The following is a 70,706-nucleotide window of genomic DNA, read 5'->3' as shown; positions in this document are numbered from 1 at the left end:
AGTGGCCTAAATGAGGGACTTTTTAATTGGCCAGATTAGCCTTTGTAAGATGTAAGTTAGAAGCAAAAGGATCTAAAATAAACCAAAATCAGTGAAAGTATTTTTTAATTGATATTTTGAATCCTTGAGAAGGCAGCAAATGAATACTTTTGCTCCGGTTCAGGAAAACATTGCTAAGCAATCAAAATGGATCTTGGCATTGCAGAAATATTGGGTAGCATTATTGAATTATTTGATGAGTAGAACTATGGGTATTAAAGAAGACAGAAAAGAATTCAGAGGAAGAAAATAGGAAAAAGGAAAAACCTGCTTCTTTATATCCTGATTTGACTTTTAGTTCTCTTTTAGCCAAATTAAATTTTCATTCCAGTGATTCACTGGAAACTGAATCTCTGCCTCCATTAATGCCTTTGGTACTTAGACAGCCTAAATTGGCGGGTGGACCCATAGAAGTAACACTAAACCCCTGATGTAAATCCAAATTAAGGGCAACTGTAAAAGATTTTCCTGACCCTTGTGAAAATCCACAGAAACTTTTGAATAAATTTACTATTTTGACTAGCATCTATAAGCCAGATCGTTCAGATTTATACTTTGTTACATATTCTACTAGGATCAGCAGAAGCAGCTAGATGGATGGCTGAAGCCAAGTGGAAGGACTCAGAAGCAAGTTTAGTTACAAAAACTGGAGTTACAGGAAAAGAATTAAGAGATGAAATTCAAGATTTAGTTAAAGAATTAATAAATGCATTTCTAATAGTATTTCCAAAAAGGTTGATTGGGCAAGAATTCAGGCTTGTAGACGAGAAAAGGAAGAAAATGTACATACTTTCATGGATTGTTTCTCCAAACGGTTTGAAGAATGTTCAGGTTTAAGGGGACTTACAAAAGAACATTGGCCTGTATTTAAATCTATATTTTGGGGAGAGTTATTGCCTCAACAAGCAGTTTTAGTGAAAAGACATAATGTGTATTGGGAAATTGTGAATTCTTCAGAACTGGCCACAGTGGCTTAGAAATTAGGTCAAACTTAGGAAGAAAAGAATAGGAAAAACGAGTTGAAGGCTGGAGAGCAAAAAAGGAATTAATGGCTTTGCAGTTTCAGTAACTGCAAAGTAGGGACAGTAATGATAGAGTTCTGGCCAAGAGACAGCCACAACCAAACATGCCCCAAAATGAGTTGGTTTGCAACTATTGTAAAAGGCCTGGACATTTTAAGAGGTATTGTTTAAAACAACAGTAAACAAAGGGCTACTCCTTCAGCATCTCTGTTACCACCACAGTGACGGTGCTCTGAGGATTTAGGGGTTTTCACCATGGTTCTTATTAACAGTCAGGGAGAGACAATGCTCTAAGTAAATGGGGAGCCTTGGACCTTCCTGACTGACACAGGGGTTACCATGTCAGCAATAAATCCTATGTGTTTACAAAACCCCTCCCTCAGAGTAACAGAACTTCTAAAACTGGGAGTTTCAAATGAAGAACAGATCTTGCCTCATTTAGAGCCAGTACAGATATCTTTAGGACCCTTTGAAGATTTACATCTGTTCCTTCTCAGCAATGATACCCCTGTTAATCTACTCCAAACCCCCCCCCCAAAAAAAAGCCAGTGCCGTTGAAATCTGCTAGGGCGAGATTTATTATACAAATGGTGATGCTATATACCGTTTGCTGATAGCGGAGAAATCCTGTAAATCTTTCCTCTGTTAGATGACTCAATTACTGAGAGAAAATTAAAAGATACCGTATCCTTTATTCAAGGATTAATGGAAGTAGAAGAAACTATAGGACAGGTTCAGGGAGGAGAGAAGGAATTAGAGAAAGTACCCACTGAACTCTGGGCAAAGACAACCACAGATGTAGGAAAAATCTTCTCAGCCAAACTTATTAAGATGCAAATAGATACTTCTAAACCTTTGCCTTGAATAGTTCAATATCCATTAAAGCCTGAAGCTATAGAAGGGTTGTTGCTGTTGTTGTTATTAGGTGTCATTGAGTCAGTTCCAGCTCATAGCGACCCTATGCACAACAGAATGAAACACTTCCCAGTTCTGAGCTATCCCTACAATCAATAAAAGGGTTAGAACCTATTATTCAAGATTTCCTTTAGCAAGGTCTAATTATATTATGCATTAGTTCTTGTAATGCTATTTTTCTGGCTTAAAAAAAAATAGAAGGTGGAGATTTGAACAAGAATTAAGAGCCATAAATAAAATTACAATATCTAGATTCCCTGTAGTTCCTAATCTTCATTTACTTTTATCCCAGTTACGAAGTGGTGCTGTATACTTTGTACTTATAGATCTTTGTAGGGCTTTCTTTAGTATACCCGTTTCTTGGGACTGTCTATATTTATTTGCTTTCACCTGAAAAAGCTGGCAATACACGTGGAGAGTTTTCCAACTTGTTTTTCACAAGTATTACAATCAGATTTGGTTCTATTTCAATTTAAATGTGAATCAATGTTATTGCAGTATGTAGATGACCTCGTGATTTGTTCCAGTTCTAAACAAAATAATGTCAAAGATAGTATTCTGTTATCATTACAATATTTAGCCACTAGAGGGCATAAAGCATCTAAAGAAAAACTACAATTTATCCAACCCCGTGTTAAATACTTAAGTGGAGCCCTGGTGGTACAGTGGTTAAGAGCTTGGCTGCTAATCAAGAGGGCGGCAGCTCAAATCCACCATCCTCTCCTTGGAAATCTATGGGGCAGTTCTACTGTGTCCTGTAGGGTTGCTATGAGTCAGAATCAACTTTAAACACTATCTTTAACATTATTTTGTTAAATACTTAGGACATCTTATTTCAGCTGGGGATATTTCTTTAGACCCGAAAAGAAAGGAAGCTATATTGACTTTTCCTTTGCCTACCACGAAAAAAACCATTAAGGGTTTTTTTCAGGTCTTTGTGAATATTGTCAAAATTAGATTCCAAATTTTTCATTGTTAGCCCAGCTCTTACATCACTCTCTGAAAAAAGAAGTGGTTGATCCTTTTTCTCTTTCTGAAGAAGGTGCAGAAGTGGTACATGCACTTCAAACCTTTTCAACCACTTCTGCTGTGGGTTTTCCAAATTAGGCTTTGAAATTTTCTCTGTATGTAAATGAACACAATGGGAATGCTTGTGGTGTTTTAACTCAGAAACATGGAGATCATCAGAGGCCTGTAGGATATTATAGTCTTCAATTAGATCTGGTTGCTCATGTTTATACTCTATGCTTAAGGGCGGTAGCAGCAACCGCTCAATTAGTCGAAAACACTGCAGATACAGTTTTGGGTAACGACTTAGATTTATTTGTTTCACATGCAGTAGCTGATATTCTCAGATCTACTGTAAGTCAGCATCTATCTGCCAGTAGGTTAACCTCTTATGAAGCCTTATTATTGATAGCCCCAAATATTCAAATACATGTCATTAAAGCTTTAAATCTAGCCACTCTTTTCCTTGAGAGAGAAGGAGTACTGCATGACTGCTTGGATTTGACAGATCAGCTTCTGACCATAAGAGAAGATCTCCAGGAAACTCTTTTGGCTAACCTTTTTTTGGTTTTATTCGTAGACAGTTCTTATTTAAAACCAAACCCAACTTCAAGCAAATATCATGGAGGATATGTGATGACTACTTCCTCAGAAGTATTGAAGAGTGGACCTTTGTCTCAGGTAACCTTGGCACAAGTTGAGTTAGTGGCTCTTACCTAAGCTTGTAGATTAGCCAAAAAAAGAAAGAAAAAATCAACCTGTGACCATATTCATGGATTCAATGTATTGTTTCTTGTTAATTCATGATTTGGGGGTGCTGCGGAAACAGCGGGGATTTTGACGTCAGGAGGATCTCCCATTAAGAATAGAAAATATGTAGCTGAACTTTTAGACCTTTACTGCCACCTTCAGAAAAAAAAAGAAAAAAATAGCCAAAATGACAACCTTGAACTGAGGGAGTAATTGGGAATGAATTTTAGCTGGTGCTGCAGCTAAAAGAGAGGCTGGTACAGAGACCCCAAAACTCGGCCCAGCTTTATCTGAAATTCCCTTATGGATAGTTAAAACAGAATTTGTTGGAACTACATCCTTTCCAATGTTTATACAAAAAAAAAAAAAAAATGGAATGCAGAAGCCTCTAAAATCCCTATTTTCTAATACGGAATCCAAATGTAAAGATATTAAAAAGGTACCAAAAATTAGCCCCTGAAACTGAAATAACAGAATGGAAAGTAGGTGAATGCCATCTCAACAAAGAAACTGAATTGTGAATAGTTCCTGGAAATAGGATTGTTATTCCTAAGGGAATACATATACCTTTGTTATCAGCCTACTTATTAAAATTTAAAGAACAATGGGATGAAGATTTAGTTGTATTTTAGGTAAACATTTTTGGGGAAACTTTTCAGATACAGCTTACTCTTTGTATGACAGGCATGATACAGACTTCTGTTAATGTATGAAAGAACAGGATCAGACAATTATCATCCTGGATACAGCCATTTTAGAAATAGAGAAAAATGTAATGCATGTTGGGGCTGGAAATCAGGTTTACCTCTTTCACTAATAAAAGATCAGGAGAAAACAACAGATGCTAGGTGGCACAGTTTACCTTTACACCAAAAAGCTGTACCTCATTCAGAACAACAAATATGGGAAAAGGAAGAATGTACTTTAAATTCCGACATAGATCTTTTGATCAATCTCTGGTCTTGCCAAAAGAATTACATCTTCCCGTAGTTTCAAGTTTCCACCAAAAAGATAATTTAGGAAGAGATAAGACTCCACAAAGAATGAAAATAAATTATTGGAGCAATTTCTGGAAGGCTATGAATGAAGTAGCAAAAGGTTACACTATTTGGCAAGAATTAACCCAGGGAAAACTTATTTGACCCCTCAGGGTCGTTATCCCCTACCTACAGGACCCATTACTGAATGGCAAATGAATTTTATACAACTTCCCAAGTTCAAAATTGTATGTTTTAGTCATGATAAGCAGATATTTTCATTGGGTAGAAGTATTTCCCTGTTGAAATGCTACTTGCTAAAAAATTGTTAAAAGATATTCTTTCTATGTTGGGCACTCCTCATACCCTGTGTAGTGATAGAAGTTCTCACTTTACTGGCCAAATTTTGGTACCGATTTGTAGCATTTTCCCTACCTTGTATCGATTACTTAGTCCATATCATTTGCAATCTTTGGGATTGGTTGAAAGAACAGAGTAATGAAAGTTCAGTTAGCTAAGCTTACTGCTTCTGTAACAGTAATGTGGCCTCAAGTGCTTCCAATTGTATTGTTGAATCTTCATCTACTTCTTTTACTCCTCACAAGTTAACACCATTTGAAATAGTCTCTAGATGTATTATGCCTCCTCCTTATAATGCTATAACTCTGATTGAAATTAGGTCTCTAATAGTTTGCTAAAGTATTTTCAAAGCTTAATACACTATACTAAAGCCAATGAGAAAGTGATTAAACATGCTTATGCTCAGACTTCTTCTTGTAGTTATGTAGGGTTTCATGCCCCAGAACTTGGTGACTAAGTATATTGGAAACAGCACCAGATAAAGGACTCTTTAGAACCAAGGATATCCTTGAAATAACTGGGTGTCACATAAGTAATCATTTAACTGGATCTGAGTGGTATTAAAGCATGGTGTTGAAAGCGTTTTGGTTACAGGAGTCCATAACTTAACTCTCATTGCACGGGACAAGACCTTGTTAGAATTTAGAGTAGGAGGTGGAATGAAGTGATAATTTACTAACAAATGAATTTGCTGCAAAATTACAGGGTGTAAAATCCTGGGTACATCTTTCTCAATTAAAGAAGACCAAGGTTTTTGATTAGGTGATCAAACCAGTAGGAGGGCTGAAGTTGAAATTCAACCACCAACCGTCCTCTTCCCTTGGATGAGTGACTCAAAAGTACAATTTAGATATTTTGTTATTTGTTATATCCTTTATCACTTTGCCAATCTGTATTAATTAACTTTGATTTAAAATGATGTTAATTATTTAGTTACTCTTTTATTTGTTAGAGAAATAAATACTTGGAATGAAAATGTGTTTGTCCAATTATTACAATCTATAGCAAGTGCTGGTAATTTGACACAGTGTTTTTTGTCATCAAAATCCTCATTTTGTTAAAGAAAACTCTGATTCCCACCTCCCATGATTACTTGTGTGACACTCAGTTACTTCAAAGATACCCTAGTCTGCCTTGTAACAAAGATGGATGTTTTGTAGAGTTATATCAACACCCTCCTAGAGATTTTAGGTAATTGGTATGAAGAGTGCTATAATAACAAGCTAGTGGAAATTACAACCCATAATCAGTCACCTTGTTCTCATGATTATAGTAATGAATGTCAGAAAAATCTTACCTATATAGAATTAGGACTAGGAAGATAATTTATCTGTGGTAATTCTGTAATGGAAATTTGGTTATTATGTGTAAATTTTTTCTATACCTTCTGTTTTCTCTAGACAATGTTTGTGTGCTTCTTATGGATATATGTTTTTATGTGGTGAATCCAACTATATTAGTTTCGAGAATCCTTTTCCAACTGACAGTGAATTTATGTGAGCAATCTCTTGTTTAGATTCCTGGTGAATGTGTGGGCAATGCACTTTGAGAACTTTAGGTATTCTTAGTAAGGATGCTAGTGAATATTGAAAGGTAATGTTAAATTGTTACACATTGTGAAACAAAAGTCAGAAGAAAATCCATTTGTCCAAGACTAAGGGTGGGGTTGGTCATTTCTAAGAGGTTTAATTCCTACTTATGATATAGTTGAATTGGAGAAATCTTTAAGAAATTTGTACATCACTATGGGACAAATAGCAGATGAAGTTGCTAATGGGATAGAAACTCATCAGTGATTTCTGACCTCATTAGTCAAGGTGGTATTAGATGACAGAATAGTCTTAGATTTTTTATTAGCCTAAGAAAGTGGAGTCTGTGCTGTAGCAAATACCTCTCGTGGCATTTGAATAAATAACACAGAAGTAGAATAAGATATACGTAGAATTAGACAGCAAGCTACTTGGTTACACATTACAATACCCCTATAAACACCAGATTTATTTGGTTGGTTACCATCAAGTGTAAGAACATGGGCTAGATCACTATCTCAAGAAATAATATTTTTAGTCTGCATCCTGATAATATTAAGCATAATAAAATTTGTCTTCTCTTGCCTTATACACTTAAAAGGCAAAAGGAAGGCTCAAGCTAAAACGTTGATGTACATTGATTCTATAAACTTTTGCAATACAATTGATAGAAATGTTACTCTTAACATCCTGATGAAGAACCAGATGGTATCCAGTGGGGAACCAGCACCATGAGTTTAAAGGGCCTGCCATGGCCGCCATCTAGGAGCCCAAATAAGTCCAGGTTTTAATCATGGATGTGTTATCTCCAATCTCTAATCAAAAGGTAAGGAGATAAAATTGGAATCATTATTCCCTGTTCTTGAGCATAAAGAATGTGACCCAGCTGGAGCTGAATTCATAAGGACACATCAACTGGGCCCTGAGGTATAAAAACATCTTTTAGGAAACCTTTCACATAAACAAATACTTAGATAGAGCATGAAAGACCTACTTATTTTCTACATCTTATCTTTTTTTCTATTAGCATTTAGTAAATAGTAAATTTTGTTCTACCAATGAAGACCCTCCTGACCATCATTACTGAAACTTGTTCCAGAAATTATTAAGAATCACAGTGATTCAGCAGTTTTTCGCCAATCTGTGAAAAGGTGAAACTCTTAAAGATTTTACCCATTTGTAACATCTGGCACCATGGCAGGGCCTGACGGAGCAGTAGTTAAGAATTAGGCTGCTAACGAAAAAGTCAGAAGTTCGAATCCACCAGCTGCTCTTTGGAAACCCTAAGGGGCAGTTCTACTCTGTCCTGTAGTGTCGATATGAGTCAGAATTGCGTCAAAGGTAATGAGTTTTTGGTTTGCTATATATACTGATGATTCTGTAACATTCCTCAGACTTGGGCAGACATAGCTCTGGCAACATGCTTGTCCATTTCCCACTTTTGCCCCTTGGAATGTATGCCTAATAAAATCTTTCTTCTTGCTTTAATATAGCTTAGTGGTGCTTTTTCCTAGGACAAAGGCCAAATAAAGAAGTTCCTGTCACCACAACCACCACCTCTGTTTTTTCATGCCTGAAAATGTTATCTCATCTATCATGATCTAGCACTGCTCTCTTCTCCTCTGTAAGATCCTTGTCTGCCTGGCTTTCCACAAGCAGTCCCAGTATGTCCTTGGCTAAATCAGCCCTTCCAGGGCTCTGCTTCCTCATCTGTGCAATGGGAGTGGGGATGAAATTCCAGAATCCTGAAATGCCTGAGCTTGGAAGGACCAGGATCTCTAGTTTACAGAAAGGAGCCACAGGCCAGAGAAGGTTTGAAACCTGCCTGAGGTCACACCACAGGTATGCCAACATCAAACCCCTAGGTGCTCTGGGAGACCCTCCTCTCACTACAGCCTGCCCTCAGCACATGTTCAACACCCACCCCCCAGGCAAGTCAGAACATGACATTATTGTTTTAATTTGATCTTTACAATTTTTTAATTTCAAATGAAATTTTAGAATGTGAGTCTGGCTTTGCAACTCTCTGAGCCTAGAGCAGTGGCTGGGAAATTGTAGGGGTGGGAGATGAGGAAGAATTGTTTCTGGGAGGAGCCCAGAAGTTGTCCAGAGGCCTCTACTCCCCTATATATGAAATTGAGACACTCGTTGTGCCCCTTGGTGGATCTGGGGCCACCCTTGGTGGGCTGTAGATGCCCATGGATGCCAAGAGCAGCTATCATGGCTAGGAGTAATAGACAGCCTTGTATCTCCCAGGCATGGCCAGAAACTCCTTGGAGTGCTTTCAGGCAGGAAGAAGCTTCCACAGCCCAGAAAAAGCTGGCCTGGGTAGGTGGTCAGCAGAGACAGGAAAGCCAAGGGCAAAGCTTCAGGCTGGGAGGGGTCTCAGGGGGGCATTGTCCCATTTTACTGGTGGGCAGTGGGCCCCAAAGGGGTGGGGAGAGAAGAGGCAAGAGGAGGCACACTTATATCTATCCTTAGGCATTCATTCATTCTTCATTCATTATTCTTTTGCTTATATCTATCATCTGTTCTGCCCGCTCTTCCTTGTTTAAGTAAACTTTTCCCCAGCTCCTACTGTGTGCTAGGTCCCATGCTGAGTGCTGGAACATTTCCATAATCGGAACAGATGCTGGCTCTGCCTGTGGGCATCCCCAACCAGGTGGGAGGGGCAGACGCATTCCAGGAACTAGGTGGATGAATCCACAGTCACAGCTGCCAGCCACCAGGAGGGTCTCGGAATAAGCTAAGGGGGGCCATGGGCCATCCTCACTTATTTGCTCCCTATACCTCCCTTTGGAAACCTAAGTCAGCTCAGGTCACCCCACTGCTCCTTGCTCCCTCAGAGGCAAAACCAGAGTTTTCCACGGCCTCAAGCTCCCCATGACTTCCCTGACCTCAGCTCCCACCCTTCTCACCTCACAGTCTCTTCTCAGCCACACAGGCTTTTCCTGGAACTCACCAGACAAGTTCCTGCCCCAGAGTTTTTGCACATTCTGTTCCCTCTACCTGAAGTGCTCTTCCCTCAGATACCCACAGGTCTCCTATCTCACCTACTTCAAGTCCGTGTTCAAAAAGTGGCTTCTCAATGAAACCTTTTGTGACCCAACTTGAAACTGCATCCCCCACCCCAAATCCTGCTCCTCTTTCCTGTTTTATTCTCCTTCATAACACCTGTCCTAATCTCCCACTCAGATTTATTCTGTCTCCTGCACTGACTTCAGCTTGCAATGGAAGGGGTTCACTGCTTCATCCCCAGCACCTGTAACAGTGTCTGATACACAGTGGGTGCCCAACAAATATTTGTTGACTGGTTGGCTGGTTGTAGGCATCCTACCTGCTACAAGTTCACCAGTCTGGGCTGAGCTGGGGAAGAGCATGCGGGGCTGAGAGTGGGTGGCCACCCCTCAATCTCCTCCACCTTTCTCTTCTAGCACGGGAGCCCCAAGGCCTCAACTGAGCCCATTGCAGAGGGCCAAAGCCCAGCTAAGTTTGACATTGGGTCCTGAATCTGTCAGCAGTGTGAGGCAAAAAGGAGGGTTTTGCTTTGAAGGTTGGGGTCAGACACTAGAAAAATATTTGGAAATAAGAGATGAGTGAGAAAGCTGGTGCTATAAATGATGAAGAAAGGAAATGGATGGATGGACGGAAAGATGAAAGAGTGGATGGATGGATGGGTGGATGGATGCATGAATGGATGAACAAATGGATAGATCGGTAGATGGATTGTTGGGTGGATAAAGAATAGATGGATGGATAAACAAAAGAACGTATGGACAGATGGGTGAGTGGACAAATGAGTAGATAGATGAACAGATGGATGGATGAGTAAATGAATAGATGAATGGATGGGTAGGTAGATGGATAGATGGGTGGATGAATGGATGGACAGATACATGGTTGAATTGGTGGATGGATGGATAGGGTGATGATGACAATAACAACAAACTATCATTTATTGAGTTTTTTTTCTCATGTAACCTATCTGCACTTTACATAATCAATTATAACCCCATTATAACCCCATTTTTCAGATGAAAAAACTGAATCTCAGAAATGTGAAATAACATACCAAGGCCATGTAGCTGAGGAGGGGTTGAGGCCAGATTTGTACCCAAGTCAGCTTAACCTTCGGGGCTGGCTTGCTCTTTAGGGTAGGGTGGGGACCTCAGTGGATGCCCCCTGAGGCAGGGACCCATTGGCTCCAATCTGATGTTTATAGCTACAATTGGCCCCAGAGGAGTGAGACTATGGGAGCAGCTCACTCACAATCCTCCACGGTGGGTTGGCACCCGGGGGTCTTGGCCACAGGGAAGGAGGTGTGGGCAGAGGGCAGCTGGCATGATTCACTGAAGACAAAGGAGTCTGTTCCAACCCAGCCCATCCCTTGAGCCTGTGCCCAGACAGGGGCATTGGAGGAGGGGTCAGCCATGCAGTGCCTACCTATCTCAGCCTGGGCACCTCCTCAGTAAAACTGTGTCCTGACCACACTTCACAGGGACGTTGGATATGTGCAGTGAGATGGTGAACGAAAGTGCTTGGCACATAGTAGGTGCTCTGCCTGATGATGGTGATGATTCGAACCAGCCCTGCTGTGCCCTTGCTAGGGGCCCTGGGCAAGTTCCTTCTCTCTGAGTCTCAGTCCCATCTGATGTCAGATGGATCTTGGCTAAAGCAGAGAATACCAGAAAGAAGTTTACCTGTGTTTTATTTACTACTCAAAGGCATTCCACTGTGTGGATCATAACAAATTATGGATAACATTGTGCAGAATGGGAATTCCAGAACAATTAACTGTGCTCATAAGGAACCTGTACATAGATCAACAGGTAGTCGTTTGAACAGAACGAGGGGATTCTGTGTGGTTTAAAGCCAGAAGAGGTGTGTATCAGGGTTGTATTGTTTCTCCATACTTATTCAATCTGTATGCTGAGCAAATAGTCTGAGAAGCTGGACTATGTGAAGAAGAACATGGCATCAGGATTGGAGGAAGACTCATTAACAACCTGTGATATGCAGATGACACAACCTTGCTTGCTGAAAGTGAAGAGGACTTGAAGCACTTACTGATGAAGATCAAAGACCACAGCCTTCAGTATAGGATATACCTCAACATAAGGAAAACAAAAATCCTCACAACTAGACCAATAAGCCACATCATGATAAATGAAGAGAAGATTGAAGTTGTCAAGGGTTTCATTGTACTTGAATTCACAATCAATGCCCAAGGAAGCAACAGTGAAGAAATCAAATGACATATTGCACAGGGCAAATCTGCTTCAAAAGACCTCTTGAAAGTGTTAAAAAGCAAAGATATCACTTTGAGGACTAGGGTGAGCCTGACCCAAGCCATGGTGTTTTCAATAGCCTCATATGTGTGTGAAAGCTGGACAAAGAATAAGGAAGAGGAAGAAGAACTGATGCATTTGAATTATGGCATTGACAAAGAATATCGAATATGCCATGGACTGCCAGAAGAATGAACAAGTCTGTCTTGGCAGAAGTACAACCAGACTCCTCCTTGGAAGCGAGGATGGTAAGACTTTGTCTCATTTACTTTGGACATGTTATCAGGAGGGACTAGTCCCTGGAGAAGGAAATCATGCTTGGTAAAACTGAGTCATCGAAAAAGAGGAAGACCCTCAACAAGATGGATTGGCACAGTGGCTGCAACAATGTGCTCAAGCATAACAACGACTGTGAGGATGGTGAAGGACACGTGTCTTAGAGCTTTGTTAAGAAAATTCAGTCCTTTAAACAAAGATTTATTTTCCCAGGCACTGTTCTAGGTGCTAGGGATGCAGCCATGTATGAAACAGGCAAAAATTCCCACTGTCACAGAGCTGACATTCTAGTGGGGAGAGATATAATAACTAAGTACATTACACTATATCAGTTGGTGATAGGTGATATATTGTTGTTGTTATTGTTAGGTGCCATTGAGTCAGTTCCGACCCATAACAGCCCTATGTACAACAAACAGAATGAAACACTGCCCGGTCCTGCGCCATCCTCACAACCGTTGTTATGCTTGAGCCCATTGTTGCAGCCACTGTGTCAATCCATCTCATTGAGGGTCTTCCTCTTTTTCCCTGACCCTCTGCTTTACCAAGCATGATGTCCTTTTCCAGGGACATGTCCAAAGTATGTGAGATGAAGTCTTGACATCTTTGCTTCTAAGGAACATCCTGGCTGTACTTCTTCCAAAACTTCGCCAACACCATTATTCAAAGGCATCAATTCTTCTCTGATTTTCCTTGTTCATTATCCAGCTTTCACATGCATATGAGACGATTGAAAACACCATGGCTTGGATCAGGTGCATCTTAGTCCTCAAGGTGACATCTTTGCTCTGAAAACTTTAAAGAGGTCTTTTGAAGTAGACTTGCCCAATGCAATGCATCTTTTAATTTCCTGACTGCTGCTTCCATGGGTGTTGATTGTGGATCCAAGTGAAATGAAATCCTTGACAACTTCCATCTTTTCTCCATTTTCATGATGTTGCTTATTGGTCCAGTTGTGAGAATTTTTGTTTTCTTTATGTTGAGGTATAACCCATACTGAAGGCTGTGGTCTTTGATCTTCATTAGTAAGTGCTTCAAGTCCTCTTCACTTTCAGCAAATAAGGTTGTGGCATCTGCATAACACAGGTTGTTAATGAGCCTTCCTTTGGTCCTGATGCTGAGTTCTTCAAATAGTCCAGCTTCTCAGATTATTTGCTCAGCATACAGATTGAATAAGTATGGAGAAACGGTACAGCCCTGAGGCACACCTTTCCCGACTTTAAACCATGCAGTATCCCCTTGTTCTGTTCTAACGACTGCCTCCTGGTCTATGTACAGGTTCCTCAGGAGCCCAATTAAGTGTTCTGGATGGAATTCGCATTCTTTACAATGTTGTCCATAATTTGTTATGATCCACACAGTTGAATGCCTTTGCATAGTCAACAAAGGTAAACACTTTTCTGGTATTCTCTGCTTTCAGCCAGGATCCATCTGACATCAGCAACAATATCCCTTATTCCAAGTCTTCTGAATCCAGCTTGAATTTCTGGCAGTTCCCTGTCAATACACTGCTACAACCACTTTTGAATGATCTCCAAAAAAATTTTATTTGTGTGGGATATTAATGGTATTGACCGATAATTTCCACATTCTGTTGGATTACCTTTCTTTGGAATGGGTACAAATATGGATCTCTTCCAGTCGGTTGCTCAGGAAGCTGTCTTTCAAATTTCTTGGCATACACGAGAGAACACTTCCAGCGCTCCATCCGTTTGTTGAAACATCTCAGTTGGTATTCTGTCAACTCCTACAGCCTTGTTTTTCACCAATGCCTTCAGTGCAGCTTGGGCTGCTTCCTTCAGTACTGTCGGCTCCTGATCATATGCTAGCTACCTCCTGAAATGGTTGAATGTTGACCTATTCTTTTTGGTACAGTGACTCTGTGTATTCCTTGCATCTTTTTAGATGCTTCCTGATTCATTTAATATGATAGGTGATATGGAGAAAAAGAAATCTGTGAAAGAGAATATGGAGTGGAGAGAGCAGTAGGATTCTAAATAAGTTGTTCAGAGAAGGCATCCCTGAGAAGAGACATGTAAGCAAAGACCTGAGGCTGGTGGAAAAGGGAGCCGTCCGGTGTCTGAGGGAAGAGCGCTACAGGCAGAGGGAAGGGAAAGTGCAAAGGCCCTGAGGTGGAAGCGTCTGAGAAAGAGTGAGAAAGTGGGAGAGGGAGGAGGTAGGAGACAAGATCAGAGGATAATGGGGGACCTTGAAACCAACAGTGAGTAGGAGCCCTGGGTGGGGTTAGACAGAGGGTATTTGAGGAAGGGCTATGTGACTAGTCCCATGGAGCAGTCCCTTGCCTAGGCCCTGTGGTGCTCATTCCTTCCTCCACTCCACATCTCATCCCCGTCCTACCGTGGAGGTTGCTGGGGGCTGTCCCTGACCAGACTCCAGGCAAGGGTGGCACCAGGAGTCCAGGACCACATGGGACCCAGGCAGGGAGCTGAGACCCCAAACAGCAAAAGGAGACTTCGTCGTGGGCACGAAGGGCAAGTTTCAGAACGTGATCAGGAAGCTCCGCACCTAGTTCCCATGGCTTGCAGATGTCCCTTTCAGAAACTATCTTTTCCATTGGGAAGAGTTTGTGATTTTTCCTGCAGCAAGAGCCCCTAAGGATGCTCACAACCCAGCCAGGCTAAACGGAAACAGTTTCCTAAGCTGAATGATGAAAATCCTCTCCCAACCTCCTGCCACCTTCCCCTGACAAAGTCGAGATGGGGTGAGGGCTGTGTGTCTGCCACTCAGAGCCTCTGAGGCTTAAGAGGCTGGACGGGGCCATGACCCTCGCCCAGCAGAAGCTATGTGCTGACACAAAGCTACGAATTCCCCATCTTGCTTCTCTCACCGCACCCATTCTATACCTAAGCCCTGTCTCGGCCAAAGGCCCAGGGGAAATCTGGGGACAATGGGGCACCCAGCTCTCGGCAGTGACCTCGTGCCTGTGCCTGGGACAGGCCTGATCCCCTGCTCCGCCCCAACACACACACCCACACGCACACGCACCAGAGCCCAGCCCCAACATCCGAAGCCTGCCACTCAGGAACACAAAGGGCCTGGGTACTTGAACACTTCTTGCAACGTGGTGCTCACAATCTCCCAGAGCAGACCTGTCTAAATTTTGAGTCACTCTGTGTTCCTTCGTTTGCACCGGTGGCAGAAAGAGGCTGAACTTGGCCCTCAAAGACACCTAGGTCCCACTAACCACACACCCCCTGGGCTTCCCCCACCAGCCCTTTGTCTTTGCTGTTCACTCTGCCCTGAATGTCCCCTGCTCCAGATCCTTGCCACAATGGTGGGCCTTTGGGCACCAGGAGCTGAAGGGACCCCTGAGATGACTTGCACCAGGAAGGAGCTCAGGACCCCAGTTACGGGCATCCTTTTCAGAGCTGGCCACTCTGTGGCTACGTGACCTTGGATTTAATGTCTCCATGCCTCAGTTTCCCTCATCTGTAAAATGGTATGAAGCAAGAAGACCTTTTCCTCCTCTAACTGGGGCATGGAGATCTGGGTAGAGCAGTGCCTTGGAGAATTCAGTGTGTTGGTCCCAGAGATGAGCTGACACCTTCAGGATGAGGTCTCTGGCCTCCCTGCTTCCATGGGGTGCTAGCAGGGGCCATTTCCTCCAGGTTGCACCCCCACATTTGTAAGCCCCTTACTTGTGGACAACCCTTGTACCACCACCCACCCTGGGGAGCCTGGTCAGGAGGGGCTTCTCCCACACCTTCTTCTCTTCACCCCTCTGAGCACCAGTTTCAGGGGCTAGAGATGGCAGGCTGGGGTGGCCATGATGCTGGGGAGGGATTGAGACGTGCACCGAGGTGAGAGGGATCTCTGGGTGGACTGCGTGATCGGGGTTCCTGGGGTGATTGTGTGAGAGCTCTGCAGGGCACAAGTGGGGCAGAGACAGTGGCAGCCTCTACCCCCAGGCCACCACAACACCTCTGTCCAACCCCACCCAGCCCAGGGCTCAGATGACACCTGACTCCTCCAGGGGAGCCTGGAGATGCTCAAGCTGTGCAAATGGGCATAGAAGGCCCCAAGAGGATGAGTGGGCTTGGGGTCCCACAGTGCACAGTGAGCAAGAAGGGTGAGAATCTCGGGTTTCTGTCAGTGGGTCCAACACCACCCATGGTGACATACCCCTAGCATAGGGCCTCCGACCCTTTCCTGTGCCGTGGATCCCTCCTCAGAATCCAGGCCATACATGTATCAAGTAAAACACACAGGATTCCCAAGGAAACCAGTTACTGAAATAGGTAAAAAGTGTGTGCGTGTTATAGTAAATACGTGCGTCTTCACTAATGCTTTGGTGATAAGGTGAGTGATGGATCTAATTCCAGCCATAATTTTGAACCCATGATGAATGTAAATGATGTTTTGAGAGGTCTGCAACTCCTGTAATGGGGTATGAGACTCTGTGCTGTCTCTGGTGACAAAGGTACTGGTGCTGCTGATGCCACCAGGGTTTACTGCTTCAATTCACAGTGGAAGGAAATGCTGGATTTCAGTTGAAGGTTGGTAAAAATAGTGATTTTTTTTCTCCATTCAAATATGTGGACCCTGAACTCCATCCACAGACCCCAGGTTAATTGCTCTAGAGCTCCCTGCCAGGAATGGCCACAACAGCAGTTACAACAATAGCAAGTCTTTATGGTGTGCCTGCTCTGTGCCAGATGCCAGGCTGAGCACTTTCCCCTCTTCTGATCCTCACTACAGCCCCAAGGGCCAGGCTCTGCTGTGGTTCTCATTTTGCAGAGGAAGAAGCCGAGGCACAGAGAGGTTAAGCAATTTGCCCAAGGGCACGCAGCTCTTGTGTGGTGGTGCTGGGATTTGAACCTGAGTCCGCCTGACACCGGAGCCCAGCGGAACGCCTGGCCCACAAAGTCAATGTCTGGCCCTCGGAGGAGGGTCTTTGCTGCATTTGCGTGTTCATGGAGGGAAAATCCCTGGGGCCAGCTGTGGGCTTGGTGGGGAGGGACTGTGGTTTGGAAATTGATTCTATATTTATCACCCCCATTCCTGGGCAGGTTAATGGATTTTAAATGGCATCGGTGCTAATTGCACCCATGCTGTGGATGGGCCAGCCTGGGGGAGGGTTCCTCCGGCTCGGGAACTAAATTCCTTAATGTGGACTCAGAACCTATGGTAAGGATTTCATTTGGATCTGAAGCAAAGGAGGCACCCCAGCTAGAGGGAACAGCAGAGGCAAAGGACTGGTGGGGAGTCCTATAGGCCCACTGGGCCAACAGCAAGTGCTCCTCATGTGGGGAGACGCTGCCCACCACCGTAGGGCAGGGTGGTGGCTGAGAGAAGCCTGCAACCCTACTCCCTGGGGCTGGCCAACCTGACTTCCTGAGCGCAGGCCTTTGCAGGAGAGTTTATTCATCATCACAGACAGGATGGGGCTGTACCTGCTCAGGGCAGCTCCCGGGGAGTCTCAGGAGCCAGGCATAGAAAGCTACACAGGCAGGTGGATTTCAGAGCCAGGATGGGGCAAAGAGCAGTGGGAGGGGCTTTCTGGACCCACCTTCCAGGTGATGAAGGGGAGCCAGGGGAAGTCTCCCTTCTTTGGGCTATTTTAAAATGAAGGAATAAATTTTGGGGAGTGTCATGGATTGAACTGTGTCCCCCCAAAATATCTGTCAACTTGGGTAGGTCATTATTCCCAGTACTGTATGATTGTCCAACATTTTGTCATCTGATGTGATTTCCCTATGTGTTGTAAATCTTATCACTATGATGTAATGAGATAGATTTGTGGCAGTTGTATTGACGAGATCTACAAGGTTAGATAGTGTCTTAAGCCAGTCTCTTTTGAGATATAAAAGAGAGAAGTGAGCAGAGACACGGGAACCTCATACCACCAAGAAAGAAGTGCCAGGAGCAGAGCATGTCATGTGGACCCAGAGTTCCTGCACGGAGAAGTTCCTAGTCCAGGGGAAGATTGATGACAACGACCTTCCTCAAGAGCCAACAGGGAGAGAAAGCCTTCCCCTGGAGCAGACGCCCTAAATTTGGACTTTTAGCCTACTAGGCTGTGAGAGAATAAACTTCTGTTTGTTGAAGCCATCCACTTGTGGTATTTCTGTTATAGCAGCACTAGATGACTAAGACAGGGAAGACGTGTAATCTTCGAACATGTATTAAGATACAAAGGACTTACAGAGAACAGCGTGCCTCCCTCCTTTTCCCCCAGCCTTCCAACTCCCTTCCTGTTGGTCCATTCCTTGCGTTCGATTCCGAAATATTCTACCAAACGTAGATGTGCAAGTAGGTACATATCTTCACTTTGGGTTTTTTTTTTATCCCAATAATGGCAGCCAATACCCTTTTTTCTGTAGGCAGACAGGAGGGTGTGGGAGCCAAGGGTGGGACAGGAGGGGCAATGAGAGCAGGGAAGCACCCTATGCCCTCAAGCAGTTCCCAATCTGTGGGGGAGGCAGAACTGAAGGTGGACCATGACTTCACAGAGCCCTGGAGGCTGTTGGTGCCCAAAGAAGACATGTGACTACCCTAGGTGGGTGGGGCACCCAGGGAGGCTGCCTGGAGGAGGAGGCATGCAACTCTCCGAACACCCCCTCACTAAGTACCTCCTGTGTACTGGTTGCTGCCCTGGGGCCTCCACCTTCTAGGAGGATCATCACACCCACACTTCAGCTGAGGAAACTAAGGCTTTGAGGGAGAAGGCCTTGGCTGACAACAGGCAGGACTGCTCAACTGCATCGCCTTGGTCTCATGTCTACTGTGGGCAAGCGAGGGCTGAGGCCCGGGAATCCAGTCCCCCTTTTCCGGCTACCTGAGAACCTCCCAGATGTGGGCTCCTATAAATAGGAGCTGGGGGTGGGACTCAGGTGATCAGGTTGGTCCAGCTCTGGACCCCTGTCCTTGTGGGCTCACTAGCCTGTTCCTGCAGCTCCGATGGCTTCTCAGACCAAGAGGACTGGGGCAGTTGGCTGGGCTTGGCCCTGGCTGCTCTGCGGCCTACTCTGGTCGCCAACCTTCCCCACAGGATAAGAGGCCTAGAGGTGGCTGGGGCCTTGGAAGTCAGAGCTGGTTTTCTGGACAGGGAGAGTGAATAGGGTCACTCAGAGAGTTGCCTCAGCCCGGGGTCACCAGGTGCTGCCAAGCTGCCTTCTCTGTCTGTCTACCCCACAGGACTGCAGGTTCCTACAAGAAGCCTGATCTGGACATGACAGAAGATCCCAGCTCGGGGTTCAGTGGCCACTGTACAGCCCTCAGGGCTGCCAACTGACTTTGGCCCTTTCCTGTAGAGCCTCAGTTTCCTCAGCTGCAGAATGGACATGCTGCTCCCCTAAGAAGAGTTCCTGTGGTATCCCCAGTGCTTGGGCTCCTAGAAGGTGCCAGATGATTCCACGAGTGAGTGAATCGACTGTGCAGGTCTCCGAGAAGCCGTGTCCACCCCTGGCTGGGTAGTCAGGCTTTACTATGCTGTACACATAGCCTGGCTTAAAAAGAAGCACTGAAGTGATAGGTGTTTTCTGTATAAAATTCTATCAAGACAGAGCAGCAGCTTCTCCAGTGTACCATGGGGCTCCTGAATCCCTAGTAGGTACAGTGGGGATGGCTCCTCATATCCACACAGAGGCTCTGTGGCTGTGAGTGGAGGTACAGGGACTGAGCCAGGTTGCCCTGCGCCCCTGGGAAATAGGACCTGGGCTTTCTGTCTGCATGGAAGTGAGTGAGCAAAGAAGCCCGTCCCCTGGGGACAAAAACCACATACAAAAAACCAAACTTCCAGAACTTTTGCTCTGCTAGGCAAATCTATCTGCAATTAAACAAAACAAAACAAAACATAAATAAGGTCACGCAGCATACCCTGCTCTGCCCCTTGGTTCCTTTTTTTTTTTTTTAATTTAAACAGTGGGCTTGGTCAAAGACCGCTTCATTGTTGGCCCCACAGAGTGACCTCTTTCTATTTCAGAGAAGAAGAGTCTGCGGCCAGGGCTTGAGCCCCACGCTCACACACTCAACGAGGCAGGCTGGTGAGGGGCCTGGTTACCTGGTGGGTCCTGAGAGCAGACGCTCCCTGTCCAAGGAGTGCTGGCCCAGCTGTAGGGACAGAGACGGGGGAGCAGCGCAGAGAAGAGGTAGGTGGTGCCCACCAGGGTGGAAAGGGGCCAGGTAATTGGCTGGATTATCCCAGCGGGGAGGCCTCCTTGGGGGAAGTTATTTTTAACTCAGAGGAAGGCTGAAGCAGGACTTCCCTCCCTCCTTTACTGCCCTCTATTTTTGTCCTCCTGGGGCCTGCCTTCCTGGAAGCTCTGTCCCCGCAGAGGAAGGAAGACAGTGAAGAGGGAGGAGGGAGACCAGGGCTTCAGCACGTGCCGTTTCATCCCAGCCCCACACAGTCTGCCCACAGCAGCTCCCACACACCCTGTGTTACAGAGGAACAAAGAGAGATCAGAAAGTGTCAGAGACATTTTGGAGGCTTTGCTGCCCTTTTCACATTCATTCCCTCTAGAAAAGTCCAGCGGGTAGTCCATCTTCAGGAATGGCTTAATCCAGGGAGCTCAAAAGACCTTGTCCAGAATCTCCTTTCTGTCTGTATCTCAGCTCTGCTTTCGCCTGAGTAGTGCTCACCCACATGGGGGTAAAGGTGTCCCCAGGAGCTCACTCCTATCAGCCTAACAGCCCCTAGGAAATAGAGCCCCTTCCTTTCCTGCAGACCCAGCAAAACTCCCAGGGCTGGTTTTCATTGGTTAGCTTTGATCACATGTCCATCCCTCAACCAATCACTGTGATGCTCATGGCCAGCCTGGACCATGCTTACTCCTGGGCTTTGGGGGTGGGCCCAGCCCCACAGGAGACACATGGCAGAGTGTCTCAGAAAAGGGGCCTGAACAATGGGAGGACATGAACCATGATGCCCCCTGAAATGGCACAACTGGGATGGAAACCTTGAAGCCTTAGGCCCTCCTGACACCAAGGAAATTCTAGGAGTGAGGTTGAAAGTCCCGGCTGTCAGCAGCCATTGTCTCCCTTGTCCCCATTAGCTCATCCTCCTCACAGCTGCAGCTCCAGCTGAGCCCAAGGAGAGGAGGGGGAGGAGGCTGGGCTAAGTGTCAGTGCCTGTGCACAAGGTAGATAAGTCCATCGCCAGCTCCAGGCTGAGCTGATCAATGCCTGCTTCCTGATGAAAAGAAGGGACTCTATGTCCTGTTTCCAGGGCCGCAGCCGTTCCTGAAATTCTGCTGGCCTCCAATCAATGCTCCAGGGTCAGCCCGGGGACCAGAGGGGGCGGGGGCGGGGGATGTGTGTGTGCAGGACACTAGCTTTCCTTCATCTCCAGGGCCACCAGCCTTGGCTTACATACCTCTGGGAATGCACAGCCCACTTCCTCCCCAGGCAAAGCCTCCCACCACCAAGAGCTCTGACCTGCCTGGTTATTTATTCATCAATCAGATGGGGTACTAACAACATCTACTCCCTAAGGCTGCTGAGGGATGAAATGAGTTAATGTGGTTAACCATTGAACCCCGTGCCTGGACATGCCAAGTCCACAGTCAGCCTCAGCCATTGTTACTATCATTATTATTATTATTATTATCAGAGAGTGCCTTGGGGCAAATGGCATTGAGGAAGGGGCAGGGCTGAGGTTCAGGACACCTCAGTCTGGCTCCACTCTTGTGGCTCACGGCCTATGTGATCTTGGGCCTCTCTCTGCACCTTGGTGAAGCCAAGGTATAGATGGGGCCTGGGCAGAACACAGTCTGTGCATCCTACCAGAGATGAATATTCTGGAACCAGCCAGGGACAGGTCTCCTCTGACCACCTGATGGGGGTAAGGGTAAGAGGCAGGCTGAACCCCAGAGCCTGGCCACCTGCCTGGAGGAGAAGCTCAGACTTGTGCTGAGCAACTAACTATCTACAAACCCTACGGGGAGCTTGCGTAGCCCTGGATTGGGTGGTGGCAGGACTAAGGGTAAAAAGGGTAAAAAAAAGGGTAGTGTGGCTGCAAATTGAGCAGAGCAGGAGAACTCCTTCACTCACTGGGTCTCCCCACCACGCGTTTGCTCGTTCGGCAAACATTTGCTGAGCACCTGCCTCATGCCAGGCCTTGTGTTGTGTGCTGAGGTTACAGCTGTGGACACAACAGACCTCATTCCTGTCCCCACAGAGCCAAGGAGAGGGCAGTAAACAAGGGTTACATTCCCAGAGGACAACTCCAGAAAGCAGAAAGAAAAGACAATGGGGGTGGGGGGCGGGGTGGGGTGTCAGGTGACAGCGAGTGCCTGGCAGGGAGGGGGCTTTACCTGGGGGGTCAGGCAGGCCTCCCCAAGATGGTGACCTTTGAGCTGCCATCTGAATGAAGACTAGTTCTCAGAAAAGAATTTTTCCAGCAGGGGGCAAAAACGGTCCTAAGGCCCTGGGAGGAGATAGCTCAATGTGTCTAAGGGCCTGGATCCTGGGGGGTCTGGAGTGGAGAGGCCCAGGGGGGTGGACAAGATAGGTCACTGGGGGCCTTGAGGACAGCGGACACTCCCTTGGAAGGTTTAAACCAGAGCATGATGTGATTCCATTTCACATTTTTAAAAATTTATTGTGGTAAAATATATACAACATAACATTTGCCGTTTTAACCATATGAAGTATACAATTTAGTGACATTAATTACATCCACATGTTGTGTAATCACAACCACTTTCTAGGTCCAAAAGTTTTTATCACCCCAAACAGCAGCCCAGTCCCCCTTCAGCAGTTGCTCCGCATTCCCGCTCCCCCAGCTTCTGGTAAAACCCTAATAAACTTCTGTCTCAATGAATTTGCCTTTTCTAGATATTTCATATAAGTGGGATCATACAACATTCATCCTTTTGTGTCTAACGTATTTCACTCTGCACATCTTCAAGGTGTGTCCATGTTGTGGACAACAGAACTTTATTTTTCTTCAGGGCCGAATAACATTCCACTGCATGGATGTGGTGCGTTTTGTGTCTTGTTTCAACCGCTGATGGGCATTTGGGTGGTTTCTGCTTTTTGGCAGAACACTAGTGTACCTACTTGACATCTGATGCTGTCTGCTACTGCTACTGCTTGGCGGATGACCTGTGGCCTGGAGGTGGGCCGAAGGCCACAATTTCCTCATGAGCAAAACTAGGGAATGGCTGCAAATGGGCTGAGGGGCTCTTCTGCCCTCCAGCCTGTGGCTCTGAGAAGGCTTGATCAGTGAATGTTTTCTGGAACAAACACTGTGTGCCCAGCCCAGGGCGGGGAGGGTCTGGGAGGGGGCCTCAGCCTTGTCCTGTCCCTGGAGGAACCTCTAGCCTGGAAAACCAAAAATCAAACCCGTTCTGTCGAGTCGATGCTGACTCATAGCGACCCTATAGAACAGAGTAGAACTGCCCCATAGGGTTTCCAAGGAGCGTCTGGTGGATTCAAACTGCCCGTCTTTTAGTTAGCAGCTATGCCACCAGGGGTTCCTCTAGCCTGGAGGGAGAAAGAATACTGGCAGAATGGGAAAGAAGGTCAAGGGGCCCATGTAGAGGGTACCGGGGAGGGCATGCTCGTTCCTAAAGCACCTACTGTGTGCAGGGCATTTAGCTTGTGTTCATCTTATTGGTTTCTTCCAAGGCGTGTGTGTGTTGGGGGGGGGTGTTATTATCATTGCTGCTGTTATAACCCCCCGCATCTTACAGTGAAGGAAGTGGGCCCTCAGCAAGGGACTTGCCCAAGGTGGAACTGCCAGGGAAAGGTAGGACTGGGAGTGCAGACCCACACCTGGTCCACTCAGCACAGGAGGGAGGCCGACGCTGTAGGTCGTGCCTCGGGAGGGGCCATGAGCCCTTCCGCCCACAGTTAGGGAGCCCTGGGGGGCAGGTGTGGGAGGTGGTTAGGGAGAGGACTGAGCAAGTCCTGCCCCTCTATGCCTCCTTCTTTGCCCTTTCCTGGGCCAGCCTAGCAAAGGGCTGTGGGCCCTACCCCATGCCCGTAGCAGCTATGCATGGGATGGGGTTAGGAATCATCGTTTCATCTCATCCAGCAAGTGGGTTTGCCTTTCAGCTGGGACATTCTTTGCTGGGTGACCTTGGGCAAGACACTTGGTCTCTCTGTGAAATTGGTCCGATACTAGCCCTGTGGAGCCTGGGGCCCAGGTAACAGACCCAGTGTGCCCTGCACTGACCATGGTGAGGAGCAGCTAGGTGGGGGCTTTCGGGAAGTGCCCTAGAGGTCAGCCACTTGTCCTAGAGCTGTCAGAATCCTAGACATGGAGATACTCTGAGATGTTCCTGTCCATTCCCTTGTCCCCTAGACAAGATCCTTTGCTGGAACCTTCGCCCAGCTGAAGGGATGCCACCAGTCCTTTGGGGCCTCGCAGTGGGGCCCCACAAGGAGGAATGTTTCAGGCCCTGTCCCCTTGGGGATAGCTGAGTCCTTTCCTAGGTGAGGAAGAAGGCCTTCAGTGTGGCGCCCTTTGATCCTGCCTTTTGGGCAAATGAGGGAGGGGAGGATGGGGAACTGAGTCACTTCCCTCCTTGGTCACTCGGAGGGAAAAGGTGAAAAAGTTTCCTGAGAGTTTTTGGTTGCCTGGGAGGCTGGTCCCCTAGGAGAAGGAGGATACCAGGAAGCCATACCAGTTGGGGGCAGGGATGGGGCATTACGGCTGGATCTCCTGTGGTGCCCTTCTTACCACTGCACCCTGGGGAGTCACCAGTTGGCAGGCTTTGAGTCCTGGCTCCCCAGTTCAATGGCTCTGTGCCGAGGCAAGTGACTACCCCTCTCTGTGCCTCAGTTTCTTCATCTGTGAAACAGGGCCAATGAGAGTATCTTCCCTAGAGGATCCAAGTGACAAATAACTTCAGCCAGGTCCTTAGCAAGGAGCCTAGAAATAAGTGTGGTCCATTTTTATTTTACCCAGCTGAGTGCTGTGCTAAGTGCTTTAGGTATACTTATCTCGTTTAATCCTCACCACAGCTTCAAGATGCAGGAATGACCACCATCCTTCATTTGGCAAGGGGGAAACTGAGGTATGGAGTAGCTAAGTGACCTGCCTCCACAGCTGCCTGGTAAAGGAGGTGGCTCTCAAACCCAGGAGAGCCTGAGCCCCTTGATGCTCTCGGTGGCTGAGGTTGAGCGGCACCTGCCAGCTGCCTGGGGCCAGCAGACCAGCTCAGAGCCGTCATCAGTCTGGGTGGTGGCCAGAGAGCCCTCCTCCTTGATTAGAATCCTGCAGCCTACTTCCCTGATGCACAGACACATAATTATATTTAACATTAAAGTGGAAGCTTGAGGCTGAGGTGGCCAGGAAGCCTTTTGAGGCACATGCTCCTGGCACAGACCCACCTCCTCGGCCCAATTCTGTGACCCTGAGGCCGAGTGAGGGGTCAGGCAGTGATGAAATGGGGTCTCCCCAGGCTGAGGCCCACTGGGAGGGTCTGTCTGCCAGGATGAAAGGTCTGGGCCCTGTGGGAGGCCGGGAAATCTGAGGCCCTGACAATAAGCTCCAGGAAGCTGGGAAGGCAGGGCTCTTGAGGACAGGCTGGGAAGAAAGGCTGAGCCTCCAGAGACAGGGGTAGGGGAGAAAAGAGGGTCATATGCAGGTCAAATTGGCAGAGAGGGCAGGGGTGGACCAGAGAGGGAGGAAGCAGGAGACAGAAGAAGCCAAACAGCACAAGATGGGGAGGAGAGGCAATTAAAGGGGGAGGGGGTGGGGGCGATGTGTGCCAGGAGGGCAAGTGTGCATGGGGCGGGGGGTGGGAGGACTTCCGTGGGGTGCATGTTTGTGCTCGTGTGTCCACGTGCAGACGCCACCCTGGATGTATGTGTGTGTGTGCGTGTGTGCACCTGTGCCCATCAAGCATGTAGGGGCATGTGCTTTCCATGTGTGGATGCAGATGCCTGAGCGTTGTGTATCCGCTCCGTGAACGCTTATGTGCAAGCTCCCCTGCCAGTGTGCGCTCGCCATGCACCTGTGTGCGCGCGTGTGTCCCCGAGAGGACGTGCCTCTGTGTGTGTGTGTGTGTGTGTGTGTGTGTGTGTTCGCGCGTGCGTGCGCGTGTGCGCGCGCGCGCGCGCCCCAGTGCGCAAGTGGCTGGCAGTGTGTGCGGGAGGAGGTGGAGGGCCGGGCCGCGGTGGGCGGGGGCAGCGGCTCGGAGCGGCGCGGCGCGGCGCGGAGCGGGCGTGCTCTGTGCCGAGAGTTAGAGGAGTTGCCGAGCCGGGCTGGGTGACAGCGGGTCGCGGAGCTGGGTGCCCGCTGAGCTTTTGCCTATCGCCGCCTCCTCGCCCTCCATTTCTCACTCTCCGCCTTCCTCCGCTTCGCCGCCGCCGCCCTGGGAACTGTCGCCGCGGGGCGGGGCGCGGGGCTCCAGCGTGAGGGAGCGCGCCGGGCCCGGCCCGGGATCGGATCACAGCGGGCGGGGGAGGGGGCCGGGCCGCGCTCCCGGCCGGCCCAAGGGACGCGCGCCAGCCGCGCCGGCCCGAGCCAGCGCCCCGCGGTCGGAGGCGCCTTCCAGGCGCGCCCCCGCCCCGCGGTTGGACCCGGGAGACCTTCTCCTGGGCCGGCGCGCCCTTCGGCATGGAGCGGCCCCGGGATCCCGCCTGAGCTAGCGGCGGCGGCTATGAAGCCCGCGCAGCGGCTGCCGGGGCCAGGAGCGGCCGGCCGGAGCTCGGAAGATGCGGAGCGCGCCGCGCCCCGGGCGCTGACCGAGGTAAGTGCACGGCCACTGGGCGCCTGGGGACCCCTACAGGACCGGCGTCCGCACGACGGGGTGCAGCCACAGGGTAGGGTGCAGCCACAGGGTAGTTGTTTCGGGAGGGTTTCTCTTCCTCGCGTTTTCATTCCCCCCCCCCCCCCCTTGGTGAGCCATTGGAGGAAATGCTGACTTCGAGCTTTTCTTCCCTGCGGTGTCTCTGGATCCCGCCCCCAGGGAACTTTGATCTTTGCTAACCTTCGTCGTGGGGACACTCGGGAAAGTTTAGGAGCCTTCTCCCCCCCCCATCCCCCCTACCCCCCGGCCTGGCTTGCCAGAAGGGGCTCAGGAGCGAGCGTGGAGAGGCACTGGGCGCGTGGCAGCAGCCCTACGCGTGACCTTCCCGGAGACCCAGGACTGGATTTGGGCTTGCGGCGGCGGTCGCGGGGTGTGGGAGCGGCTCCGAAAACGCCCCGGGCCCGACCCTGCGGGTCCTGGGAGTCGGTTCTTTTTCGCCATCTCCTTCGCTCTAATGGAGTAAAAATATTCTGGAAATGCCGTTCTCCGCCAGCGAGCAAGCTGCAACTCCGCGGCTCCTTTTTGCTTGTAGAAGACAATTCCAGGGGCTTCGTTTTGCTTTTAGAAGTCGGCCTGGATAGCGGAGGTGACGGTCCCTGGGCTGAGAAGACCTCCGGTTCTTCGGGCTGGGGTACCTCCTGCGCGGGCGCTCCCTGTGCATCCTGGGGGCAGCAAGCGGGCAACAGGGGCTCGCCGGAAGGGGCTGCCGGGGTTGGGGATCTTAGGTGTTTTCGGGTGGGAGGTGGAGGCCCCGAGTGAGCGTCTGTGTTGGCAGTTCTGATGGAGAGACCACATGTCATGTGTATATTTTAAAACCTGCGGAAGGGATCACAGAAACGTCCATTTCTTTGGGGGGGGGGGTCTTCGTTTGGGGGCGGTTCTCCTGCCTCCCCATTACCCAGGGGGCGTATCCAGAGCGGAGCGCGGCGCAGCTTGTGGCCATTTCTAGTTTCTTCGTTGCTCCCGTGTGTCTAGGCTGGAGCCCTGCAGTAAAGCGCTGGGGACCTCCTGGTTCCCATTCCTGTATCCCTGAACCCCAGTTCACAGGCTCTGTCTCTCCCCGGGCGCGCCGCGGCGCCCACACGCCGCTGAAATCGGCAGCCGCCTCCTCGAAGGTGCGAACCCAGAAGGCGTTAGCCTCCGACCTGTCTCCTACACCTCCACCCTGCCTCGCGAAGTGCGGAGGCATGCAGGCAGGGCCGGTGCCCACCCGCCCAACCCCGCCTCGCCTAGCTCTGGGTTGGACGATCGGGACTGTCCCGTGGCCTAAGAGGGTTAGGGAAGGGAGTCTCAGCCTGAGGCTTTTTGAGGAGTAACCCCACCCCTGTTCTAACAGAACCCCCAGGGCTGTGCTGGGACCCCCAAAGAGACTCCTCAACAAAGTCCACCTCTTGGTTTTCTGGGGGTCCCACCCCTCCAATTGCTTGGGGGCCGAGGCTGGCAGCTCTATGAGGACTCTGATGAGGCAGGGCCAAGACTCCTGAGATATGGAGGGTTCGAAGGGGGAGGGTCTGGCTAGGGCATCTTGGGGGACAGAAGTGTGGCCCCAGTGTGCTGAACAATAGGGAATGTCCCTCATTTCCACTGATGTACCCCTGTGCACATATGGTAGGCACTCTGTAAATGCTGGTATTGGCTCAGACCTGACAGGTGTGAGCTCTAAGTCATTGACTACCTTCTTGTCCCAGCTGTCCAGGTGAGGGATAGCAGAGCCTCCTCCGTAGCCCTGAAGGTGATGACTCTTCCCTTGCGGTGATGGGAAGGACCTGGGGCCCAACCTGGACCCCTCACCATACCCTGCTGCCAGGTCAGACCCCCATAGAGCTCCAAGAGGGGATTTGTCCAGGTGTGTGCCTGTGGAAGGGCACTCAGCAAGTGGGGCTGTGCTGGGAGGAGAGGTTGCCAGAGAGGGCCAGGGTCTTGTCCAGGGTCACACAGCCTTCAGGAAGCATTCCCTAGGTCAGAGGCTGCCCTTGCCAGGGTTCCAGTCCCAGGGCCACAGTGCCATCGTCCCCAGGTATGCCCAAAGCAGAACAAGGTGGCAGTTGCTGGCCTGTGCCATTTAGATAACAGTAGCAGCAGTGATAAAAGTAATAGCAACAATGGAGACAACAGCACAGGCAGTCAGGCTGTGCTGGGGCCAGTTCAGCCTGTGGGCCACTCCTCAGGTGGGTCTGGCTTCCCTTTGGGTGCCATGGCCACAATGGGCAGCATTGAGCATGACACACAGAGGCCTTGATACACGTCTGGTTGGAAGCGACTGTGCTGTCCCTCCTCGCCACACCTGTGGCCCTTGCCAGGCCCCCTGGCAGGAGGTGGCTTGCGGGTCCTGTACCCTCAGTGCCCACCCAGTGCTCACCCCCAGCCCTTCCAGTCTGGCTGCTCCCTGGCTGGGTGCTGGCTGGGCCAGCCTCTGACAGGTGCAGCTGGTGCCTGGACTGGGCCCCAGCCAGGCACTGCCTGTGAATGACACACGGGCACACCTGCTCTTCCCCCGGGGCCAGCTGCTGGAGCCCTGCCACTCTGGGAAGGAGAAGCTCAGCAGGAGGGCTCTGGCCCTGAGGAAGGTGTGGCAGTTGTGGCTCGGCCCTGCAGGGACAGATGTGCTGGGGGACTGGCAGCACGGCAGGGCAACGGCAGCAAGGAAGGGCTGGGAATGAAAGAAAGCCCAGCCTGAAGCTGGGCAGTGGCCTGAAACTGGACCATTGCCAGGAGGCTGGGAGACTTCTGAGGAGCCGGGGGGCTTGAGTTGGGGAGGCCCGGCTGGGCAGAACCTGAGCCCTCAGAGCCTAGCTGAGGGCCGGCTCTGTGCCAGCTGATGCAGTCTCCTAATGGCAGCACTGGCTCCATTGTGCGGATGGGGCTTTAAGCCTGAGAGGCCCTGGGTGAGGACTAGAACCTGTGCCCTGGAATCTGTGTGCGTTTGTGTGCCAGGCTGGCTTTTGGGAGGCCCCTAGGATGGCCTTCTTGCCTGCCCTCAGGCTGGTCCCACACAGGCCTGGTGCTGGATTACCATTGCCACCCCCTGGGACCTAGTGAAGGCCAGGCCTGCAGTAGGTACTCAGAAGCCACTTGATGAGCTCTGTCTGCCAGCCAAAGACCTCTCTCTCTCTTTTTTTTAATTTTATTTTTGATAGAAATATACGCAGCAAAACCTGCTCCCCTTCCACAGTTTTTAGATGTAAAGATCAGTGACATTGGTTAAATTTTCACGTTGTGTCAGCATTCTCATTATTTCTCTTCTAGTTGTTTTACTTCCATTAATCTCCCTGCTCCCAGCCTTTCCATCTATGCTTTAAAATAGCTGTTGACTCTTTGGTCTTATATAGCATCTTAGTTATCTAGTGCTGCTATAACAAAAATACCACAAATGGATGACTGTAACAGATTTTTTCTCTCATAGTTTAGGAGGCTAGAAGTCTGGATTCAGGGTGCCAACTCCAGGGCAAGGCTTTCTTTCTCTGTTGGCTCTGGGGAAAGGTCCTTGTCATCAGTCTTCCCCAGTCGTGGAGCTTCTCAGTGCAGGAAGCCTGGGTCCAAAGCCACCGCTATTCTCCTGGCTCTTGTTTCTTGGTGATATGAGGTCCCCCTGTCTCTCTGTTCCATTCTCTCTTTTATTTCTTGAAAGAGATTGACTTAAGACACAACCTGATCTTGTAGATTGAGTCCTATCTCTAAATCTGCCTCATTAGCATTGTGGAGGTAGGATTGACAATGCATAGGAAAATTACCTCAGATGACAGAATGGTGGACAGTCACATAATGCTTCGAATTATGGCCAAACCAAGTTGACACACATTTTGGGGAGACACAGTTCAATTCATAACATATGGATAGCATAAAACTTTTTGGGCTAAACTATTACTTAGTTTACAGGTGACTTCAGGGGATAATTTCAATTCAAGGTTTAAAGAGCAACTGAGGGTCATATAGTCTTGGGAACTCCTTCAGCCTCAACAGGTCCAGTAGGTCTGGATTCTTTAAGAATATGAGGTTCTGTTCCACATTTTTCTCCCTTTTTATCAGAATTTCTCTATTATGTTCCTGACCAGATGGTCAGTTAGTGGTAGCCGGGCACCATCTAGTTCTTCTGGTCTCAAGGTGGAGGAGACAGTCGCTCATGTAGATAATTAGTTCTGTAGTCTAGTTCCTTCTCTGATTCTTGGGTTTCCTTCTTTCTCTTTTGTTGGCCAGAGACCTCTTGACTACTTGCCTGGCTGTGCTTTCATTGGCTGTTAATGGCTGTAAGCCCTGGGATGGAGGCCTTGTCACTCACCTTTGGGCTGTGGCCCCAGCACTGTGCCTGGCACACAGAAGGTGCTCAGCAAATGGGTGTTGAATAAACAGAGACATGGCCCCTGCCCTGGGGGAGCACCTCATTTGGGAGCCCTCCAGGCAGATAGCTAGGGCGAGCAGGTGGCATGAGGAGTCCCTCTCCCCCTGGGCCTCAGTTTATCGTCTGTGAAGTGGGATCGAAGCCCCAGCTGGGGGTGGAGGGAAGGAGGGGAGCTCCCAGGAGTCTCCAGGATGGGAAAGTGGAAATGTGAGGCCTTTCTGTGCTTCTTGGGGGCTAGGGGGCCACAGAAATGGGGGTATGGGAAAGGGGCTTGATGAAGGAGGGGATATTTGAGGGCTTGTGAGTATCTGTGGTACCAGAGCCCTGGGAATTCGTAATCCCAATCCAGCCTTTGGACGTATGGGGAAACTCAGGCCCGAGAGGGGAGATGATTCACCGGAGGTGTCCCCTCTGCCAGCAGCAGCAGAGCCTCCAGGCCAGCCTCCCAGGCTCCTAGTGTCCTCTGCCACCCCCACCCTACTGGCACCGCAGCCCAAGCTGTCTTGTGTGATAGCTGATGTGGCAGCCACAGAGGCAGCACAAGGCTGTGGGACCTTGGGGACCCCAGTCCAGCCCTCTCATTAGCCTTCAGCCTGCAGCACTGGACACAGTTCCATTTACACGGCCAAAAAGGTCTTTCTGCAGCAGCCCCAGGGAGTCCTTCTGCCCTGGCTATGTGTTCATGCTGTCCCTGGAGACGGATGGGGGCACCTCCTGGGCTCTGTCTGGGACCTCTCCTGCCTCCTAGCACCCCGCCAAAGCCTAGACTGGCCCTCTCCCCCCATCATCGCCTGGGCCTAGGCCCCAGTTGACTTTGAAGGACTGAGATTTGGGGAGAGGCCAGGGAACAAAAAATGCAGTATTCAGAGTGGAGGCTTTTGACAGTACCAGCACCAGCCATTGCTGCCTGAGCACCTCCTGTGCACATGAGAGCACTGGCTGGTTTAGTCCTTGGCAGATCCCTGGGCTCAGGACCCGTCTGTGTTCCTACCTTCTTGGAATAAAGGCCAAACTCCTGCATCTCTCCTTCCACTTTAGCCACCCCAGACCAGGCTGGCTCCTGCCTCAGGGCCTTTGCACTTGCCGTGCCCCTGCCTGGGGTACAGATCTCCATGGAGCTGCCTCCCTGCTCCCTCCTGCCTTCAGGACCTGCCTAATGTCTCCTACTCAGTGAGGCCTTCCCTGAGTAACATCTAAGCTACCCTTCCCCTACAGCCCCTCTCCCCTCTTTGGGCTGGATTTTTCTCTGCATAACTTAATGTCTGCTGTGATATATTTTACTTGTTTATCTTGTTTGTTGTCCATCTCTCCCCTGGAATATAAACTCCTAGATGGCAGGGTTTGGGGCCTGGTTCCTTCACAGCTGTGTGGCCAGAGCCTACAGCATAGCTGGGATATATTAGGTGCTCCGTAAGCGTGTGGGGAAGGAACAGATCGACTTAGCTACACCTGACACTTAGTGGGTCCAGTAGCAATGGTAGCCGGAATTATTGCCCAATTCTGAATTATTGCAGATGAGAAAACAGAGCTTCAGAGAGGTAACACCGCTGTCTCATAGTACTGGGGTTCAGGTCCTCTCTCTGAGCCCTTGGCTTGCCCTCTACCAGGTGACAGGGGCGGGGAGGGGGCGACTTGGCATTTTTTTCAGGCCCCTATGGTGCCTTGAGCTGTTTATATGTGTGATTCCGCCTACCTCAAGGCCTAAGCCTTGCTGTGTGCTGCTACTGGCCTGCTTCTGGCACAGGATGTCCCTGCCCAAACCTTGCCAGGTGTGAGTGCTGTTCCCATTTCAGCTCTGTGCAAACTGAGGCTCAAGGGGTTGTGCTGCTCAGCTCCGGTCCCCTGTCTTCCCATCTATGAGTCTTTGGGTCAGGTTAGAGGAGCAGCTCTCCCTTTGCCTTCCTCCCAGTGCTGCACGGTCTGTGTTTGGTGCTGGTGTATTTCACTTGGCTGGAAAGTTTTTTTTTTCCCTCTCTCTTTTCCAGTCACACCACCCAGGTGTTTTTTATTGTTGTTTTTCAGTTTTTTTAAAAGTTGCCATTATCAACTTTAGCAGCTTCCCAGTTGTAAAAAGAATCTAAATACTTCCTAGCTGGCAAAGCACAGCTGCTCCTGATTTCTCCTAGATGCTCACATGGCCTCTTTTGCAGATGGCCAGACAGGTTCCAGGGCCACTCAGCCAGGGGCTCTGGGCAGGCCAGTGCCCCTTGAGGCCCATCTCTGGGGCCAGGACAGGGACCTGAGCCCTTGACTCCTCGCTGCTCATGCCCTGGGATGGGCAGCCGGGAGGACGCAGGGTGGGACATCCCAACTGTGGGAACGTGCAGCCTGAGGACCAGAGAGGGGAGACCCCAGCCGGAGGTCGCAAGGCTTTTTGAAAGCAAGGCAGGGACCAGCTCCTAGGTGGTCTGGGCCCCCTGCCCTCGGCATCCTCTTTGCAGCTATTTAGAGACATACTTGACAGAGCCAGGGCAGGGAGGAGGGAGTGTGCAAAGGCAGGGCGGTGCTGTGTGTGTGTATGCCTGTGTATGTGTCTGTCTTTGAGGCTGTGTGCATCTGTGGGTGCGTGTGCCTTTGTGTGCCTGCGTGCACAGTGTGCCTGCGTGCACAGTGTGTGTGTGTGCATCCACGTGTGTGTGTCTGTGTGTGCATCTGCATGTGTGTGTCTCTGTGTGTCTGTGTGTGTGGATAATGGGGGCTGAAAGGCAGAAGGCAAGAGAGGTCAGGGAGGAGCAGCGGGGATGGGCAGAAGAGGGCCCTCACCCCTGCCTGCCCCTCATTCCAGCTGCAGTCCAAGCCCCCTGAGCTAGCGGCTCCAGCTCTGCAATTCTCTGGCACTTAAAGCAAAAATAAATCTCTGCCAGGAGCTGGCGTTCTGGGAGGTAGCAGGCAGTGTCCCCTGCTCCCAATCCTCTGCCCCGGGCTCTGGCTCCAGGCCAAGGACAGGCTTCCAGTGGGGCCTATGGGGGACCATGGGGGCCTGGGAAGGGACGAGGGGAGGGGCTCTCTCCAGCCCATCCACAGGCCAAGAGCCCAGCTGGTGGCACAGAGGGCAAAGGCAGGAAAGCCTGCCTGGGCTCCTGTGGGCTCCTGGGATGCTGAGGCAGGCAGAGCACTCTAAAGTGAGGCCTCCTGGAGCCCTGGGCCTCAGCCTTGTGGGCAGAGTGGGGACCGAGCCTGCGTACCACAGACCACTTGCTCAGGTTCCGGCTCCCAGCTCCACTCACCTTTGCCACCCTTGGGACCAGCTTCTGGGCTTCTGTTCCCTTGGTGACCCCTCCCTCCCCTTCTCAGAGAACCTGGAGGTCTGGCTCTTCAAATATTTGTGACCCAGGCTCTGAAGGTGCTTTCCCTGTGCCAGGTGCTGGGGACCAGTGGTACCTGTGGGCTGACAGTGACATGCTCATATCTGTAGCTTGTAGTCACGTTCTTTTGTTAATTACTATAAGTTTTGCTCCCTCAGGGCTCTGTTTAAGGAAGGATCCAAGGGAATAATTCCAGGGCAGGCCTGATGCCCCTGGTGGCTTCGTGGCTGGTGGTACCTCCGGCCCTCCTCTCTAAGCCAGTTTCCCCATCTGTGGAATGGGCACACACACCCCTCCCCTGCGGGCCTTCGTTGTCTCAATTACAGGAGTTTTACGTGCTCATGGGAAAGTATTAAAAGTCGTAAGGGTAGAAAGTAAAAAGTGAATTTCTCCTTCTCAAACCCTGTCCCCCATCCCTCACCAAAGCTTTGCTCTGTGGGAGACCATCATTACAGAACCTCCCGAATGCTCTCAGTGCTGATAGACACATCTGAGCGTGGGTGTGTAGACAAGCTTGCATGGAGAGGTGCCTTTCTTTTTTGACTTGGGATCGTTCTGCACGTGTGGTCCTCGGTTTCTGGGTCATGGAAGCCATGGGCACCCCGTTGGGGCTCTGGGGCCACCCCATCTGTGCCTGGCCGTGTGAGCTCAGTACCAGCGGCACCCAGGGATTTGATCCTCTCTCCATTGATGGATGTCGAGTGGAGGGCTGAGTCACAGAGGCCCAGGATCATAGAATCTTTGTGATGGAGTCTTTGAACCCACAGAGCCACAGAATTTTAGGAGTCATGGCTCCTTTGAGTCATACGTTTTTTAGCCTCTTTGAGATGCAGAATCTGGGATTGTAGAATTGGCACACCTCAACACCTTAGTCACAATTCCTGAGAACCATGGAGTCCTCAAGTCCCAGCCCTGGGAGAGGAGCGAAATCTTCATCTGGCCACCTCCTTCTTCAGGTCCCTCTGGGGAGCATTTAGAGAATCTAGATACCCTGGACCCATCCCCCAAATTTTGGTTCAGAGGGCCTGGGGTAGAGCCTGGGAATCTGCATTTTTAAGTTTTCCCCATCTTCTTCTCCCCCAGCTTGGCCACTTGTGGGAGAAACTGTCCGCTGTGATCAGGCCCACTGACGCTTGCTGGGTGCCCCTGGACAGTTCCCGTCCCCTCGTGGGCTTCAGTTTCCCCATCAGTAATGTGGGACCCACTAACTACTTCAACCCTCACTCAGTGCAGGGCATACTGTGAAAGCCAACCATGTTCTTTTTGATCGCTTCCAGGGACGGGAAGCTCACTAACCTCCAGGGGGTGTCATCTCTTCTGTCTCCCGTTTTCTTGATCCTGAAGAAGCATGGTTATTTGCTCCTTCACAACCCTTAGACTTTGTCCCCCTAGGCCTCTGTCTGGGGAATGGTTGCCCTGTCCCGCTGGTCACCCCTGATCCATCTCTGAGCTTCTCTGGCTCATGTGCATACCACCTGCTTGGCCAACACCTGCCATTCCTATAACCAGGTTTGAGAAGCATCTGAGGACAATTCCCGCCTTGCGGAGAGACTGATCACCTCTGGGAGAGTCGCTAACGTACCTGGTGATGCCTCCGCTCTTCTGAGAGCCTCTGTTTTCTCATTTGGGTAATGGGTACCCACACCCTCCCGCATTGTAGCCTCTGCTTTCTCATCCTGGCCTGGCTGTGGCTCTGCGGGCAGGACAGGGCAGGGCAGGGAGCTTCCTCTCTTCCCTGTTCCCCGCCCTTCTGGTGCACCGGCTGGAGGCTCAGCAGTGCCCATCCCTGTGGCCTGCTGGGCCTCAACCTGTCGGCAGCACCTGTCCGGCCAAGCAGCCAGACCCGTCCTCAGGCCCCAGGAGCCTCAAGGACCGCCTGCCCCTGGGGCAGCCACAGAGTGGCCCAGGCCTTCCCTGGGGGCTGTGTAACAGACTAGACCCCGGCTGTCGTCTCCTTTCCTCTGCTGGGTGTGAGGCTGGGCCAGCCAGGGCCCTGCCAGCTGCAGCCTGAGTCATCCTGGGCCCTGCCTTGGCCCTGCCATGCCAGGCCAGGTGACCAGGCACTGGGCCCATCCAGTCCTCCTGGTGGCCGCATGGCCGGCTGTGGTCAGGTAGACCCCAGGAGCCCTCAGTGTGCCCTGTTTCAGATCCAGCACAGGTCAACAGGGAGGAGAGAAGGAGTACAGAGGATGTGGCAGCGGGACCCCCAGGAGCTGTGACCTGAGCCCATGGCCTCAGTTTCCTCACCTGCAAAATGGGAACACTGGAGCAAACAGGCCGAATGGCTCCACACACCTGACCTTGTGTCTGCATGTGGAATAAGTGCTGGGGCAGGAGGCCTGGGGAAGAAGAGAGGCAGGGGCACTGGGCAGCCAGCTGGACTCTGAATTTGTCTCCTGTGGCCGCTGGATCGAGTCACCACGTACTGGGTGGCTTCAAACAGCAGATATCTGGAGGCCAGGAGGCCAAATCGGTATCACTGGGCCAGACTCCCTCAGAGGCTCTGGGGAGAATCCATTACTTGCCTCTCCCACCTTCTGGTGGCTGCAGGCACTCCTTGGCTTGTGGCTGCCTCACTCCAATCTCCTCATCCGTGGTCTCATGTCCTCCCCTCATCTGTGTGTGTCACATCTCCCTCTGCCTCCCTCTTCTCAGGACACCTGTAATTGGCTTTAGGGCCCACTCAGAGAATCCAAGAGCAGTCTCCTCAGCTCAAGAGCTTTAGCTTAAGCACATCTGCAAAGACACTTTTTTTATACAAGGTTACATTCACAGGGCCCAGGAGTTAGAACCTGACATCTTTGGGTGTCATTCTTCAGTCCACTACAGACTAGGTCACCTGATGGCTCCCAGGGACTCTTTTTTAAAAAATATTTTACTGTATTTTCGCTGAAAGTTTACATAGTAAATTAGGTTCTCATTTAACATTTCTGTACATACTGGTTAGTGACTTTGGTTACATTCTTCACAGTGTGTCAGCATTCTCACTATTTCCATTTTGGTTGTTCTTTTTCCATTAATCTAGCTTCCCTGTCCCCCCTGGCCTTCTTATCTTTGGTCTAGGATAAATGTTAACCATCTGGTTTCATCATGGGTGATATTTATTTTATGGACCAATCTGTCTCTTGCCTGAAAGGTTCGAGTTCCAAGTTTAAAGAGTATCTCAGGGTGATAGTCTCAGGTTTCATCTAGTCTCTACCGGTCCAGTGAGTCTGGCTTTTTTTTTTTTTTTTTTAGGAGTTTGAGTTTTGTTCTGCATTTTTCTCCTATCCTCCCTGGGACCATCTGTTGAGTTCCCAGGGACTATTGAAATCAGCTCCAGGTTCCTCCCATGGCCATGAGGCCCGGCATTGCTGCCCCTCCTGGTCTACATTCCCCATCACTCGTCTTGCCCCGTGTCAGCCTCCTCTCCAGAGAACAGGCCAGCTGCTTCTGGCCTCCTGGCCTTGTGGGTGCTATTTTCTCTGCTCAGAAGCCAGTTCCTGTCCCATCTCCACCAGGCTAACTCCTCACCAGCCTGGGTTTCAGCTTAAACGTAACCTCCTCCTCTGGGAAGCCTGCCCTCGCCAGTGAAATCAGCATCCCGTAATTATTATTTTTTAATTGAAATATGATCACTCTGAATGCTCTGATCTGCATCTTGACTTTTTCTTTTTTAACTTAGCAATATCCCTTGGGGACAAATAGCATTGGGGTTACCTGTTGAGCTCTGCTATCTACCAACTCTATATCCTTGGCAGATTATCTAATTGCTCTATGCCTCAGCTTCCTCGTCTTCCAAACAGGAAGATTAATGGTTCTTCCCTCCACTGGGGTGCTTCCAGCAATCAGAGTTCACCCATGACCCCAGGACATGAAAGGGTGGGGTGGATGTCACCTGTTACTATTGTGATTACTATATCTATCAGCTAAGTGTTTTAAAAATCTACCTAGTAGTTCCTGTGGAACCCTGGTGGCGCAATGGTTGAGAACTACGTTGAGCTACGGCTGCTAACCAAAAGGTCTGCAGTTCAAACCTACAAGCTGCTCCTTGGAAATTCTATGGGGCAGTGCTTCACTGTCCTGTAGGGTCGCTATCGGTCGGAATCTACTCGACAGCAATGGTTGATTCGGTAGCTCATGCACGGGACTGAGGTTCAGGTTTAGTTAACCTGTTTCTGCAGACCCTCAGCTGTTATCACACATAACCACTGTAAATAACTGGATCCTTGGGGCCTCTTGCCTGGGCTGGAACCTGGATTTCTGGGAATGGCTCTGCTAGGTCGGAGGGCCTGTGCTTCTGTGCCACTGCTCTTTCCTCCACGAGGTCGTCTCCATTTCTGCCCCCTCTGCAGGGTTTGCACCTGCCTCCATCTCCACCCTGTTGCCTGCGCCAATGTGACCATCCCTCAACTTCCTGATCCTTGCCAGCCCCAGTGGTGCCTCACTGCCCGTCATTCCAGTTTGCGTCTCTCTTGCTTTAGAGCAAGGGGGTTGTCTTTTCATGCTAAGCCACCTTTTTGTAGGGGCTTTTCTGGCAGCAGCTGTGGGGTGGTTCTTTCCCTGACGGTCAGCGAGTCGAGTAGGATGCCACGTGTGAGTGCTTGCTGGCCCTTCCCCATCTAGCGGCTCCTCACGTCTAACCCCAAGGATAAGCGGGACAGGGAGCAGCTGACCATTTCACAGACAAGACTAGGCTCAGAGAGGACACACAGCAGCACATCCTGTCTGAGAGAATCTCAGTCTGTGCCTGGAGCCTGAGAGTGGGGGACTTGGGCACCTGGAGTTACCCCAAAGCTCCTTGCCATGGGAAGGAGGTCAGGTTTCATTCAGTAGTGAGTTTTGAGGCTACTGTCCCAGCCCCCTGCCCAGCCCCTCGCTGGGCCCCCGGGGGGCATCCTTCTGGAGACAGCAGCCAGTTGGTTAAGTGACAAATGCCTGATGCCTGTGGACACTGGGTATGCTCAGCCCTTCCTATGGCTCGAGGCGGCAGTCTGGATACTTGGGGGCTTCAGCAAAGAGGCCGTCTCTGGTGGTAAATTCAGCCAGCCACCGTGTTACCAGTTCTTCTGTTTCTCAGGAAGCAGTGCGATGTTTTGCTGACACTTGGCACCCAAAATCATAATGAAAAGGATTGTTTCCCAGTGTCTCCTGCTGCCATTTGCTGCCAAGGCTGTGCTAAATGCCTTCCTGAGCAGTATCTCACTTAATTCTCCTGCCTGGCGTAGAGGGGGGCATGTGGCCAAGTCTGGATTTGAACCCAGATCGGGGACCCCGCTAATAGGCCTCGGTTTTTTCTAAAGGCATGACATCTCTAAAGAACGCTGGGGGGCCCTGCTGGGTTCTCCCTTGAGGGGCAGTGGGATGCACCTCCTGCCACCCTGGACCGAGGATTCAGGGAAACGCTGTACCTGAGAAACATCTCAAACTAGGGTAGCATGTATTGGGCAGAGCTAGGCTGAACTGGATTTAATTGGGACTGTGCCCCCGTTTGCTTTGTGACTTGAGGCAAGCAGCTTCACCTCTCTGAACCTAACTTCCCTCCTCTGAGAAATGGCTAAATCTACTGGGTTTAAGCTGTGATTGTCCTGGCTGCGTGCCAGGAGTCAGGGACATTTCAGAATTCTAGAGGAGGGAGGTTCTCAGGCTCCTGTCCAGTCTAACCCTGCCATTTTACAGGTGGGAAAACTGAGACCCAGAGAGGGGAAGGACTGGTCCAAGGTCACACAGCTGGCAGAGCTGTTGCCATCTCCCCAGTGACCTCAGCCACAGAACTGGCTCTACCTCATTCTTAACCTCTCCTTCCCCACAAGACTGGGATTGAAAGACAGAGCACTGCGTGAGCACCTACTGTGTGCAGGGAAGCCCAGGGCTATCCCCACAGGCAGGTCCTGTTTAGGCCAAGGCCCTACTAAAGCCCTGGGGGAGCTCTGGTCCTCATGGTGATGGCAGCAACATTGTTGCTTGAGGGAGACAGTTGAGCTGCTGATGGCTGATTCATTCATTCACTCCCCAGTCTGAGGGGAGAAGGGGCCTTGTGAGGGCTTAGTAGTCTCTACTTGCCTGCCCATGTGCTAACAAGATGCTCCCTGGAGGAAGAGGCCCTGGATCCTGGCCCCAGGGGAGGCCCCAGAGGGCCTTTCAGAGCCGTCCGTGGGGGCCCTAGGCAGGGTCAGAACAGAAAGTCCCAGGCCCTGCCTCCCATGGCAGAACCCACTCCCAGCCCTCTCAGACATCCAGGGAGCAAGACTTCAAGGACTGGAACCCCTCAGTCCAGTTTCGGCCCCTTTGCTGCTGCTGCAGCTGGCCTGCCTAAAAAAAAAAAAAAAAAAAAAAAAATTTTTTTTTTTTTGATTCCAGGTACTGCTTCTGTGATGGGAGGGCTGGTCCTGGACCGTGTCTCCTACCTCCTTGTTTCAGGCCTGGCTGCTCATTCTTGAGTCTGTGCTTCCTTAGGTCCAGATCCCATACCTACCCTTCTGTACCCCATGCCCTGCCCCTCCCTCTTGGTTCCCTCCTGGCCCCTAGGCCTCACCCCTCTCTCCTAGTCCCCAGTTGCCCTCTCCCTCTAAGATCATGGATTCTCAACTGACGTCGTGGCTTCCTCTTTCACTGAGAAAATAAAAGTGAGAGGAGAATTTTCACTGCCCCACCACAGCTCCCCACCTCTGGCGCCTGCATCTATCCTGTGCCTTCCCTGCTCTTTCTGCAGATTGAGCTGGGGATTGATCAACTCTGGGATACCCTCGCTCTGCTGTAGACGCAGTTCCCCTCTTCCATCATCCTTTCATCCATCCGGAGGCGTTTGTTGAAGGCCACGCTGTGTGGGGCTTTTTCCCAAGGCCGTGCCTTCCCGGAGCTCACCTTGTAACCAAGAGGCATGCTAAGCACTGTACTGCATGTGGGGGGGAGCCGGGGTGCTGGGGGGGCCCAGATGGAGAGGTCCAGAGGAGCAGCAGCAGGGGGACCGTGTGGCTGGAGCAAGCGAGTCAGACACAAAAAACCAAACCCAGTGCCATCGAGTTGGTTCTGACTCATAGCAACCCTATAGGACAGAGTAGAACTGCCCTATAGAGTTTCCAAGGAGCGCCTGGTGGATTCAAACTGCTGACCCTTTGGTTAGCAGCTGTAGCACTTAACCACTACGCCACCAGGGTTTCCAAGAGTCAGACACAGTGGGTGTGATTGCATAGGGCCTAGGGCCTTTGGGATAATCCTATTAGCTTTTTAAGTCTTCTCCTGACTTTGAAAACACCCTCATTTTTAAAATTTTATTGTGATTAAAAAAAAATACATATATATTAATATATATGTCATTGTTGTTAGGAGCCGTCGAGTCAATTCTGACTCATAGTGACGCTATAGGACAGAGTAGAATTGTCCCATAGGATTTCCAAGGAGCACCTGGTAGATGTGAACTGCCGACCTTTTGGTTAGCAGCGAAGCTGTTAACCATTGCACAGCCAGGGCTCTGATATAGATATGTATTTATAACAAAAGATCTGCCACTTTTACATGGGCAGTTCAGCGGCACTAGTTACATTCACTACTATCCACTTCCAACACCTTTCCATGGCCCCAGACAGACACTTGATTCCCCTTCAGCACGCATTGCCTACCCCTCCCCCCAAGCCCTGGTAACCACTACTCTACTTTTGTCTTGGTACACTTGCCTTTTCTTGGTATTTCCTATCCGTGAAAACACCCCATCCCTCCACTTCTGTGCTCCTGGCAACCACAGAACCCCTCACAAGGGGTATCCCCGTTCACTTTCCCGGATTTCTCCTCTTGGCCTTGACCCCATGATGCCAACGAAAGTGTTCAGGTCAAGGTCACCTGTGCCCCCACCAGGGCGGTTCCAGCGGTCACCCCTCAGCCATTGTCCTGCTTGCCTCTCAGCATCACCTGAGCCTGCTGACCCCTGGCTCCTCCTGGGACATGTGCTCACTCAGTCGGCTTCCAGACACCTGTTCTGAATCATCGTACCTCCCTGGGGCGGCTCCATCTACATCCTCATAGTCTCACCTTCTCCTTGGTCTGCACCCCCATTCTGCAGCTCACAGCCACCCCAGGACTTTGTTCCCTTCCTGTCATCAGTGAACTCCCCTCTCCTCTCCCATCCAGACTGCCCCTGCCTGCCTCCCAGACATCTGCCTTGGATGTCTGGGGGTACCTCAGTCTCAGCACATCCAGAACTGACCTCCTGGCCTTCCCCCTAAGCCAATGTTCCCCCCCACCTCCGCCCAGTAAAGCATTCCACCTCCTGAAGGTGGTGGCTGGGGTCTCAGAGAGAGGCCACTGGGGCCAGGGCCCAGGCCACAAGAATTCTGGCTTAAGTCTCCCCGAAACCAAAAACCAAACCCACTGCCATCAAGTCTATTCCAACTCAAAGCAACCCTATAGGGCAGAGTAGAACTGTCCCGGAGGGTTTCCAAGGCTATAAATCTTCACGGAAGCAGACCACCACATCTTTCTCCCACAGAGCAGCTGGTGGGTTCAAACTGCTGACCTTTTGGTTAGCAGCTGAGTGCTTAACCAATGCACCACAAGGGTTCCTTCAGGTCTCCCCACAACCCCTATTTTCTCTCTTTCTATCTTACAAATGCAAAGAGAACGTGGAGGATACCACGCTGTGTCAGTCTTTCGGGGTCTGTGTAAGATTCTGGGCCATAGGGCCCTCTCAGTCAGGTCTGAAGGCGGGAGAGGGGAGGTAAATGGGATGTTGATTGAGGGGCCATGGACACAGGTATAGGGATGTGTGCTCAGCAGCGCCTGCCCAGTCTAGCTGACCCGGGTTCCCAGGGAAGGACAGGTCTGGCTGCTGCAGTGGGGGTGGAAAGGCAGGCAGCTGACACTTCTGCCCCAGGACCCCCTCCGTGACCGTTCCCTGCACCCCCAGGCTGCAGCTGTGCAAGGCAGGAGGCTTGGGCCCAGCTGATCCCTGACCCAACCCTGTAATCAGCCTGTCATCTCCAAGGAGCCAGCATGAGCTCCCCACCAGGGCTGGGCCCACAGCTGTACTTGGAGGGGGGTCCAAGCCACCCGACTCTCTTCGAGGCTGGGGGTGCTGCCGCTGTTGGGAGTCAGGGTCTTTATGGACCTCCAGCCTCCTCTCTTGTTCCCCGTCTTGCAACCCAGCATCCTGATGAGACACAGTCCCTGCGGGCCCGAGCCCAGGCAAGTGGGTTTAGATGGTGTAGATGGGGTCAGGCTGGGTAAGTGGGTCCAGGTGGTGTAGATGGATTGTGGCAGTGGAGGCAGGGCACACGGTGATGGCTGCAGCTTTCGAGCAGTGTAGACGGATGTTGTCCAAGCTTCCTAGGGTGCCTATAACAGATTACCACAAAGTAGGGGCTTAAAAAAACACGTTTATTTTCTCCTGTTCTGGAGGCTACAAGCCCATATTCAGGGTGTCAGCTGTGTTGGTTCCCTGTGAGGCTCTGAGGGAGAATCTGTTCCTTGCCTCTCTCCCAGCCCCCTCGGCCTTCCTGGGCTCAGTGATGTATCCTCACCTGACCTCTCCCCCCATGTCTGTCTCTGTCTTCCTCTTTATAAGACACCGCTCAGAAGGGATCAGGACCCAGTATCCTCTGGTGTGACCTCATGTTAACGTAACAGATAACATCTTCAAAAATCCTGCAGTATTTCCAAGTAAAGCCACATTCTCGGGTGAGGGGGAGGGGCTAGGACTATATCATGTCCTTTTGGGAGGGTCACCCATCAGCACATAACAGCTGTGAGCTGTGGACGTGGAGGGGGATGTGGGCAGTGCAGACTGGGCAGCCTTTGTTGTGTGTGTGGCTGTGACCAGGGAAGTGGGGGTGACCAGTGTAGTCGGACATGGATGGCACAGGTGGGACAGCGCAGACTGGTATAGACAGTGCGTGGGTTTGGGCCCTGCCCGGTGGCCCTGTCCCCCACAGCCTGTGTTCTGGCCCTCAGCCCCGCCCAGCCCCTCTTACCTTGGCTAGCCCACTGCTCTCTGGGAGGGTCCAGCCTCTACGGACTCTGAGGTCTCATGTCACTGTCTCACTGCTCCCTGTATTACTATACCTCCCCTCCCCAGCCCCCAGATTCTCTTACTCACACTGTCACCTGCACTCCCCCCAGCTGTGATAATGGGGGAAAGCACAGACCCGTGTCTTGGGAAAAGGTATTTGTTGGGTACACCATTCAAGAGTTTGATGGGTATTGAGTTTGCACAAGAACCCCAGAAGATGCCAGTTCTCCCGTTATCCCCATTGTATAGATGAGAAAATAGGCTCAGAGAGCTTAAGGGGGTTTCTAGGGCCCCAGGTGCTCTTTGGAGCTACCGTCTAGGGGTCCAGCTCGGGCTGATGGGGCAGCCCCCTGAGGCCCAACTCCACTGTCCCCAGAACAGAAGGCCCCATATCCCCGCTCGCACTGCAGGGGGGTGCTTACCTCGGCTCTATGCCCATAGTCCTGCTCAGGTGCACCTGGCTCCACCCTGCAGGCCTCCACAGTCCCAGGATGGGGGCACCTGTGTCCTTGCCCTTATTTAAGTTGGTCCTTCCACCTGGGAGCTTGTTCTGTCTTGCTCACAGGGCCAACAGTGTCTGCTGACCTTGACCCAGCCTGGCCCCTTAATGCCCCTCTGGGGGTGTCTGACCCCTATATGGGTATGGCTGACCTGCAGAGGAGGAAGAGGCCTGCGGGGGGGCGGGGGGTGGGAGGAAGGTTGCAGAGGTCCCCACCGCTTCCGCACACCTAGAGAGCTCTCCTGTGCTAGATGCTGGGCTCTTCTCCCCTCGTGCCCCCAGCCTGCCACGCCTGCTCCTCTGACCTCACAGATGGCCCCAGAGGCCAGAGTGCATAATCCAGTCCCATGAGTGTGACTTGGCCCTGCGCTTCTGTCCTCCCCATCCCCCTGTCGCTCCGGCCCTGCTCACACTGAGCAGTGGGCAAAGTAAAGAGGCATACAGCTGGCTGGGAGATGTGCTCTTCTCTTGGTCTGTGGCTAGCAGAACGTGGCCCCTCCCCACTGGTGCTGCTGGTCCTGGCCGCTCCCGCTGCACTGCCCAGCAGCACCACAGCAAGAAGGGTTTGGCTGGAGCCACAAGGGGAGTCAGAGGTCTGGGCTGCAGCCTGTCTGTAGTCCTAGTATTCTCTCGCCAGCTCCCTGTGCCTCAGTCTTCTCATCTGTAAAATGGTACCTTCTCTCTCATGAGGCTCTGGATTGAACGAGTGGCTCTAGGTGGAGTTCAGGGACAGTGCACAAAAGACTTCACTCCGGATTGCCATCATTGCTTTGCAGGCAGGCATGGAGACCCTACACTGTGCCTAGCCATCTGGGTAATGAAGGAGTGCTGGCCTGCACCCCAGGAGCTCAGCCTGAGGCTGAGGTGGAGGGAGAGGGTGGACAAGGACATGGGCAGGGACTCTTCAGTGTGGTCAGGGCTATGACAGAGAGATCCAGGGGCCTGAGAGGGCCAGGAGAGCCCCAACCCAGCCCAGGATCTGAAGGATGAGCCAGAGGTTAGCCAGGAGGCGGGAACTGTGGGAGCCCCGAGTCTCCTGTAAGGAATCTGTCAGAAGATGCCAGTCTACTTTCTTTTCAGAAACTCTTCCCAGGTTCCTGTGGGCCACAGAGAAGGACGTCCAGAAGTGGACCCCTGGGGCTGACAGGCCTGGATACACACCTGAACCACACAGTGTGGCTGGTGCTGGGGCAGGGGCTGCATCCCACTGTGTCCACAGTGCAGTACAGAGACAGTGCCAGCGATGCTCATGATAGTGGAGGGAATCAGAGCATTTCTCCGCATCAGGCACCACTTCGATGCTTTACGAACCCTTTTACCCCATTTCACAGATGGGAAAACTGAGGCCCAGAGGCCTTTCCCCAGGCCCCCCTCTAGTGAGAGGCTGAGCTACAATCTGAACTCTGTAGGTCCGACCCTTTTCCTGCTGATCCAGTGGGCACAGTCAGGGTGCAGGCAAAAGTTGTTGACTGAGCAGTGAGGGGAGGAAGCTTGGTTTTAGCTGAGCCAAGCCCAGTGGCCTGGCCTCTTCACCTGGTGGCTGGGACAGTTCCCAGATGGAGGCAGATCCAGCCCTGCCCCACTGTGTGGCCCATGATTCTCTGCCACCGACCTGGCTACCCCTTCCCCACTTGAGTCATGAGCTGATGCTTCCTGGCTCCTTAGCCAGGCTGCAGTTCTATTGTACCTGGGCTCCTGCTGGTAGACACTCTGGGCCCCTGGCACGGTGGACTCTAGGCAGCATAGCAGGCATGGTCCCAGCTTCCCAACCCTGGGGTACGAATGAGGGTGGAGGGTGGGGGACAGACTTGGGCCAGAGAGGATTGGTGCACACACCAGGACCACACTGTCCTCCTCACAGTTTGGGAGAAAGGAATTACATCCCCACCCCACAGGTGGGGAAACTGAGGCTCAGAGAGGGGCAGCCATGTCCCGAGATTACACGGCCAGGAGCCACAGAGCCAGAATCGGAGCCCAGAGCCAGCCGACTCCAGGCTTGTGTAGTTCCAAATTCACACAGACTGCTGCCTTGTGCTTTACACATAGGGGAATAACAACCGTGGCTGCCACTTATTGAGCACTTACTGCATGCAGGCCCCATGCTGTGCGCTAGGTCCTGTACGCTCACCCGTACCCTCTGTGAAGCTGTTAGTGTCCTGTCTATAAATGGGGAAGTTGAGGCCCAGGAAACAGGGTGAACTTGCCCAGGGTGCCATAGCCTGGGGGTGGGGTTCCCAGAGATATTAGGAGAAGCTAGGGTTATAGAATGCCAGGGGAAGGGTAAGCAAGGGGTTCCTGGAATCCCCCAGCCCAGTGTTAATGTGGCAGAGCCTGTCTGGCTGGGGTGAGGGGCCTCAAGCCTGCCTGCTTCTTCTCAGTGGGGGTGAGGGCAGGAAGGTGGGGCTGTGACTCCAGGGTACTCACAGCTGCCCTGTGTGGACAGTTGGACCCCTGGAACTCACCCTGAAGCTAGCCCAACAGGGTCTGCATCTGGGAGGCAGGGCTGGGCATTGAGGCAGACTGTAGGTAGCAATAGGGACAGGCTGAACTGAACAATTCTCACTCCTTCTGGGCTGCTCCCTGGATTCAGGCAGGCGTTTGGGAGGCTTTGGCCTGGGATCATGGCTTAGGAGGTCACCCAAGGCCTGCGCTAGAGCACATTATCAATCAGGGTCACAGGTTCAGCTTCCATTCCCGGCTGTGTGATCCTGGGCAAGTTGCTTCACCTCTCTGAGCCTATTTCCTCATCTGGAAGGTAGGGATCATAATAGGCCCACCTCACCAGGCTGCTGTGGGACTAAATTAGGGGACTGTGACATTAAGAGCACAAGCACAAGCTCTCTGCCTGGGTTTGCTCCCCAGCTCTGCCTCTTCAAGGCTGTGTGGCCCTGGGCAAGTCGCTTCACCTCTCTGAGCCTGTAGAAGGGGGATAACAACAGAATCATCCTTGTAGAGCTTTCTCGGGACAAAAGGAGGTAGTTGAGATTAAAAAAAAAAAAAATAGAGCCCCCATAAATGTGACCTGTGTGCCTGGCACAGGCTCTCAAGCAAGGACCACCCCCAAGTGCAAGAAACCTCCAACTCTCCCTGCCTTAAAACCACTGGTGTGGGGGCTCCAGCTCCAGCGCTGCCAGGCACATCACTGCAGCCTCCTCCCCTTGCACTGTCTGATGAAATATAAATAGTACCCGGTGTTCGGCAAGGAGAGGAAAGTGGCTGTGGCTGTGGCTTGGCCTCTCCCCGCCCGGCAGGGGCCGGGAGGCCGTTGAGCCAGCACAGGGACTGAGGGAGATGGGAGCTGCTGAATAAATCAGCACATTCTGGGCTAATGCGCGGGCCGGGGAGCAGAAAGTGCAATTAGAGTAGTCACTGCCCAGAGCGGGTGGCTTCGTGCAGGTGCACCCTGGTTTGCAAAGTGCTACGACCAGCAGAGTCCACAGCCTGGGCCGGAGCTTCAGGCCCCATCGTCCCTGCAGCTGTCCTCTGAGGTGGCTCCCTGGGCCTCTGGAGAGACTGGGGGTAGCTGGGCAGGCCTGATATGGGGCCTTGGACCTGTGTCCCTGCCCCCCCACCAGCAACCCTCGGCTGGGGCAGGGACAGGAAGCTGTGGCCAGAGTCCTCGTCTTGCCCCCACCCGGTCCTCCAACTTCTTTTTTTTCCCCAGCTTCTTTGTGTTCAGTGGTTTGAGATTTTTTTTTCTTTTTCTTTTGAAGCAAGGCCGTCCCAGGCTTACCCAGCTCCTGCCCTGTTGCCAAGGTGACCAGACCATATCCACCCCCCATGACCACTGCAAGGGTTGGAGAGGGACTGCATGTGTGTGCGTGCCACACCTGTGTACACATGCGTATACACTGCTTACACATGATTACCCGCGTGCAAGAGCAGACATGCTTAGGCCCACCCCTGAGTGTACTGCCCTGAGTGAATGTAGACACAGATATGTCAGCGAAGTAGCAGAGGGGCACACAGCTGGCAAATGACTGTACATGGGTGTGTGCACACATGCATGCACACACACCCGTGAGCATACACATTCACACGTACACACACAGACACATTCATACATTCACGCTCACATGCACACGTACATGCAGCCCTGTGAAGTCCCTGCCCACACCCCCTCCACCCTCACCATGCCCTGCATACTAGTCAGCATCTGAGCCTCTTTGCTGGACAGGGAGCTTTTTCTGGCTGCTAGAGCCACCAGGGAATTAACTCATCCCTCTCCCCCACAGCCCTCAGCTAGTGGCTGATAGGAGTTGGTGGACAACAGCATCCAGACGACAGGCCACAGGCCACTGCCCTGTGGCCTTTGACTCCCACAACTCTGCTGCTGTCACACCAGGGGCTTCCCGGCCCCTCAGGGGTCCACACCACTGGGTTGGGGCCACAGGAGCCATAGTAGCAACACACCCGTCAGCACCCCCGTCACTGGTTTTCCCCTCCCCTGGCCCACCTCCTCACCCCCTACCTCTACTCCCTGGGGTCACCTCCCAAATAAATTACCTGCTCTCAATCCTTGTATGTTTGTGGAACCACCAAGGTAGGGCAAGGCGTGGACACCCCCAACACACCTGAGTAACACGCATCCGTGGCTCAGATACGTGAGCCCAGGTACTCGCGTAAGCACGTGGCAGCCAAGGTATGCAGAGACGGCACAGGCCAGCATGAGAGCAGGCACTTGTGTAGCACCTAATGCATTGCACAGACCATCTCCATTAATCCCTCAACAGCTACACGAAGGCTGTGAAACTGAGGCAAGAATTGTCCCAAAATTAATCATACAAACATGTATCTTAGAGGTGGAGGCAGGGTGAACCGAAGCAGGCAGATGCCAAGGCCAGTCCAAGGAGGAATCCACACCTCGCCCCAACATTTCCCCTCTTGGTGATGACGACCTAAGTGCAGAGGTAGGCAGAACCTCCGTCCTTAGACCTGTGGGGCCTGGCCAGTATCCCCCACCTTGCTCTGGCTGTGCACCCCAGTGACTGGGTATGTGCTGCCTCTCCCGATGCCTGGCCTGAGTGGGGACTAACCCAGGGCAGGGGAGACCAGCAGGCCCCCTCCCCCAGCTCCAGCCTGCCTCACACAGGCACTTACCTCTGAGTGGCTTTGGGGTACTGGGTTCCCCTCTGGGCTTGCTTCCTCCCTAGGAGCAGGGAGAATCCCAGATATCTATCGTGTGGTCGGGTTATTGAGTCCTGCACACACTAGGTTCTAAAAGAATAGCTCCTTCCTCCTGCTCTGGGCTTGAGACAGCTTTTCCTGGAGGCTCAGCAGCTGCCCCGCCAGCCCTCAGGCAGAGACCTGGTGGCCACTCCCTCTGCTCCAGGACAAACACCCTAAACCTACCTCCTTCTCAGTCAGAGTGGTCCCAGCCAGTGGGGGCCAGCCAGGGTTCAAATACTAGGCCCCTCCCCCCTAGCCCTGGGCATACTTGGTGGTGCCTGCCTCCCCACAGCATCAGCTGCCACTCAAGGGGAGGGGCGGGAAGGCTTCCCGTAGGAGGTGGCCCTAAGACTGGAGAGACTGGTTTCTTCTAGAGGTACTGGGTTGGAGGTGTGAGGCCGTGTCCTGCACTCCCAGCCCGGCCACACCGCGGACGGCTGCATGGTTTGGGGCAAGGTGCTTGCCCTCGCTTAGCTCTGTGCAGAAGGAGCAGAAGTGTGCAGGGGAGCAGCCTGTGTCACTGTGCCCAGCAGGCCAGCTGCACAGTGTGTGCACAGCTTTGGTTGTGGGGGTTAGAAATACATGCCTGGCGGCCAGGCAGGAGCAGTGGAGCAAGGCTGATCTTGGTTGGGTCTGGCTCTGGGCCTCAGTCTTGTCATCGTGAAATCCGGCCGGAAGAGCTCGCATCTCGCCCAGCAGAGCCAAGGGAATGCATGGGAGGCAATTGGCTGATGCCCCTTCCCAGCACTTAGGAAATTTCCTCCAGGGCATGTTGCTGGCTGGCCCCAGCCTGGGAAGGCCTCCCAAGTGTGAGTGACTGTGAATTTCTCCTGGGCTGTTATAGGTGGGTCACAAGTTCAGAGGCACATAGTAGGTGCTAAATAAAAGCTCCTTCCAATTGGAGAGGGGCAAGGCTCCCCAGGCATGTCCCAGGGCTCTGATCTGCCCCCGACCCTTTCCCCACCTTTCCCCACCCTCAGACCACATTTGCTTCCTGCTCCCTCTTGCTGACACCAGCCTTCTCACTCTTCTTCAGCTCCCTGCAGGCTAATTTTGCCACAGGGCCTTTGCATATTCTGTGTGTTCAGCTTCGACCAGGCTTCAAGCCTGGCTCTCTTTGGCCATCCTCAGGCTCTCTTCTACCCAGGGGCTGCCTTGAACACTCCTTCACATGACACTTTGTTCCCCGTTTCAGTGTCCTCACAGCCTCTCTCCCAGCTGGAACCTCCTGTGTTCGTTCATTTTCTTCTGAAATGTCTGTCCTCTCCTCTATCTGTTACGAGCACCAAGGGGACGGGCTCCCCGTTATGTTCATGCTGCATCGGCCCAGGCCTGACACAGGCGACGTGTTCAATGCCACGTGTTCATGGATTGGATGGAATGGGTGGATGGGTGAATGGGTGGATGGGTGGGTGGGTGGGTAGACGGACGGGCGGACGGACGGACGGATGGACGGACGAAGAGTGCGATGCTCAGGCCAGCCATGGCATCTCACCCATGTGGTCGAGGGTCCCACACAAGCCCACCTGGTCTGGCTGATGCTCTGCCCCGTCTGGAGAACCCTGAGCTGATTGCTCAGAGCAGTGGTTCTGAACGTACAAAGGAAACTGGAAACGTTGAAATACTTTTCAGGCTATTATCTTACGATTGGGTTACGATAGTTAATACGTGAGTTGCTTTTTCAACACCTTGAACTTGAGCTAGCAGCAGGCCTCATACCAGCTATCACTCTGCAGTCGTGCTGAGTGCGGGTGGCTCACAGCGTCCATGTCCGTACGAGTAGGGCTGAGACCTGGGATTCCTGTGTGCTGAGCTGCTGGATTGGCTGCCTCCACTCATCACAGACGGAACTGGAATGTTCCACGTACAGTCTGGGGAAGGATAGTCAACACTTTCTTCCATCACCTTCACAGAGCCCTGGGCTCTATCCATAGGTTCAGACCTTCTGCTCTAAAATGGGCTGAGTCGTGGCAGAAACCATCCTGCCGCCTGGCCCCTTCTGCCCTGCAAGCCCAGCGAGGCCCTTCTGTGTCCCCTGTGGACACAGTCCCCGTCAGAGGCCCCCTGTTTGACCCCAGGGTCCTTGGGCAGCCTTGATAGGAATCTGAGGGTCAGGACTGGCCTCCCAGGCATGAAGCCTGCGCTTCGTTTTCCTGGCTGTGGGTGGGGAAGGGGTCAGCAGTGCCCCAGGCTTCCCATCCCACTGTTTTGAGTAAAATGGCCAAGGCAGGCACTGTGATGCTTCCCAGCAGAGTCATGGGGGCAGACTCCCCCCTCCATCCACCGCAAGCATCACACTACAGCTTGGTCGGGAGCCCCCGCTGGCCTGGCAGAAAGCTTACATTTCCTGCCCTGTGGGCCCAGCCCAGGCTCAGAGGGGCTCCGATGGATGACAGCTACAATGGCAGTCACCCCTACCCACCACAGCAGGACCCCCCCCCCGCTATGAGCAATTAATAAGGGAAGGAGGTGGGACTAGACGAACAGGACCCAGAGGAGAGACTCTTGTTTGACAGATGGGGAAATTGAGGTTCAGAGAGAGAATGTCACGTGTGAGTTGAGCCTGGAGCTGGACTGGAACCCTGCGGGCTCTGGGCTGTGGCCCTGACTGCACTCTCGAGTCCCAGGGACAGAACTATGAGAGGCCATCTTAGGCCTGGTTCCTAGTCCTTGTGGGTCCCATATCCCCTCCTTACCCTCCTCCAGGTACCTGGCCTCAGGCTGGGGTCTCTGAGGGCAGTCAGACCCAGACCCCCTCAGGGAGCCCCTGGCCTGGTGGAGGAGACTCAGAGGGATAAATAATTGCCACCTGGCACAGTCTGGCCCAGGACAGAGGGAAGGACAAGGGTCTCAAAGGTGGGGGCTTCGAACTGGGTATTGAAGGATGTATAGGAGTTTGTGAGGGAGGATAGGAAAAAATGACATTGGCAGAGGGACTGGCATGTAGCAAGGCAAAGAGGTGGAGGTGTTTCCTATGACCCCATCTCTGTGACAAAAGCAATCCATCAAGTCAATTCTGACTCACATCAGCCCCACATGCTTCAGAGTAGAACTGTGCCCCATAGGGTTTTCATGGCTGTGACTTTTTTGAGATCTCCAGGCCATTCTTCTGAAGTGCCTCTGAGTAGGTTCAAACCACCAACCTTTTGATTAGTAGTCAAGCGCTTAACTGTTTGCGCCACCTGGGGACTCTTATTCCTGTGATGGCTTGGTATCTCCACTAGCGGATGAGAAAGGGGGTGCCCAGGTGCTCCCAGCTGTCTCAGCTGGCTGTGCATCCCCAGGAAGTCCTCTCCTTTTCTGAGCTTTCATCAGTGTGTCCCATCATCAGCTGTTCCAGACCCTGCCCCCTCTTCACCTTCAGCCCCAGCTCCCCTTTCCCTGGCACACTCAGCTCTAGCCCCAAAGCCTTCCCTCTGCCTTGAGCACACCAAGCAGCATTCCAGTCTCAAGCCTTTTGTCCTAGCTGTTCCCACCTCCAGGAACACTGTTCTCACATTGTCTCTGCATCCAGGTCTCAGATAAAACGTCCCTTCTGCAGAGAGGTCTCCCCGACCCCCCTCCGCCCTTGTAGAGTAGTCACCACCCTGTCTCTGAAATTACTTGGGTTTTTTTTTATTTTTTCCCCAGCATAGCTCCCAGCACAGTGTCTGTACTCAATTGTTGCTCAGCAGGTATTTGCTAAGTGTTGAGTAAACGCTAAGTATAAGTCTGGAGAGCTGCTGGAGGCTCCCCTACCTGAGCTGTAAAGAGGGCTCCTGGAAAGCCCTCCTACCTCTTTCCTGGGGACTCCAGATTTCTGAGTTCAGCCTTCCACCGTGCCAGTGTGAACCCCAGGCCTTCAGAGGTCCTGAAAGCACCCTCTGCCCCTGGGGAATTTTCTGTTCCCCACCAGAGAGTGACCAGGTCATCTGGGCTGGGACTGGGGGCTGCCTAGACAGGAATGTCAGGGCCCTGCAGGTCGGCCAGGCCAGCCCTATTGTTGGCAGACAGGAAAAAGAAGGCCCCATGATGACTTGTGAGGAGCAGAGCCAGGCACTGACCCAGAGCTGGGACCCTGAGTCTCCTGCGCCCACCAGGCAGCCTTGATCCCCTCCCTCTCACAGCATCCCAGACACACCCTCTGATGCCTGGCTCCTCCCCTCCTGGTTCCTACCCTTTTGTTTGTCTACCATGCCCTGCTCACAGGTACTCCTCCTCCAGGAAGCCTGCCCTAACCTTTGTACCCTGAGACTCCAGATCTGGCTCTGCTCCAGCTGCATCTTCGTCGTCAGTTTTCTCACTGTGTCCCCTGCTAGGCAGGGTGCCCCAGGAATGCAGGGGCCCCCGGTTCATCGTTAAGGCCCTGGTCCAGCACTGATCCTGGCCTTGAGCAGGCATTCAGGAAAATTGACTGTAAGAGGGAGGCCTAGAGAACAGAGACCTGCCCCAGTCTCACGGTGATTTGAGCACAGCGGAGAGCCCATGGGCTCCCCAGGGTCCCCCAGTCCCCCTACTCCTGAGCCTTGGTAACCTGGGGATGGGGCTGTCTGCTGTGGCTGCTCTGTTGGACAGCAGGCAGGCGGGTAAAGGGGCCCAGGGCCAGGGACACCCTGTCTCCCTTCTGCCCCGCCCCCCATATGTTCCCAAGATAAAAATACCGTCGGAAACATTCCCTGGTGCCTGATGTGACCTGTCATCCACCCTTGGGGGGTGGGGCCAGAACCTCTCACCATGTCCTTACTTCAGGGCTCCTGGCCACCCTGCACAGCCTATCCCTGGGGTCCATGTGTACAGCACCCATCTCCTGGCCCAACAGTGAAAGAGGAAACCCAAGAGGTCAGGGGCCGGGGTCCGCCTCCCCCACCCCACCATTCATGCCTTCAGCCAGCACTTACTGAACCGTGCAAGGGCCAGGCAGGGTGCCAGGCTCCATCCCCTCCCTGAGAAGCAGGACAGAGGCCCTGTCCTCATGGGGCTCCCTCCACTGTTAGTTGTGGAGGGTCGGGGTTGGGCTAGTATTTGCTCCTTTTGGGAATCCTGCCTTCTGCCCTTAGCAGAAAGCTGCCTCCCATGAGGAGACTGGGCTGGGTCAGCACTTACTGTGTGCCTGCTGTATGCCATACACTTAGACATAGCCTCGGTTTGGTCTCCAGGAAGTCTCCTGAGATGGCGGGGTCCCCCGTTTTGCAGGCCTCGGACCCAGGACTGGAGGAACCTGTTGCTGTGGGCAGACTGAGAGGCTGGACGGGGAGTCCTGGGCCAGGGTGGTGGCTGAGGGCATGAAGATGATGGACAGATTTGAGAATTAAGGAGGGGAAATCTATAGGACTTGGAAAAGGATCAGATGTGGGGGCTGAAGGAGAGGGAGAAGGCCAGGCTACAATCCCAGGCTTTTGGCTAAAGTGACGGAAGTAGTCTAGTGACTGAAGGAGAGGCAGAGGAGCCAGTGGGACATCCAGGAGAGGAGGCTTGGGACACGGACATTTCCATGGAGAGACCACTTGAGGCCTATGCAGAACACCCAGGGGACAAGGTTCCAGTGCAAGTAGTTTAATGGGAAGTGATCCCAGGAAGCACTGCTAGGGGCGTGGGGAAGCGAGGCAGGGAAAGGAAGGAGCCATAGTTACCATTGTGGGCAATCGGAGCCCAGTCCCGATGGGGAGCCCCGGAGACAGCATGGAACATGCACCAGAGTTAGCCTAGCTAAGGGGCAGGGAGTTGGAAACTCAGTGATGGAAACTGTTCCTGGAGTGCTTGCTCGCTGGCCTGCTCAGTGTGTGGGCAGAGTGCGCTGGGGGCTAGAGAGAGCTTTCAGGCAGAAAGACTCTGGTGTTGACAGTTGGAAATTGAGCAGGTGGGCCCTGAAGCAGTGAGGGCCCCGGGGATATGGGTGGGGCATGTTGCTGCTTCTCTGCTCAGGCCCAGCATGGGCCTTGGCACTGAGGGCCTGCCTTGTGTTGATCCTGAATGGTCCCAGGCTGGGAGTGGGCAGAGGCTGTCCCAGCATCCAGGAGGGAATTTGGCCTGGAAAGGTGATCTTCTCAGCGTGTGAGAAACGGAAACACTTGTCCTTTCTCCCGTCTCTCCACCTCTCCTGCTCAGCCTTGCCAACTCTCCCTAGGCTGGCCTCCACACTGGCCCCAGCCTGCCCAGCTCCCTCAGTGCAAGCGCCTTGCCTGACTATGTCCCCACCAGCAGTGCCACACCATCTGCTCCCAGTGCCTGTCACTGCTGGGCTGCCCCACCTACCTGCCATGTCCACATTCTAGGAAGGGCACAGCACGGCACGAGGGAGCACCTGCACCCGCTGGGCTTGGCCCTGCCCGTCACTCAGCCTTGGTCTTACCATCTGTAAATTAAGGGTTGGGTTTTTAAATGTCTCCTAGTCTGGTGGATAGTGACTGCATTAGGAAAAGTGCTGGGATTGATTAGTGATGTCTGCCCTGGGCACGGGATGAACGCTGTGGCACACACAGGCCACACACTGGTCTCCCTTGCATCAAATGACCTCTAAGGAATTTTTCAGTTGAAAGGTTTGATCTTGAAGTAGTGAGTGTCCCGTCCCTGGAGGTATCTAAGCAAGGATTGAATGGCAGTGGATCAGGGGTGCTGGTGTGGGCCTTTAAGCCTCTATCTTCAGTCCTGAGGTTTGGGGATGTTCATATGTCTTATCAACTAAATGAAACTGCACGGGCCCAGAAGACAAAGGCTCTCGAATAGTGTCACCCTCACAGTCTGGCCTCGGGGCCTGAGGGAATGGGGAGTTGATTTTATCCTCACCCTGGCAGATGGGGAGCTCCACTCCTTAATGATTATGTGTGACCCTGGGCAAGGGACTCAGCCTTTCTGAGCCTCAGTTTTCTCAACTGGGAAATGGGGCTAATAGTTATCAGATTGTTGCAGAGATTAAAGGAGCTTATTAAAGCTCTTAGAATAGTGCCTGGCAGGTGATAAGTACTTCACAAGTATTGATTGTTATGATCACACCTCTGAAGGGGGCCCAGTCAGCAGAGAGACTCCTGAGCAGACCTGACTTCTGCCTGCTGTTAGGCTGCAGGGCCCCAAGTCCCTTCTCTTCTGGGGCCAGTGTCTTCATCTGGGCAGTCTGTGTGCCTGTTGGCCCTTCCGTCACAGTGCTTTCTGTGTACTCGAGAGTGTGGGCCAGTCCTCACCCTCGTTTCCTCTGGGTACTATTGGAAGCCGATGTGCCGAGAACCTCAGGGCCTGGGTGTCCTGCTCCATCTGGAGGCGCCTCCCATGGCCGACAGGGCCTACACTCTGTCCACTCCTCCTCCTCTGTGGTTTGGGGTACCTGGTCTAGAGCAGGTCTGCCAGATGCTTCTCCCCTTCCTGCCCAGCCATGCTCAGGGCCCATCAGCCAACCAGGCTCCACTGATGACGGTCCTCATTTGTGTCTTCCGCATCTCATCCTGGGCCATCAGGTTGCTTCATGGCCTGGGACAAGTCTCCTGTGTTCTCTCAGCCTCAGTCCTCTTGTCTATAAAGTGGGGACATGGCCTTGCTTGCTAAGGCCTCTTCCAGCAAGACAAACCCTCTAATCCTCATTGGAATTATCCTGGATCCTCATTTCCCATCTGATTTTACCACGTGCCCCACCGTGCACGAGCCAAGCCTACACATCCCAGGTTGGGGAAGCTGTCCTACGTCTCTTACATCGAGTCCATAAATACCATGGAGCTGTACGACCTTCTTGCCACACCTGTCTGTGTGCGCAGAGGGAAATTGGCAAGGGTATGGTGCTGGGGTGTCCACTCTGTTCCCTCTCTGGGTCTTTGTGGTGCTATATTCACCCAGTGTCCCATGAGGCGGCTCCTACACCACAGACTTGCTCTGTCTCTCTTTGTTTCTCTCTCTCTGTCTCTGTGACACACACACACACACACACACACACCCCGATACTCTGGGCTGCAACTCCATCCCTGCTACTAGTAGCCATTGGGCGACTTCTTCTTTTTTAATAATTTTTATTGTGCTTTAAGTGAAAGTTTACAAATCAAGTCAGTCTCTCACACAAAAACCCATATATACCTTGCTACACACTCCCAATTACTCTCCCCCGTAATGAGACAGTCTGCTCTCTCCTTCCACTCTCTCTTTTCGTGTCCCTTTCTCCAGCTTTTAACCCCCTCCACCCTCTCATCTCCCCTCCAGGCAGGATATGCCAACATAGTCTCAAGCGTCCACCTGATTCAAGAAGCTCACTCCTCAGCAGCATCCCTCTCCAACCCATTGTCCAGTCCAATCCGTGTCTGAAGAGTTGGCTTCGGGAATGGTTCCTGTCCTGGGCCAACAGAAGGCCTGAGGGCCATGACCACCGGGGCCCTTCTAGTCTCAGTCAGACCTTTAAGTCTGGTCTTATGAGAATTTGGGGTCTACATCCCACTTCTCTCCTGCTCCCTCAGGGGTTCTCTGTTGTGTTTCCTGTCAGGGCAGTCATCAGCTGTAGCTGGGCACCATCTAGTTCTTCTGGTCTCAGGCTGATGTAGTCTCTGGTTCATGTGGTCCTTTCTGTCTCTTGAGCTTGTAATTGTATTGGGTGACTTCTGACAGGAGAGTTTGCTCTAAGTCTCAGCCTCTGCCTCTGAGGAGTGGGGGAGGGCTTTGAACTTGGCCTTGTTGGCTTTCTCTTTGTGATTTAGGAGGAAACGCAGCAGAAGCGGAGTCCTAGGTACCCAGCCCTGGCAGAGATGCCTGCCCTGCTGCACCCCCCCCCCCCGCCTGGAAGCTAGCCAGGTTCAAGGCTGGCTGGCAGCAGTGCCCCCTGCTGGGCTCTCTGGGCCTTTGGTTTCTGCAGTCTGTCCCTGCAGGCCTTGAGCTTCTCAACAAATGCCAGAGTGGCCATGGCCTGCTGGATGTCCCTCCAGGCCACACAAACCTACCTCCAGTGGGTTAGCCACTGCCCGCTGACTTCCACCCCTGGAGAGGGCAGGAGTCTAGGACTGCACTGTCTTCCCAGCATGGCCCAGGGGCCCCCGACTGCTGACTCCGTGCCTTCTGGGAACAGTGTCCACCACTGTGGCCTTGGGCCCCAGCTCCTCAAACCCTCTGGGAGGTGGCCAGCCCGAGTAGCTGTAGACGGAGGATGAGTCACAAGTAGCAGCCCTGCTGTGGAGCCAGGGAGGGGGGGGGCGGGGGCAGGAGGTCTTCAAGATGGCGGTGGGTTGAGACTCAGCTGTGCTCTGTTTGGCTGTGTAGCTGCCGCTTACCGTCTCTGAACCTCCATCGTTCGGCCATGGTAAGGGTGCTAAGAGCATTTTCGTGTGTCAGGTGACGCAAGGACCCCAGATGCCAACATCCTGGCCCACCTCCAGATGAGTTTCTCGAAGTGCCTGGTGACTGAGACAGACCTGGGACGGGGACAGTCTGCAGTCATAGTCTCCCCTCTGCCCTGTCTCCCAGGTGTTGGGAGCAGAGGTCAGGGGTCATGGCATTACATGCCCCTTGGGTGGCTGCGCCTAGGCTGCTGGGCTTTGAGGCACAGCGTCCTGTGGAAGTTATGAATGGTATGGGCTCTGCCAGAAGCTGGTCATGAGGTCTCACCCTGGAGCCAGGGTCTTATCCCAGCATTGCCACCTTCTGGCTGTGTGACTAGGGTGGATTCTGAGCCTCAGTCCTTGTGTTAAAACGCATTGGCCTGATGCCCTGGGGCCTTCTCCTTGGTGGGCCTCAGTGTTCCCTTGTAAAATGGAACAGGAACTAGAGAGTGTGGGGTTCCCAACAGCTCTGTCCTCATCCCCCCACACCAGCCTGTGGAGGTCTCCAGCCTCCTCAGTGCCTGGCAAACGGGGCCAGATTGCATGGGTACACAGAGCCAGACAGCCAGGCCACAGCCCCCCCAGCCGCAAAGGCCTGGCCTGGCACTGGCAGTCTGGGCACGGAGCCAGGGGCTGTGGCCATGGAAATAGGGCTTGTCTGGAAGCAGCTGCCTATGCGGGTTGGGCAGTGTCCACCCAGGTGCTGAGCATGTGGGTGCTCTTTCCCAGGGGCTGAAGGCAGTGATGACAGGGGTGACAATCCTGAGTGCAGAGCAGATATGGGAGACCCCTTGGCTGAGGCTGGGCAGTGAGACCCCCATCTGGCACTGACTCCAGGCCCCTCAGCCCAGCATGGCTGGCAGTTGAGAGGCCAGGTGGGCTCTGTGGGTGCCCAGGGCAGGTGTGTTGGAGTTGAGTGTGTGGCCCAGGGCAGATGGGAGTCAGAGGATGGTTGGGACTGGTGCGAGGGTGTTCAGAGCCATCCTGTCTCTTACTGCTTGGGGTCAGCTGAGGAGCCCTATGTCCACAGGTGCTCACCAAGCCCTCCCTCATGCAAGCCTGACACTCGGTGCTGGGAGTGACACAGCCACCACCGATTCAGGTGTAGCCCTGCCCCAGGGAGCAGCAGCTGGGGGAGGGGGAACAACGGGTGTGTCACAGCAGGGACAACCTTAGGAAGCTGGTGGATTTGGAGCCAAGGCATGAGAAGGAAGCAGCTGTGAGGGCGTCTGGGAGGAGTTTGGGGCATGTGCATGGTGTGTTTGAGTACTGGCACAGAGGCTCTGGGAGGGTACAGCCGACTGAGCAGGGGCAGGGGGAGATAGAGGGGTCCTAGGCGTGCAGGCGTTGCAGACCACAGGAAGCACTGGCTTTGACCCTGAGGGTTGTGGGGGGTCTGATTCCTGCTTTCACAGTCCCCTGTGGTGCCGTGGGGACTTGGGGGCCTGTGAGGGGCCACAGCAGTTATCCAGCAGGTGGTGATGGAGATTCAAACCAGGTGGTAGCTGTGAGGTAGGAGAAGTGGTCAGATCCTAAATATGTCCAAAGGCAGAGCCAACAGGGTTTCTTGCAGCGATGTGGGTGCTAGAGCAAGTGGACAGCCAGGCTGCAGTTCGCAGCTGAGGGAGGCAGAGCAAGGCATGGATTTAGGGTGAGAGGGGAGGTCAGGGGCTCGGATTGGAGACACTGGGGTGTCTGTGGGCCCTGGGGAGGGGATGGTGTGGTGTGTTGCCCCCACCGACCCTGACCTGCTGTCTCTCATCTCTGTTGCAGGCGTCCCTCCAGCCTTGTTGCCTAGAGCTGGCCCGGGGGTGTGCCAGGGCCCCCCCAGCCCGGGAATGACTGCAGCCAGCCAGGCCAACCCCTATAGCATTGTGTCATCTGAGGAGGACGGGTTGCACCTGGTCACCATGTCGGGTGCCAACGGGTTTGGCAACGGGAAGGTGCACACACGTCGCCGGGGCCGTCCTCGCTTTGTCAAGAAGAGCGGTCAGTGCAACATCGAGTTCGCTAACATGGACGAGAAGTCACAGCGCTACCTGGCTGACATGTTCACCACCTGCGTGGACATCCGCTGGCGCTACATGCTGCTCATCTTCTCACTGGCCTTCCTCGCCTCCTGGCTGCTGTTTGGCATCATCTTCTGGGTAATAGCCGTGGCACATGGCGACCTGGAGCCAGCGGTGGCCGAGGGCCATGGGCGCACCCCCTGCGTGCTGCAGGTGCACGGCTTTATGGCAGCCTTCCTCTTCTCCATTGAGACACAGACCACTATTGGCTACGGGCTGCGCTGTGTGACGGAGGAATGTCCCGTAGCCGTCTTCATGGTGGTGGCACAGTCCATCGTGGGCTGTGTCATCGACTCCTTCATGATCGGCGCCATCATGGCCAAGATGGCACGGCCCAAGAAGCGGGCACAGACGCTGTTGTTCAGCCGCCACGCCGTGGTGGCTCTGCGTGACGGCAAGCTCTGCCTCATGTGGCGCGTGGGCAACCTACGCAAGAGCCACATTGTGGAGGCCCACGTGCGGGCCCAGCTCATCAAGCCACGGGTCACGGAGGAGGGTGAGTATATCCCGCTGGACCAGATCGACATTGATGTGGGCTTCGACAAGGGCCTTGACCGCATCTTCCTGGTCTCGCCTATCACCATCCTACACGAGATCGACGAGGCCAGCCCGCTGTTTGGCCTCAGCCGGCAGGACCTAGAGACAGACGACTTTGAGATCGTGGTCATCCTGGAGGGCATGGTGGAGGCCACGGCCATGACCACTCAGGCCCGCAGCTCCTACCTGGCCAGTGAGATCCTCTGGGGCCACCGCTTTGAGCCGGTGCTCTTTGAGGAGAAGAACCAGTACAAGATCGACTATGCGCACTTCCACAAGACCTACGAGGTGCCCTCCACACCCCGCTGCAGTGCCAAGGACCTGGTGGAGAATAAGTTCTTGTTGCCCAGTGCTGGCTCCTTTTGCTATGAGAACGAGCTGGCCTTCCTGAGCCGCGATGAGGAGGATGAGGAGGGTGGAGATCAGGATGCCTGCAGCCAGGATGGCCTCAGTCCCCAGAACAGGCACGAGTTTGACAGGCTGCAGGCAGGTGGGGGCAGTGGCCTTGAGCAGCGGCCCTACAGACGGGAATCAGAGATCTGAGCTGACCCCAGCCAAGGTCCAGTGCCTGCCTGCCAGGGGGAGGCTCCATGCCCCATGAGGGTCCGGGTTTGCGCAGAAGTGCCGGGCACCCGTGTTGCAGACTTAGTAGTGTTGTTAGTCGTTTTCCGTTTCTTTGCAGTCTCCTTGGAGGTTGGTGGGAGAGCGGGTGGCCCTGGCCTCAGAGGCTGGAGCTGTAGGAGTGGGTGGGCAGCCTTCTGTGGGGGGCAGGTCACAGGAGTGGGGCTGCCGCAGAAGGTGTGGCTGCAGCTGGGCCAGAAACGGTAAAATGGGTGAAGCGGTGGCCCAGCCTCTGTGGGCAAAGCTGAGTGGCTGCAGGGCCCCTGGCTGGTTTTTAACTTGGAGAGAAACACCAGTTCCAACTTTCTCCATCTTAGCTTGGGTAAGACAGTTTAAAAAAAAAAATCAAAATGTGATTCAAAAAAATTTTTTTTTTTTAATTTATGGGGAAAGAAAGGATACTTAGAATTCCATTGGTAGGCCAGGATGCAAGCAGCTGGGCAGAGGCTCCAGAAGGTTCCTTGAGGCCGGACTGGCCCCCTTCCTGGGAAGGCCTGAACGTGTGTGGAAGGCAGCAGCCCCAAGGCGCAGTGATCACAACACAGTTTCTGCCTTCTAAGACGAGTTAGATTCCATGGTGATAGAGACACCAGGATAGTGTCAACGATCATAATAAAAGCTTTTTAGTGTCACTGGAGAGGAGGTGGGCTGGGGAACATGAGTTTGAACTTCTTGAGTTTGACTCTGTACCTTAGAGATGCTGTCGTGAGGGTTTGCTTCCTCAACACGAATTCTCTGTCCAGTCTTGCTTCTCCCTTCTTTCCGCCCAGTGGCCTCCACCCCCTCCACAGTGAGGGCCAGGTGGGAAAAGTGGGGATGAGTTGGCCTTTGGGAATGCTGGTTCCCCAGACTAAGAAGGAAAGGGATTCGTCTGACCCCCACTTGGCCCACAAAGTGAGTCGTGCCTTAGAGACACCAGCTTGTCCAGCTGAAGCTGTTTCTGTTTTTATCTGCCTGTCCTGTCCTCCCTTGCTGCCTCAACGCCACCACTGAAGTCCCTGCCAGCCCCTCCATCCCCCTCACCTGTGGGCTGGCACAGATACACACAGGTGTACACAGGTATACACAGGTTGTGGTTTGCTACTGTCTGGCACAGAAAAGATCTTAGAAAGGGCACAGAATTGTTAGCACCTCCCTTCTGCCCCAAACTGAGATACCTGGGGAGTGCCAATCAAGGCTGCATTGAGAAATCAGCCAGGTAATGAAGAATTCCTCCTGAGGTGTCTCCTCCCAAGAATCCTGGAGGGGAGGTGCTCTAACAGTGGGACCCTAGTCAGGAGGGCATCTGCGCAGATGGAGGCAAGCCCCCAGGCCCAGAGCTATCCAGCGTGTCTCGCTCTTGGCAGAGGAGACGGGGCCTGTTAAGAAAAAATCTGCTCCCCTTCATGGTCAGGCCGGCAGGAAGTTGTGTTTACAGCCTGCCTGTCCCGGTCATGTCAGCCTGTGCTCCATAATGACTTGGAACCAGGAACTCAGGGACTCTTGCCTGGCTGTATTTTGCAAGTAGGGAGCAGACAGAGCAGAGGCGACTGTCTGAGGTTATGTAGTGAGTAAGTGGGGGGTAGGCAGAAGCTGGGGTCTGGGTGGGGCTTCCTGCCTCTTTCCTCTTCTGTACCGAAACTAGAGCTGACCTGGCCCTGAGAGCCAGGGCCCTGGGGACTGGACTTGGGTTTTCAGTCACCTTCAGGTGCCCACGGGCAGGGCACCCCCCGAGTTTCCACACCCTGAGGTAGGCGCAGACACAGACCCCATCCTAATTTCTGGCCTGAAGGTCCAGCCAGAGGCAGGTGGAGGAAGCTCTTTCCTCTCTGGACCTGCTGGAGGAGGCTCAGTTCCTCCCCAAGTCTCTATCCTGCCCTGGGTAACCTGGTGGTGGAGCTAGGAGAGGGGCACTTTGGTACCATAGGCCTCGCTGTCACCCCCTACCCTTGCCTGATTGTCAGGCTGAGGCCCAGGGGTGGGGCAGGGTGGCCCCACTCACACAGCACTGCCTGAGGAGCCTGTGCTCAGCTCTGCCCAGCTGTCCAATACCCCTCCGGGGCCGGGTGCCCAGCCTCCCACTTGCCCCTATGCAGGGCCAACTTCAGGCTGCCAGACCTCCTGTAGCCCACTCCCTGTCCAGCTGTATGGCCTGGTGCACCCTCCTCTCAGGTCTGGACGCCCTTGTCTGGCACTCCCTGCCCCACGCAGGGGAGCAGCCAAAGGCAGACCGAGGCTGTGTTTCAAAACTCTCCTGCCTCTTTTCTCCTCCCCATCTACGTATGTATGTATTTATTTGTTGTGTGTGCTAAAGACCAAATAGTTTCCCTCTTTAGTCATTTGGGATGGGAGGGTGGACAGGAGGAGCCACATATGCATGCAAGAGCCCCCAGGGAGGGTGTGTGCTTGTGCAATCGTGTGCTGAGCACAGGTGGGTGGGGAGTGTTGGCGTGAATGTGTGGTGTGTGTCTGTACGTGCGTGCGTACTTAGTTGAGATCCGTGTACGTGCACACTTTGGTTCATCTTGCACTCCCAGGCGCTGGAATTTCTAGAAGATTCTCGACAGCCTGAACCTGAAGGTGCAAAGGTTACAGATGGCCCAGGGTGCGGCCTTTGGCGCCCTCTGCCCTGAGAGGGCCACTTACACAGAAAACGGTGCTGAGTAGGCTCTGTGTTGGGCAAGCATGCGTGTGCATGTGCTCGTGTGTGTGTGCATGTGTGCATGCGTGTGTTTATAGGCGGGTAAACATTTGAACCGCCCCACCCCCACCACATAGACAACTGGTGCACACACACGTGCACGTGTACACAGCAAACGCCAACTCACAGAGACAGCAAACACGGAATTGTCCCTCCTAGGGTAAAGCATGTGCTGTCCGTGAGCGTCATACAAATGTGCACCACAATGGTGTCCACCTGCGTGAGTGAGCTTGTCGTGTATGCACGCACATGTGTGTTTATGGGTGTGTGTGTGCCAGTTGTCTATGTGGCAGGGGTGACGTGGTTCAAATGCTTATCTGCCTATAAGGCTGGGTTAACCCCCATCAGAATGGACACTGGCTGGGGGCATTGGTCTGGCTGGACAACGTGGTCCCGCAGACTCCACCTGACTGCACACATATGTGCATGGGGGCAATACATGTGTAAGGTGAGGGCTGTGTACCCACACGTAAGGCAGTATCTACCTGGAGGTTAGTGTTTGCACATGGGCCATGGGTAGGAGGGCACACGTGCTGGTGCACGTGAACATGTGTATATGTGTGTGACATTAGACAGTTGTTTCTGGGGACCCCACTGTGTGCCAGGCCTTGTGTCTCAGGCTAGAGGGTAACAAGATGCAAGGGGCGCCTGTCTTTGGTGACAGGTGTGCCTGCGTGTCCATGTGTGTGCACACCCATGCACGCGCACAGGCTCCAAGAGTGTGGTGGCATGTGGACACGTGCACACTGTGCTGCTTAGAGCTCAGCTGTTCCCTCCTGCCCTCTACTGGTGCTTTGCTGCCCAGTCCCTGCTCAACTGAGGGTCCAGAGGACAGGCAGGGCCTGATGGGAGGAGCCACTGATGGGAGGTCCTTGCACAGATGTGTCTGACCTGTGTGAGGCCACAGAATGTCAAATCTATTTTAGATGATGAAACTGGAGAATTTTCATTTTTAGTACATAGCGGTATCTAAAGACGTGGGCCCTGAGACTAGACCACATTAAATGCATTTTGATCTCTTTGAATGCCACTGTGTCAGACATGTGTTTGAAAGTCGTTCCCTGCCTAATCCATGGCGGGCTGGGTGTCCACATGTGTCCTTGGTCCCTGTGTCCTGAGGTGATGGGGTCTCTGGGGGGCAGGGATGGGAGGCTAGAGGTAGAACATGGCAGCAGCTACAGCCTCCTTGTAGAACCCCCGGTGTGACCTTCCAGCCATTCATTTCTACCATGGGCACGTGCTCCCACACATACCTCTGAGTGTGCGTGAGAGGAAGCCTGTGATGGGGCGAAAACAACCCAGGACCCCAGTACTGGGGCTCCACTTCCTGGTCCATCTTACCCGTTGTGTGATGCTGGACAGCTACCTTGCCCCTCTAGGCCTGCGCTTCCCACCTCTCCTCCCTTCTACACATACTTGATGGGCACTCACTGCAAGCCAATCACCATGCTGAGTGCAAGAGACTCAGCTGTGGACAGTGGGCACTATTGCCAGGTGGAGCTGGGGAGGCTGAGACAGCCCTTGCATGTGGCAGGAGAGGCTACTGGCAGAGGCAGAAGGGGCAGCAGAGAAAGGTGACCAGGGAGGAATTTGGGGGCGGTGTTCACTCTGCTGAGGCGGAGTGCAATGAGGAGGCGGGATTAGGAGAAGACACTTGTGGCCAGCAGAGGGAACAGCATTTGCAGAGGCCCAGAGGAAGAGGCAAATAGCTCACTGTTAGTCTCTGGGATCCCAGTGGCTTTGTGGCAGAGAGCCTAGGGCAACATAAGACCCTGGCAGATGAAGCACTGAATAATTTTTTTAAAAAGTCTTGTTATGGTAAAATACATATAAAAATCATTGTTTTACCCATTTTTGTGTGTACAGTTCAGTGGCATTAATTGCATTCACCATGTGCAACCATCACCACTATCCATTTCCAAAACTTTTCCATTCCCCCCCAAACAGAAACTCTGTACCCCTTAAGCAATAACTCCCCATTCCTTTTCCCCAGCCCCTGGTAACCACTGCTCTGCTTTTGTCTCTACGCTTTTGCCTCTGAATAACTAAATAAATCCTGAGAGGCTCCAGGCAGGCACTGCCGCCTTCTCAGCTATTCATTAGGCAATGAACAGAGAGCCAAGACTTCAGAAAATTTTGTGGGCTAAAGACCCTAGAGGAAGAGAATTCTTTCCTTTGCCTGAAGCACCTCAGTGCGTGGAGAGTTCACTTCTCTGCTATGTGAGAGACCCAGGGGGCCCTTGGGCTGCTGGGTTTAGATAATAACCGAGCAGCAGGGTAAGAAGCCACGGCTGTGCGGGTGGTAAGTGGGACGGAGGCTGGGAGGTTTTCTTGGGTTGGCCTTGGAGTTGTCCCCTGAAATCCGAACAGACAGAATCCAAGACAGTCGGGCTGGAATGCCGTGGCGGTGGCCTCAATCTTTGTACTACCCTCCTCCCCAGAGGCCATTTCCACAGCACTGACTGCCAGGTGTGGGGGCCCCACAGAATGAGGGCCTGCCCACAGCCGGTGCCCCGTAAACACTTCTTTCCAAGCTTTTCTGGGTTGGTGTTCAGACCCCAGGCCTCTCACTGCTGGGTGACTCTGAATGAAGTTGTTTCAGGCCTCAGGTTTTAAAAAAAAAAAAAAAAAATTTTTTTTTTTTAAAGGGGTGTTCAGAATCATGGCTAGCTTTTAGACTAGTTTCCTGAGTGAACCCTTGTTAGTGCTGGGCTAAAGCGGCTTCATGTGTGGTCTCAACATCCCCCAAGGTGGGAGCTAGTGCCCTGGCAGCCTGGGTCACCCCATCAGTGAGATGGCCCAGGTTGAGAGCAGGTCTGTCTGTGGGCCCACCCTCTGGTTTTCCCTGTGCTTCACTGCCCCCGGTGGATGAAATAAGACTGCAGCCCAGAATCCACTTCAGGCAGGGAGAGCTGGGGGGTGGGGTCTGAAAGGCACCTCCGGTTATCCCTCGGCCACCAGGGGGCAGCCCAGGGTGGCATTGTTAGCCTGTCTTATAGGAAATCGGTTCAGGAATGTTAAGTGATTTGAGCCAGGCCTCAGGTCTCCAGACCCTTCTTGCAGCCATCCTGCTGGGTCATTTGGCACAGACATGCCAAAGGGACTGGAGTGCTTAGGGCCTCTCCTCTGCCTGCCAGTGGCCAGGGCTAGGGACAGAGTCTTGCCCAGTGAAGGGACAGCCAGGTGTGGGGCATGTCCTGGCCTTATCCCCAGCCGGTCCGTCCTCATAAGTCCATCTCCTGGAAGGAGAGTCACCCCCACCACCACCACCACCACCACCACCCCGCTACGGAGGAATGGCAGTCCTCAGTGCTGAGGGGCTGGATCAGAGCTACCTTTCCCAGGACTTCTGTGGTAGGGCCCTCAGAGGATGCAACCCAGCCCACTACAGGCCACCCTCCACACAGCACCACAGTGGTCTTCTTCAAACCTGAATCAACGTTGTAATCTCCCTGCTGAAATCCCCCAGGCTTCCCTCTACACTGAAATTAAATACCTACTCCTCCCAGACCCTGTCCAGCCCTCCCCGATCCAGGCTTCCTTGCCACCCTGACCTCAGCTCCTTCTTCCCTCCCTCTCTTTCTGGCTCCTCTGCTCGGGGCAGCCTGGCCTCTCAACAGTTCCTTGAACATGACATTCTCCCCCCAACCCCAGGACCTTTGCACTTGCTGGTCCCTCTGCCTGCAACACTTTCTCCCTCAGATCTTTGTGAGTCTGGATCCTCCTCCATTGGGTTTAAGCTTAAGTATCACTGCCTCAGAATGGCTGTCCCTGACCAGTATAAGAGAGACTTCTGGGGCTTTCTCTCAAAGTAATCCAATCCATATCTACTTATTATTTGTGTGCTGATTTACCACCGGTCGTCTTCACCAGGCTTTGTGTCCCACAAGATAACTGCTGAATCCCCACATCAAGAGAGGGACCTGGCACACAGTAGGTGCTCCGTGTATATATATTTTTTCTTTTTTTAAAAAATGATATTCTAATTGTGGTTTTGGTGAAGGTTTACACAGCTATGTAGGTGCCCATTCAACAATTTCTGTTCAAGTAGTTCAGTGACACTGGTTACGTTCTTCACAATGCATGATCATTCTCATTTCAGTTCTGGTTGTTCTGTTTCCATTTATCTAGTTTCCCCACCCTCTTGCATTCTCATCTTTGTTTTAAGGTAATTGTTGACCATTTGGTCTCATATATATGCTTTTTAAAAAGGTGAACAGTACTTAAAAGTGATATTATTTTTGAGCCAATTCATCATTTAGCTACAAGCCAACCTCAGGAGTTAGTTTTGGTTCAAGGTTTGAAGAATATCTCAGGGCAATAGTCTCAGGGAGTCCTCCAGTCTCAACCAGTCCAGTAGATCTATCGTTTTTTGTTTGTTTTGTTTTAGAAATTTGAGGTTCTGGTCCACATTTTTCTCCCATTCAATCAGGGTCCATCTATTGTGACTCTGATTATAACGATCAGTAGTGGTGGTTGGGCACCATCTAGTTCTTTTGGTCTCTGGGTAGATGAGGCCATGGTTTGTGTAGGCTGTTTGTCCTGTAGACTAGTTTCTTCTTTTAGTCTTTGGTTTCCTTCTTTCTCCTTTGCTCCCAATGAATAGAGACCAATAGTTGTATCTTAAATGGCCACTCACAAGCTTTTAAGACTGCAGATGCTACTCACCAAACTAGGATGTTGAACATAACTTTATGAACTATATTATGCCAATTGACCAAAATGTCCCACGAGACTATGGTCCTAACCCTTCAAACCCAGAAAAATCCAGTCCCATGAAGTGTTTGGTTATGTTTAAGAAGTATCTGTAACTGTGCCCCCTACGTGCTTTATTATATATATGGGTATATGTGCATACAGTCACATAGATGCACATATGCATATACCTGTATATACACACTGGAGCTCTGGTAGAGCAGTGGTTAAGAGATCAGCTGCTAACCATAAAAGACAGCAGTTCAAATCCACTAGCCACTCCTTGGAAACCTTATGGGGCAGTTCTACTCTGTCCTATAGGGTTGCTATGAGTCGGAATCAACTCGATGGCAAGAGGTTTTTTATGTATACACACATACATACATACCTATACACATATAGCCTACATACATACCCTCACATATATTTTTTGATTAGTTTTGCCATTGTTTCAAAATTATATATGCCATAGCAATTACCAATAGGTCTTTTTTCTTGTGTACTTCTTAGTGACATAGTTTACCTTTGTCAAGCTGTGTACACTTCACCCTCATTCGATGTTATCTTTCCCATCACCAAAAATAAGTTCTAGTATCTATAGAGTGAATCCCCTTCTCCCCTTTCCCATCCCTGGTAACCACTAATGACTATTAGTTCTATATATTT

General features: G+C 52.3%; 1 protein-coding gene across 1 annotated transcript; it reads left to right on the top strand.

Annotated features, from left to right (window-relative positions):
• The first annotated feature begins 26,580 nt into the window (after nucleotides 1–26,580).
• KCNJ12 (potassium inwardly rectifying channel subfamily J member 12) lies at nucleotides 26,581–67,086 on the top strand. Its single transcript, XM_049874785.1, has 2 exons — nucleotides 26,581–26,833; nucleotides 61,212–67,086. The coding sequence occupies exon 2, from the start codon at nucleotides 61,277–61,279 to the stop codon at nucleotides 62,585–62,587; it is 1,311 nt and encodes a 436-aa protein (XP_049730742.1). The 5' UTR covers nucleotides 26,581–26,833; nucleotides 61,212–61,276; the 3' UTR covers nucleotides 62,588–67,086.
• Nucleotides 67,087–70,706: the final 3,620 nt, after the last annotated feature.

This window comes from Elephas maximus, chromosome 2, assembly GCF_024166365.1.
Source record: "Elephas maximus indicus isolate mEleMax1 chromosome 2, mEleMax1 primary haplotype, whole genome shotgun sequence".
Lineage (NCBI taxonomy): Eukaryota > Metazoa > Chordata > Mammalia > Proboscidea > Elephantidae > Elephas > Elephas maximus.
The sequence above is the reverse complement of the archived record's forward strand: the minus strand, read 5'-3'. Positions and strand labels throughout refer to the sequence as shown.

Coding starts and splice junctions, on each gene's coding strand:
- KCNJ12 (XM_049874785.1), top strand. CDS start 61,277: ATGACTGCAGCCAGCCAGGCCAACCCCTATAGCATTGTGTCATCTGAG.